The sequence below is a fragment of the Dipodomys merriami genome, unplaced genomic scaffold (assembly GCF_024711535.1).
Source record: "Dipodomys merriami isolate MVZ:Mamm:240054 unplaced genomic scaffold, mDipMer1.0.p SCAF_142, whole genome shotgun sequence".
Taxonomy (NCBI): domain Eukaryota; kingdom Metazoa; phylum Chordata; class Mammalia; order Rodentia; family Heteromyidae; genus Dipodomys; species Dipodomys merriami.
The window spans coordinates 614,128-686,216 of NW_027202738.1; positions in this window are offsets into that span (position 1 = coordinate 614,128).

Below are 72,089 nucleotides of genomic sequence, written 5' to 3' on the forward strand. Positions count from 1 at the left end.
CCCCGCCCTGGCCCTGGCGACATCTCCCTGTGGCTTCCGTCCACAGCCAGGTCCTCCGGTTGCCGTGGAAACGAGTGCCCTGGCCTGCCTCCTCGCTGGAGCATCCTGTGGCTGAACTGCAGGTGTGGAACCACAGCCCCGGGGGCAGGCGGATGCGGTCCTGCCCTGTGCGTCACGTGTCCCCACAGCCCCAAAGTGTCAGCGGGTCCTTACGACACGGGAGGGGAGGAATGGACGATGACGTTCATTCACAAAGAAGTCACAGATGCTCCAGAGAATCTAGCAGGGGTGGCGTGTGGCGATGCAGACTGTGGGTGTGGTGTGTGTGCTGGGTGTACACGTGTGTACGCACGCACATGTCCACACACAAGATGCATGTACACGTTGGTTTCTCTCTGGGAGCAATGAAGAACAAATTGGGGGTGACATTACAATGTCCAGCTTGCGGGCGGGGGGCAGCAGATACTTAGGTGTTGATGTCCGTGGACCCCAGAGCCCAGAGCAAGTTGGAGGGGACAGAGGACCCTCAGAATCCTGCGGCAAGCACTTCAATGGTGACCCCCGCCCCCCGAGGTAAAATGGGCTGAAAAGCATTTGATTTGTACAGTAGCTCCTACTCCCCCTTTTCCTCCCTCCCTCCCTTCCTCCTTCCCTCCCTCCCTTCCTCCTTTCCTCCCTCCTTCCCCCTCTCACCCTTCTTTCCTGCCTCTCTCCTGATGACAAATCGGCTCGAGTTTAATAGAATTACTCCCCGGCCATCAATGCAAACACTGTTCCAGGGCAATCTCATTCAGACAAAATGTATTTTGATTTGAACCGTGTTACTTGAAAAATTAAATCGTGGTGTCTGATGGCCGCTTCCCTCCCTCACCCTTCCCCCTCCCGGCCATCTATCCAGCCCGCGAGGAGCAGCGAGGATCACGGAGGAGCAGACAAGAGCAGAAGGAAGCATGGTGGGGAATGGGGGGAGAGGAACATCTCTTCAGCGAGTGGTCTGATTTAATGATTCCTCTCTGCATTCATTAACAGCGAGCCCAGCCGAGGCCTTGCGTCAATCACAGCCGTATCCGCCGGCATCTGCTTTATTCTGGGAGCCAACGGAGGAGATGGCTCTTGAGCCTTCTTGCCTCTGGAAAGTTCCAAGTGGGAGCTGGGGAGGGACTGGTGTGGGCACGGGGTGTGTGCCCGTGTGCTCGGGACTTCCACAGGTGTGCAAGCAAGAGTGCCCCGAGGAGCTGCCCAGAGGTTGATACCAAAAGGATCTGGGTTCAAATCCTGACAGAAATGCCCGATGACTGCTTGACTTCAGACACAGGCCCTCCCCTCCTTCTGCTTCCTTGCTAATTGCAGATGCTAATTGTACCAGGTCCCAGGAGCCTTGCACAACTGTGAGCAGGCACTCACAGGACACTGGGGACCAACGATCTCTTTTTCCCTGCAGCTCAGAATCCAGAGGACAATTTCTAAGTTGGTGAGAAGAACTAGGGAGCTGGAAGGGATGGGGGCTGCGGTCCGTCTGCAGGTCAGGAGACTCTGCTCACAGTGCTCCAGCTGCAGAGTCTGCGCCCACAGCGGCCCCCACCTCCACACCAGGCTCTGCCCTAAATGTTTCAGTTATTCCTATCTGGGTAATTTGCCATGGAGCAGCGATGTGTGTGTGTGTGGAGTCCGCCATGGTGTTTGGGCTTTGTTTTTGAAGAGCGAAAGGCTCCCGCGTTTTCCTCCGGCTCTGGGCCTTGCACATGACAGAGCTGGTCCTGCGTGGGGAAGTCCTGGGTGGCCATGGACTCAATGGAAGGATGCAAATGTCAGAGTTAGACAAACAAAGGTGGGCGTGTCCCCAGCACCTACCAAGTGCTGTGGGCCACACGTAGCCCCCGTGGAGCTCATACGCCGTTTCTGCTTAGCAGCTTTCTAACGTGGGTATCTTATTCTCATTTGATACAGAAGGGGACTGAGGTTACACCAATAAGTGATGTGCTTAGAAGTCAGCCACAGACTGGGGCTGGGGTGGGGGGGGAAGAGAGGGGGAGCCTTGTCTATCCATAAAACAAGTCCTTACCTCTACCAGCCCTTCCTTTTTCCCTCCCTCCCTTCCTCCTTTCTTCTTTCTTTTTTCTTTCTTCTTTCTTTCTTTTCTTTCTTTCTTTCTTTCTTTCTTTCTTTCTTTCTTTCTTTCTTTCTTTCTTTCTTTCTTCCTTCTTTCTTCCTTTCTTCCTTCCTTCCTCCTTTCTTCCTTCCTTTTCTTTTTTTCTTTCTTCTTCCCTTCCTTCCCTCCTTTTCTTCATCCCTTCCTCCCTCTTTCCTTCCTCCCTCTCTTCACCTTCCTTCCCTCTTACTTCCTCCTCCCTTCCTTCTTTCCCTCCCTCCCTTCCTCTTTCCCCTTTTCTTCCTTCCTCTTCCTTCTTTCTTCCCTCCCTCCCTCCTTCCCTCTCTTTTCCTCTCCCTCCTTCCCCCCCACCCCCAGTCCTGGGTGGGTGCAGCTCCAGCTATGGGAAGTAAAATGAGGTTGGCTACGTCCACATGCAGAGTGCCCAGCCCGGCAGGTGTGTGCACTTCCTGGGGTCGGGGTCTAACCTTCGTGTCAGTGACCATATGCCAATCAAGAGTTGTGTGCTCCCCCATCCCAGGAGCTGGGAACGGATGGATTTAAGACCAGAAGAGTCCCTCGCCACTCAGGTCCTAAGAGGAAGCAGATGGCGGTGCTGAGTGAGAGAGCTCCCTTCCCGATTTCAAAGGGGCCTGGCTTTCCCTTTTGTACGTACATTGAAGCAATTTTCTTTAAAATGCCCGTGGAATAGTAATGAGCTGGCGGATTGATCTTTTTTTTTTTTGATCAGAAGAACACTACCTCTCTTTATGAATATCATGACATCCGGTAAATTCCTTAGAGTAATAACGGCTCTGTTTTCTCGGAGAAAGATCCAGGGCAATCTTCAAAAGTGACTGTACTCAGAGAAGACAAAGGAAGGGTCAGCCAGGATCCGGCTTGGAACCCACGGGCGCTCGTTACGAGCGGGTCCCCCAATAATCATCGATGGGTGCCACCAACACCTGTGTTTAACTGATAAAGCGATGCGAGGTCAAAAATGGCAGAGGATCTGAGAGGAGAGCCAAAGCGCCACAGCTCCCAGAACCGCCATGTGCAAGCATGAATCACTGTGCGTTCGTTGTTCACAGGGAGGGAGAGGCGGATGTGCTAGAAGAACAACAACGCAGCCCGTGGAGCCCATCGATGGGGACGGGGAGGGGGAGAGGGTTAGGTTAGGGTGCATTTATCTGTAGCACTTCTCCATGACCTCTGGGACCCTCCCAGCTGCCCCAGGGCCCCAAACCATGGGGAGAGAGAGTAGGAATGTATCTATCTTTAAGTGTCTATTCTGGAAAGTTCTGAGTGTCACAAGAACAAAGTTGATCTGGCAATCGAGAGAACTGGAGAGAGAGAGAGAGAGAGAGAGAGAGAGAGAGTGTGTGTGTGTGTGTGTGTGTGTGTGTGTGTGTGTGTGTGTGAGTTCTCTGCCTGCCGTGGGGGCCGACACCGGCTGTCACAGGATGAACAGGGAACGGCCTGGGCTGAGATGACGGTCTCTGAGCCCCAGGGCTGCTCCGCTTGGGCAGCCAGGGCTCTCACCCCATGGCAGGCCCCGAGGCATCCCTGCTGCAGGGTTGATGGAGGCCTGGGTTCTAGCCAGGTCAGGCCCCACTTCTCCTCCGGCCCGTGCCTGTCCCTCTTCCTCTCCCTTCCCCAATGGATTCCAGAAGTCTCCCTGGAGCCTTCCAGACTCTTCATCTCAGAGATTGCTTCCAGAGTCCAGCTTTTGGTAGAAGCCTTGTGAATAAATCCTAATTCATCATTAGCATTTTATTATTATTATTATTATTATTATTATTATTATTATTATTATTATTATTGTTATGACTACTATTATTCATGCTGGGGAAAATGCACCTGCTAACCTTCAGTATACCAGCTACAGTACTAGACACAAAGGGTCAGAGATACTTTTTTTGTTTTTGTTTTTAACGTGGCCGTCCATTTCCTAGGGACGTGGAGAGGCGAATCTGGGGTCATGGAGCCTTGGCGATACCCGTGCTCACAGACTGTACATGCAGGGTTTGGTGAGCTGGTTTTCCCTCCAGCAAGGAAGAAGGAGAGGAGATGTTGGACTCTGCCCAGAAACACATGGAACAGGCCAGGCGCCCCACTTCCAGGCCCACTCTCCCTGGGCCAAGGCCCGGTGAAGGTCAGCCCCTGTCTCCATGGGAATGGCTAAAACATGGTGTAGGCTCTGTCATCTGAGCAGCCAGTGTCAGGCAACTACAGGTCGAGAGCAAGAGCAAGGTTTCATCTTTCTTCATCATCATCATCATCATCATCATCATCATCGTTATTGTCCACCATAATCATAATTATCACCACCATCATCACCATCACCATCACCACCACCACCATCACTATCTGTCGGGAGAAGGGAATCTTCCCACATTCCTCAACTTCGTCCTGAGCGCCATCATGGCCAACCAGGTGCAGTGCTTGGCAGTCAGCTGCCTGCTCCTTGCTCTGTTCACCCAGTTCTCCCACACCACAAAGACCGACATTTTATACATCTTTGCGATAACGAGAGTGAGCACTCACACGGGGCTTAGTATTTCCCAGGTACCATTGCAAGTGCTCGGCCTACCGAAGCCCGGCTCATCCCCTTTGACGGCTGTCTTTGCATGAAGATCTCATCGCTGGAGTGGGAGCTGGAATTTAACCCAGGAACCCTGTACTTCGAAAACCATGGACTCGGCCTCTGGAAATGAACTTTTCTGGGAACATCACCAAATGATGAATGAAGCCAGGTTGCCTTTGTGCTACAGAGATGGAGGTGGTATGCAACAGAGACCCCTTAGAACACAAAGCCCAGACCTTCACTAGCTGGCCAGTGCTTACCTGACCACCTGGGGACATCTTCCTCTCCAGTGTCTTGGAGGTAAAGTCCCGTGTCCAAGTTCAATGGTGTGACACAAAGCATACAGCCCACTGAGCCCCAAGTGCATGCTCACAAGCCCTGGGCATCGCCAGGGCTGCACAGACACGCCTGGACAGCGGAGCAGCACCTCCCTGGGGAGAGGAACCTATCAGTCTTCAAGGCCTGGAATTACTCAGCTGAAGAGGACTAAGCACCCGGGGCCCCTCCCTCCCCCACCAGGCCCAGTGGCTACTTCATAGGAGCTTGTGGGTCCCCTCCAGCTGTGGGTCCCCCATCCCACACAGGGAGAGCCTTCTCGGAGGAGGAGACAGCCATCCATCTTCCTGGGAAAGCAATGGCTCCCAGCAGGATCCACCTCCCCAGCTACAGAGCCAGCAGGACACTGACAGGCATGACGTATTCTCCACGGGTCCCCGTCACCATCCAGGCCTGGGCTCCTGTGTGCGAAGTTCTAGAATTCACGGGAGTGGGGGAAAGGAAGACACTGGCTGCCATTTATCACAGGTATAACAAGAGCCTGTCTTGAGCAAGGCAGCTGGCATCATCAACAACAACGCCACAACCCCTCCTGCCAACTGCACTCCAGTGCCAGTGTTGTGCAGATATGAACATCTCCAGCCCCTCATAGTGTTCTCCATTTTACAGAGGAGAAATGGAGTAAACAGCTTTGTCCAAGGGACTATAGCGAAATTGCAATGCAAGGCCACTTGGTGTGACTGTAATCCCAAACTACCACTCACTCACAAGATCACAATGCAAAGCCACTCAGCATGACACAATGACAAATCACAATAGTTAATATTAATAGCAATAACAAGAATTAGGAGGAGCCCAGTTACTACTGATTTATAAGCCATTCCACAGCACCGCAACATCAAGCAATCACTTTTTTCGTGCTAGTTCATTCTGTGGGCCAGCATTTTGGCAAACGAGCCTTGAGGACAGCTTGCCTCAGCCCCACGCTGTTGAGGGCCTCAGCTGGGAGAGGAGACAGCTAGGAGCTGATCCAATGGCTGGAGGTTGGAATCTTCTGGAAAAGTCTACAGGTAGGCAGCTGACGCTGAGGTTGGCTTTGCCCTCATCTGGGATGTGGGCTGGTGTGTCTACTTGAGGCTGAGGTATCTCCATGTGGTCTCTTTTGCGGGCAGGCTACTTTGAGCTTCCTTACAATATGGCCGCCAAGCTCCCAGAGACACAGTTGTAGAAAAGAAGGAGGAAGCATATGCCATTCTATAAATGGGTCTCGGCAGTCACGTGACACCCTTCCTTCTATGCTAATGGAAACAGCAGTCATAAAGGTTCGTGCAGGTTCAAGGACAAACCCAACGGAAGGAGTATCAAGATCACAGCCAGTAAATGGCAGCTATCCACAAAGCCTACATTGCGTTCTAGGAAAAAAAAAAAAAAAACAGTAAAATTTAGGAGGCCTAGGTAGAAGCCGAGCTCCCTGCCTGCCTGTAGGACTGGAACTAGTCCTACAATTCCTCCTCTCCCTGAAAAACTCACCTGCTGCACCATTGACACACAGAAGAAAGCAGGGAAGGGTCACTGGAAATAGAAAGGCATGATTCGCCCCGGCCCTTTTCCCCAGCCCTTTTTCTCACCTCGGCTTCTAAGGGGAAGAGCTGGAACACCTGGGAGAGGAGGACATGGCTCATACGCAGCCGGATTGAGACAAGAGCTACCCTTCCACGCACAGACCTGAGTGTGGAGAAAACCCCAGTGAACTTCATCAGTCAAAGCTGGATTGCTCTTCAGTCACCAAGCGCATTCACAGGTGAATGCTGGTGGGGAAGTAGTTAAAAACTTTTGTCTGGACACTGTTCCATACGTTGATCTCCCGTTCCCATCTATTATATTTTTGCATCCTCCCTGAACCCTTTTCCACACCCTTCGAAGTAACTTCTGTGATCGAACCCATTTCACAGGAGAGAAAACTGAAGTTCGGGGGACATAAGTCTTGCCACTAAGGTCTTGGGCTCCGGGAATGGTTCCTACTCCTGCTGAGGCTGACGGCCGCCGCTTCAGCGGAAGGAATCTTTGCTGCAGTGGTAGGACTCGCACCAGCCCTGACTCCACATGGGAGAAAAAGCTCTGTGGGTTTTCCTGAGCCCCAGCTGTCTGCCAGACATTTGGGAGGCCCTGGCAACACCGCCTGTGACACCTTATAATTCAAATTCTGCCAGCAGCTTAAAGTTCTGTAGAAAAGACACACAGGAAGATATGTGCTAACGCAGACCTCTGTTCTCTTTCACTGTTGATCAGCTTCTCTTGGCTTTCTGAACTCACAAAACCCCCGCTGGGAGGGACGGGGTGGGGGAGGGGAGGGGGAAAGAGTACAGGGTCTTCTCTACACCATAGGGTTCTGTTCTCTAGCACTGTTAACCTGATACATCTGGTCTACCTTTCAAGCCCAGGTGCTACCCATGTGATCCATACTGGCCAATCAGGAGAGCGGGCCATTCCTCAGGCTGCAGTCATTGGTCCTCAAGTGGACGTTTACTCTAAGGAGAACCAATTGGAGTTTGTTCTTTCAGATGCCTGCCAGGACACTGGGAGAGAGGAACTGATGCAGACAGAACAAGGCAACAGTCTGTAGACACCTTCCCTTCAACCTCAGCTACACCCAGGAAGCCCATTTTCCTGAGGAAATGGAGGCAGAAACACAAGAGCACGAGAAGAGATGTGGGTGGGAGGAAAGGAGAAGAGAGGCATCCAGCGCCGGAGGCCCCCGGGCAAGAGAGCCAGATGGAAGCCGAGCCTTTCCTACCCCACCCTCCTGTCATTCCCGCCATATTGGAAGTGAGTAGCAGAGACTGGTCCGCAGTCTTCCGCCATCTTCTAAGGCGACGGATGCCAAGGGATTTACAGACATGATCAGAAAGCCCCCGGATGCTGTCTGGGCCCTCCCTTGGCTAGGCCTGTGTTCTTATATTCTTTCTGAGACTCTGGACCTTGAGAAGCAGCCGGTACCACCGTGTCTAGGGAAACTCTGCACGTCATCTTTCATTTTAGCACTGTGCGCACAAAGACTCCCTGATTCCGACCATGAGTGATGGGGAGCAGAAACAGAAGACCAGCTCCCTGCCACCCTCTGGATCTTTCCAAGAGAGGGAAGGAAAAGAAGGTAACAGCCAGCCACACATTCCAGACGCCTTTTATAACTCCTGTCACCTAGACCCACAGGACAGGACCGTGATTGCCCTCTTGCCACAGAGGGGGTACTGAGGCCACCAGAGAGAAACAGATGCTTGTGAGGGAGTGAGCTGAACAGGGTGTGGGTCCCACGTCTCAGTTCCTTGGCATCTGGGGTGGGGGGGGGACCTAGCCTCTCATTTCAAACCTCATCCTCACCCGACCCACGAACTGTGCCTGTCTCTCAGATCCTAGGGGAGAAGCTGGTCGCTAGTGAGGTTTACACCCATCTTTAACTGCTCCATAAAACCTCACGAGACTTCCTCACATCCAGAGAAGTTAAGTCCTGACACTTTAACAGCTCGTTCACGATACACAAACCAGATGGAGCCCAGCCTCGAATCCATTCCTCACCAGGAGGCACCGATCCCATTACAGCCCGGCGAGCTCTGGCTGGGCACAGGGTCCTGCTCTTTGTTCTGCCCACAGACACCCTGGAGCGGTGGAGGGCACCGCGTTCCCGTCTTGTGTCAGCTTATAAATGTGGCATTGAAGAAGAGGGGTGGACCTCCATCCCAGATTTAAAATGCATTTCCAGCCCTTCCTGAGTTGGGCCAGGTAGGATTTGAGGAGACAGCCCCCCTCTCCCCTTCAGAGGAACTGAGCTGAGAGAGGTCTCGGTACCGAACGCTTCCACACTATAGAAGATACAAAGCAGAGCCGGTGGCTCTTCTGCCTCTAGGCTGGGTCCATCACAGCCACTGGGTTCACAGAGCGCTGAGGCCAAAAATCCCCCACTGGCTGCCGATCTGAAGTAAAGGACTGGAGCTCCCAGCTTCCCCTTTTGTACCCGCCGGCCGTGAACGGGAGCGCGCTCCTCAGGCTGGTGCTGAGCAGAGGAGAGCTGGATGCTCAGCTTGCGACAGACGTCAGTGCTCCACCAGCTCAGGACATCAACGTAGACAGCAAGGTCATCGCGTGCTGGCCACGGGTACGCAGACTTCTCCAGGGAGTCCCTGGGTTTCCAGGCACGCTCACCGATGCCCATACCTGGAGCCGCCATGCTCAAGAGGCTAAGACAGGAGGGGCGCTTTGGTTACCATGCAGATCTACACAAGGCCAGGAGACCCCAGGGTCCTCCAGTTGGCCAAGGTGAGGGATATAAAAGGAGTGTCGGGGGGGACAAGGTGGACAAACAAATAGATGGTTGATGGATAGATTGTGGGATGGACAGATGAATGGATAGGATAGATAGATAGGTAGATAGGAATAATAGATGATGGATAGACTAGATAGATAGATAGATAGATAGATAGATAGATAGATAGATAGATAGATAGATAGATAGATAGATAGATAGATAGATACACAGATAGACAGACAGACATAGAGATAGATACATACATAGCGATAGATATATAGAGATAGATACAAACATAAATACATAATATATAGATACATAGAGGATAGATGATGAATAGACAGGATAAATAGAAGATAGATAGGATAAAAAGATGATGGATAAAAAGGATAGCTAGCTAGCTAGCTAGATAGATAGATAGATAGACAGACAGATAGATAGATAGACAGACAGATAGATAATAGAATAGTATTTTGCCAATGGTTCACACTTATAACCTAGCTACTCAGGAAGCTGAGGTCTGAGGGTTGCAATTCAAAGCCAGACAGGAAAGTACATGACACCCTTAGTTCCAGTTAACTAGCAAAAAACAAAAGCCAGAAGTAGAGCTGTGGTTCAAGAGATGAAAACAAACATCAACCTTGAGGGGAAAAGCTACAGGAGAAGGCTCAGGTCCCGAGTTCAAGCCCTGAGTTCAAAACTCACCTGTGCTCATGTATACATTCATGCGCAAGCGCGCGCACACACACACACACACACAGGAATAGCATTCTCCCTTTGGAAAGGAGGAAGCGTTCGAACTCCAGTGTGGACGTGCTGGGACTAGGAAAGGAAGCAGATGAGCTGAGAAGTCATGGCCTGAGTGTCCCCCTGAGCAGGACAGAGGAGACACCACGGCACAAGGAACGCGAAATCCTTTCACAGAAAGAATAATGCAAGAACCGAACAAAGCCCACGGCCTTCTGGGAGAGGAAGGTTTTGGGGCGTCCCCCCCATCACTGACACCTGTGGATGCCCCCAGAGGCAGAAGCAGCTGTCTGGTTTCCCCCTAGAAAAGGTCGCAGATTTAAGACAACCCGAGCCGAACTCCTGCAGACCAGGGACGATCCATCTTGGTTTCCACATCAGGAACTTCCTTCCACCGGCTCTCTCAATAACTCATCTTGGGGCTTAATCACCTTTCCTTGCAGGAAGTCCTTCCTCTCATCCTTGCTAAGTCCTTCCTGCTGTCCTGTCACTTAGAATGGATGGCTCCCCTTCTTTTCCCCAACTCTTTAGAACCAAGGGCCAAGAGTGAGGAGCAGGGCACGGCTGGAGGAGGTGGAGGGAAGGGGGGTCACGTGGATCATCTGCAGTTTGTCTCTTCTTCTCCCTCCAGTGGTGACACCCCTGGGAGCGTGGCCCGGAAGTGACCGTGACCATCCATCACAGCTGAGAATGGCCAGCGCTTCCCCCTGCAGCCAAGCCGTAGCCCACGGGGGACCCCAGGGACCCGCCCCCCCCAACCCGGCCATCCCCTCCGCGGGATGCTGTGCTCTGCGTAAACTCTGCCTCCCCACCCCCCCTTCCTGTCATATTTTATGCATCCTGATGATCACTCCCACCAAGATTTACGGAATTCATATCCTTTCGAGCCGGAGGAAAATGGAGAGGCTGAGATTTACCTTCCCCCGGGGAGAAGCTAGATAAAGGTGGGCCTGGGAGCTGGGGGGGGGGGGGGCAGGGCTCAGTCAGGGAGACAGGCGAGCATTTATCGAGTCATGGCCTCGGTGAAGTGGGGGTCTGGGGCTCCTGCGCCCACCCCCACCCCCCAAATGTTAGGCACGTTCCTTCCAGAGTCTTGTCTCCTCTCCAAGCCTTCACCAGAAAGTAGAGTGCAGTGGCAGAAGCCCCAATAAGAAGAGGTTCCCACTCTCCCTACACGTGAGATGATTAGACAGGGACATCAGTGGATTCCAGCCCAAAGCGAAGCTGTCCAGACTCTGTCCGGACGCGATGCACAGCTGCACCCCGCATCTCACCCAGGTGGACCACAGCGTAGCCTGCAAGTGTGGTGACTGGCAAGCACCTCAGTTTATGGCTCACCGCAAGCCCAAGTTTCCGGCGCGTCACTGGGGCCTTCTGTAATCTCAGCCACTTCGCCTGTGTGTCCACCTGGGTGAAGAGCAGCGCATGGTGTGTAGGAGCAGAGGGAGGGCGTGTTTAACCTAATCAAGAATCGTGGGAAGGATTCCGGCCCAGATCCCCACCCCTCACCTCCAGGCCTGAGACACAGCATTGTGACTGGGTCCTCAGGTGCATGACTTTGCTTCTCTGTGCCTGCAAAGTTGGCAGGGGGGGGGGGGGGGAGTTCAGGAAGAGGAGCTGCTCAGGGAGCCCAGAAGGACCAGCAGGGGAGAGACGTCCGGAGCAGCATTGGGAAGATACTGTTGTCACTTTGAGCTTACAATTAGCGCTCAGTACAATGCCCGTGTGTGGGAGCCGCCTCTGGACATGCTGGGTGGGCATCCAACAGATATTCTGGACCAGAAGGAACTCTGGGTACTGGATGAGCACCGGAGGGTGGGCTGGCTGGGAGAACGGCTCAGGTGTCTCCCACGGTGGTGCAGATGTGTGCAAACGGCATCCTAATTCTTCAAGTGCAGATGCTGCACCACGACCCCCTCAGACCTCCGTAAAAACCACCACCAAGTATCTGTTCAACTAAACGGAAGTGGAGCTTCTCCACGTGGAGAACGCAAGCATTTGAAGGGGTCTCTGGCTGGTAACTCGGGCCTCCCACTCCAAGACTGCCCCAGCCCAGGCCTCACCGAAGCACAGCCACCGCAGAGAACATGCAATAGCGTGATGTCCGTGTGCCTGGCACCGCCGGGCTCCATACGTGTTCGTCCAATGAATGCGTATTCCTAGCTTCCATCTCATCGGTACTTTCATTATCCTTTTTTTTTAATCTGCCGTATGACCTTAAGTGCCACACATTACCTGCCCACCGGTAGCTTTCTGTCTCCATCCTCGTTTTACAGAGAAGGAAACCGAGGCTCAGAGAAGGGCTGTCACGTGGCCATGGTCACACAGGTAGACAGCAGCAGACATGGCCTCCAACCTGTGCCCTGTCTCCCTGCCTCCCCAAGAACCCCAAGACCCCACGCTCAGCCCAGGGGCCTCGAACCCAGCCAGCCACTCAGAGGACTGGCGCCCGCGGCCGAGTGGATGACCCGCACAGACGTCTGATGTCATCCATGGAAGTCTCCCCATGTTTTCCTGCTTTCCTTGCCAGCTTTGGGTTGGGGGTGGGGCACCCTGAGAAGAAGGCTGAGAAGAAACCTGAGAAGAAAAAGCCTCCCACAAAACCGCTGATGATCCATGGGAGTGACAAGGCACCCCTGTCTCCTCTCCCATGCTCAGCCCTGGGGACCAGCCTGGCCTTGGAGTGATCCCAACAAGAGGTGTTCCTGGTGACCATTCTTCATGCTTGGGAAGGAACACAGAGCCACCTGCCACATCTCCTTCCTGAGGTCAAGTGAGGCCCAGACAGGAAGAAGCTGAGGGGCGGGGAAGATGGCTTAGTAGTAGAGTGCTTCCTAACATGTATGAGGTCCTGGGTTCGATTCCTCAGTACCACATACACAGAAAATAAATGAAGAAATAACTACTGACATTATTTTAAAAGAAAGAGGAACAGAGTATGGGGTGGGGGGATGGGCAGCCTGCAGCTCTGTCCCTTGCCTACCTCTGGTTGCTCAGGGGAGTCTTCTGGCCTCTGTTTCTGCCTCCTCCTATTTCCACTCCTCCCCATCGCTAGGATGACACATCAGCCGCCAGTCTTGGAAGCTTTCTGCCTCGGCTGGTCCTGAACCACAGTGCTCCCAATTCCAGCCTCCTGCATCACCAGGATTACAGATTTCAGCCTCCACAGCCTGGCATTTTCTTTCCCTCCCTCTCTCCCTCCCTCCCTCCCTCCCCCCTTCCTTCCCTCAGGATCTCTATGGAGCCCAGGCTGACCCCTAACGTGCAGTCTTCCTGCCTAGCCTCCTATGCGCTGGCATTCCAGGCCTGTCCCACCACGAGTGGCCGAAAGACATGGCCGACTGTGTCCCTGAGGGATTTCTCTGACTGGCCGCCAGCACATGGTGCCTATGTTGGTCCTCAGTGCAAGCGATGGCGTGGAGTGGGCCTGGAACTTGCCCTATCTGATGCTGACATCTGAGCTCTAGGGGGAGGCGCAGGGCATCACAGGAGCCACTCTTCCCCTTCCCAGAGAAAGAGGTTTCCACGAAGCCGAGCCCCTGCACGAGCCTGGAGCAGGGCTGGTGGCCATCCTGCTCCTCGATCACGCTGGACTCTCATCAAGGATCCCCAGACGTGGGTGGGGGCCGGCCGGCCTTCAGCTGCTCCGTCAGCCACAGGCTGCTGAGAAAGGCCTCTCCAGACGGTCAGGGCCCCTGCTCTCTGATTTGGGCACACCAGGTCCATCTGACTGGGTGCTTTCCCGGTGGGCAGTCCCCCGGGAGGAGCTCCCAAAGAGAGATTCGCCTCCCAGCATCCACCTTCCAAGGCCTGGCTGTGTTTACCCTGCTCACAAAGTAGCTTCCTGTTTCCAAGAGGAATGAGGTTTTTTTTTTAAGGGTTATAAATGTGATTCAAAAGGCTTTTTGGACATCAAATGGCTCGTAAAAAAGGGAACGTTTCGGCAATTTCAGCATAAATGAATAAAAAACATACAGTGTGTGCCTCCTGCTTGTCTCTGGCACCAACATGCTGGGGGAGGGCAGGGAGGGGAGGGGGGAGAGGAGGTAGGAAAAGGGAGGGAGAAGAGAGGAGAGAGTGCAAATGATCTGGGCTTCACTGCATCTGAGGCTTGGCTTTTTAAAGTCTAGAAATGTAGCTTTTATTACAGGTCAAAGCATGGTTGAATAGAGAGATGGTTTTGTACCAAACTGACTCTAAAAGAAGAAAAAGTAGTTGACCGATATTGCTGAAGTGTTATCTGTCTTACAAACTGAACTCTATCAGGGTGTAGGCTTCTAGGTAAGGCTGTCATCAGCCTGTTACTATTTGGACTGTGTGTGACCAGGGCCAGTGACTCACACCTGTAATCCCAGCTACTCAGGAGGCTGAGATCTGAGGATGTTGCAGTTCGAAGCCAACTGCAAGAAAAGTCCCTGTGCGACTCTTATCTCCAATAAACCACCAGAAAACCAGAAGTGGAGCTGTGGCTCACGTGGTAGAGCACTAGCCTTGAGCACAAAAGCTCAGGGACAGCACCCAGGCCCGGAGTTCAAGCCCCAGGACTGGCATACCAAAAAGAAAAAAGGAAAAGAAAACAATGTTTCCCATTTGCACTAGCCACATTACAAGTACTCAACAATCAACAGATGGCCAGTGCCCGCCATGTTGGATCGCCATCTTGGATCCATGGTTGCAGAACTATCTACCGTGATGTCAACCGAGTAGATGACAGTGCCCAGAAATGCTAGGCTTCCACATATTCTGATGCTAAGATGACAGTCTTCTTGTTACCTTCCCATCCCAAGTCTTGATAAACAAATGGGTGTGCTGAAAAATGTCAGTTTAATGAACTGAGTCCAACCATCATGATGTTGGATGGGCATGGTGTGAGTACTCCTAGCCCCGAGTTGATTTATCTTGATGCTTGGTTGAATTCCTCGCATTTTGGGTCTCTTTGGTAACCTCTATGCCCCGCTCTTTTTTTTTTTTTAAGGTGGCTGGCTAGCTGTTATAATTCATCATGAACGCATCTCACTCCAGCACTGGCTCCCCTGACAGAAGGAACAGCCAGTCTCTGAGAGGTCAGAGGCATTTTTCTCCCTTTGTCTTTCTCAGTTTCCAGCATAGATTTGTCACTCTAAGAAAGCATGAACTCTGGATTTGATGTACTTTAATTGATTTCACCCTCGACAAGTCAAACTGCCCGTCAACTCCTTCCCTGGACTTCCCTGAACTCTCCTTAAGGCTAAAGTTTTCATCTGTCCCTGAAACCAAGCTGTCACTGAGAAATTTATTCCCTTCACCCGGCTCTCACGACTCACCTTATTTTCAACCCCACAGTCCTCCCAAGGGAAGAGGAGGGGATATGTGAAAGAACAGAAGAAAAGACAGGAGGTGGAAGGGGAGAGAAATTAAGACCAAACACAGAAAGGAGAGCAGATCGGAAATCCTTATCCTGATCCTCTTTTGGAGAATTTTTCTGATTTCTCTGTCTAGATTGGTAACAGGGTAAAAACCAGAGAAGAAGGAAGGATGCGTGGACAGGAGGGGAGATGCTCACAGGAACGTGTGAGTAAAAAAAAAAAGAATTCTAGGCTTAGTCATTAATAATTTGATTTATTAAGAGAGCTTTCTAAAAAATTAGGAATTATCTTGCCTATGCTGAAAACTGTGATCGATGCTAGAAGGATGAAATACATGTCATCCTTCCTTGTCATTAGCGCTCATGAGAAGGAGGAGGAGGAGGACATAGTGCCAAGAACTATCAGCATCATTTACATTTTAACATTGCAACAATACAGAGAATAAGTTCCAGAGGAATCCAGAAAACAATTTAAGCGAACCCATTAATGGATTCTCAAACTATTCTCTACGACTAGGAAATCCAAGTTGCCCATTTCCAGCTGACTCAGTTCAGATTGTGAGCCAACGGTGTATGAATGGCCCTGTGTCCCTCCTGCCTCCTCCTCACCCTGGTGAAGACCTCACGTCTCCTCGTGCAATTTGGTCTTCGATTTGATTCCTGGGGAAATGGAAGAGATACACTTGCCTAGAACACAGACGATAGATTTTTTTGTTTTTTCTAGATGGCATCTGATGGGATACAAGTCGCTGGCCAGGACAAAAGTAGAGTGGATATTGGAGCATGAATCTCCAGGTGGGCCAGCTTGTTTTCTTGCCAGCAAGCCCTGAGATTTCATTATTGCTTTGCCTCGGGGTGGCAAAGGTGTGGACCACCTTATTGCTGGAGCAAGAAGACATCTGGGACCTGGGTGCTGTCCATGGTTCTAGATGAGGGTGCGTTTCATGGTGCATTTAGCCTTCGACAGAATTCCAAGGCACCCAGGGAATCTGCGATCTCTTGGACCAAGTCCTAAAGGAATAATTCAGATCAGTTACTGAATCTCCCATAAAGCTAAGGGTAGGAAGATAAACCTATGGAGACGTGATTTCGCCTCACGTGCATTGCTTTCCTGAGCTTTTACTCTTCTCTCCCATCAAATTCTACTTTATGTGTTTGTGGTAAGAATGATCTGGAATAACACTAGAAAGTACGGATAGCTGCGTGTGTGAGAGCAATCTCTGTGGTCGTTGAATTCTGTCACGGCTGAATTGGTGACGCTGGGAAATGGACTTGACCCTCCTGGCTGTCGCATGCTTCAACAATAAATGCAGCTGTGATGTTGTGAGTGCACCCGAAAAATCCTTAGCTGAGCTGGCAGTGGCTCACGCTTGAAATCCCAGCTACTCATGAGGCTGGGATCCAGAAGTCGGTCCACCACCAAGACTCCCACCCCATCATGACCAACAGAAACCATGGCTAAAGGCTGGGAAGGTGGCTCAGTGGTAGAGTGCTTGCCTCACATGTATGAGGCCCTGGGTTCCATTCCTCATCACCACGTAAGCAGAAAAAGCCAGCAGTGGCGCTATGGCTCAAGTGGTAGAGTGCTCGCCTTTAACTGAAGAGCTGAGGGACAGCACCCAGGACCAGAGTTCAGGCCCTACAACCAACAAAAAAGAAAGAAGAAAGAAAGAAAGGAAGAAAGGAAGGAAGAAAGAGAGAGAGAGAGAGAGAGAGAGAGAGAGAGAGAGAGAGAGAGAGAGAGAGAGAAAGAAAGAAAGAAAGAAAGAAAGAAAGAAAGAAAGAAAGAAAGAAAGAAAAAGAAAGAAAGGAAGGAAGGAAGAAAGAAAGAAAGGAAGGAAGAAAGGAAGGAAGGAAGGAAGGAAGGAAGAAAGGGAGGAAGGAAGGAAGGAAGGAAGAAAGGAAGGAAGGAAGAAAGAAAGAAAGAGAAAATCATTGATGAACCAGGCACTGGTGGCTCACATCTGTCATCCTAGCTACTTGGGGGAGAGGGGGCTGAGATCTGAGAACCTCTATTTGAAGCCAGCTTGGGCAGGAAAGTCTGTGAGACTCTTATCTCCAATGAACCACCAGAAAACCAGAAGTAGAGCTATGGCTCAAGACTCTGAGTTCAAACCCCAGTATTTTACACACACACACACACACACACACACACACACACACACACACACACACACACACAGAGAGAGAGAGAGAGAGAGAGAGAGAGAGAGAGAGAGAGAGAGAGAGAACATTTTTAGGTGCAAATAGACAAACTGATTTAAGTTCAGCAATTTAGATCAATGCTTAGAACATGGTTAGAACTCATTAGTGTTTACTATTGTTTGATCTCATTACAGTGTGCCTCTGGCATTACTAGCTATTAAGTCGAAGCATACTTTGTGAAGGAAATCTGGGTGTCTCAACAGATACTTCCATCCGTTTCTCCAGCCATTCACTCCATTCACAAGAGACGTACCTGAAGGTCTCACTGGCCCCCATCTGTATTTGCCCCTTGGCAAATACCAGACTAAAAAGATTGACTGTCAGAGCTTAAGGTGATTCAAAGTTATTCTGGGCCTCTTCCAACCAATCAACGGAATCGAATGTGCTAAGGCACGGACACAGGTTGAAGTTCATCTGCTATTTCCAGTCTGTTGTGTCTATTGTTGAATTATTCTTGGGGGAGGGGGAGGTCCTGGTTTTAAGGAGACCTTCAGAATTTTTAAAGCTGAATAGCACATTCATCATAGTTTTGAGTTTCTTCTATCTTGGTCAGAAACACAGTCAATCTGTAAGCATCTACATTTGGTGATGGCCTGAACATTACTTTTAAAATACGTTGTGGTGTTTAGAGTTCTGTTCAGATGTTATTAATTTTCTGATCTTACAAGCAAGAAATAAATGATGGAGAACAACCCGACAAAATCCAAGTTGGCATTTTTTTAAGTATGTAGAGAGGGCTGGCACTGAATGATGGGGTACTCCAGATCCCTCCTTCCCTGAATCCTTTCTCTCTGGGCCTCCGATTCATGGATTAACCCATCCGATTTATTTGCTTTGGTCTTCAAAAGCAATTCCTCTCTCCAGAGGGACAAAGGCTTAAGATCTCTAGAATGAATGGTTCTGACTAATTTCTGTGTCCCCAACTCTGTTTGTCCATCAGCTACTCCTTCTGCCTTCCTTTGCTGGAAAAGAGGTCTCCCCTGACTCAGTCCTTTGTATGGTTTTGTTTTCATGCAAGGACTCAAAGATGGGGCCAGGAGGTGGGGGGAAGGATCTGGGGTCTCTCTTGTTCCCAGAAGTCACCCCCCCACTCGGACACAAGTATGCTCTGTAAATCAGCCGCGTTGAATTTATCCTCAGGAGCAGAACGAGGTCCTGCTGGTGGCGATTTTTTTTTAATGTGTCTTAATGCGGCGCCTCAGTCCGTACTTGTGTAAGCAGGTTTATGCTACATTTAAAAAAAAATCCATTATGCTACATTATGGGCCCCATTGTCAATCCAAATAATATTGATCATTTCCAGACTTCCAAAATCTGCATTTATGATTGTGCCAGGCAATCAAAATTATTTATGTGTGTACTATATACCCAGACGTTGCAAATTGGAATTATCCGAATGCGTTACACGGGTTGTTTGGTGTTGCTTTTTGGTGTTTTTTTTGTTTTCTTCTTTATTTGGAATGCCCACCTCCCACTGCCAGGATTTTTTCCCACCCCTCTTTCCATTCCAGGAGTCTGTACTGGCAGTTCTACTTTCCTCGATGGAAATCACCACTCAGACAACCCCAGCCAAATTAGTGCGTATGCCATAGACTTTGAAATGCACATCTGTGAGCCACACCCATACATGGGAGCTCTTGTTCATTCTGAAAACTTTGGCATTAAAAAGACTAAAGAAGACACAAATTAAAACCAAGCGTAACTGCAACTTTGGGGGAGTCAGTGTTGTTGTTTTTGTGTATTTTATTCTCCTCTGTCTCTATTTTATTTCTCTCTCTCTTTCTTTCTCTCTCTCCTCTCGCTCTCATACACACACACACACACACACACACACACACACACACACACATTCACCAATGAAAATCATATTACCTTGGCTACTTTTTATCCTGCATTTTTCTTACTCCACATTATATCCCATCTATTTTTTTTTTGCCAATAAGTATTTTTCCAAAGCATAATAACCACCCCCCCATCCTGTCAGGAATAAGCACAGTTATTCCTATTGGTTGGGTTTTTTCCAACAGCTGTGGGAACAGCTGTGATTGACATCCGTATGACTCTGGATCCCTTCTCTGATTGCTTCCTTAAATGTAAGTCCTAAAAAAAAAAAAAGCAATTTAAAACCTCTTTATATACATTTGGCCAATTCCCGCCCCACCGTTATAATTATAATTGTGTGTGTGTATATTTCCAGTCCTCTGCAACTGACTGAATCATTGTCCTCAATTCTAAACATTTGCATGATCTGTGCCCCTTACCATCTAACTTGCCCCCAGTCTGTGGCTCCATCGGCAAGCCCAGTGAAATTCAGCAGTGCCTATAGACATGAGTACAACAAATGTTTGTTGTCAAATGACACTGAGAGGCCATGTTTGTTATGCAGCAATAGCTAACTGTTACATCCTTAGTAATCCAATGAGGAAATTCAGTCCTTTACTTACTAAAATGTAAGGGGTTGTGGTAACTAAAGAAGCCTCTGTTGTATCCTCTGGTAAATAGAAAGATTGTTAGTACTTATCTTATAGAATTGCTTCTATAAGCGTAAGCTACTTGTTATCAGTAAAGCAAGGTTTTGGTACAATACTCATGTCCCAAATTACTGTCAACACATCATTTAAGATTTTTTTAATTACCTTTAAATAGTTGTACAAAGGGGTTTTGATTCAAAATGTCCATTTATGAGTACAATGCGTCTTGAGCCATGTAACCTGTTACATTGGTTTCAAATGATTTTCCACTAAAAAATGTAAATATTTTGACACGAAGCTCCTAATTTAATCACTTACAGAGTCTTGATCTAAAAATAGTACCTGACACACAATAGGTGTTCAACTAAGATTGTTATTCATTGTAACAATCTCACTACTTGGAAATTAGGAAACAAGAGGAATAACATCTCATTATTCGATAGATCCAGGGCCTCTGGCTCACTCCATTCGATTCATATGCAAAAAGAGTCTAACACTCTGTGACAATGTGGGCATAAGTAACTATGGTCTGTGTGCATGAGTGTGTGTGTGTGTGTGTGTGTGTGTGTGTGTGTGTGTGTGTGCTGCACGCTGGGAAAATCAGCCAGCCATACTCAATGATGGCCTGGTCCGCCATCTTGATTTACTCTTGGCATCCATGTCCACGTACACTCCTCCACCACCTGTCAAACAAGAAGCACAGTGGGCCTGGTCTTTGTCCCTTCTGCAGACACATCTGACCTATGGGTACTTCAGCCCCGGCATTCATTCATTCTATCAAGCCCCCTGTGTGAGACAAGGATCAGGCTAAGATGCAGATCTGCAGGCAAAAACTAGGTTCATTGGATCCCTGCCTGGCAACCAGGCCAACCTGCAGACCTCAGAGTGATTGGATGAGCAGGGACAGGGTATGGCCGGTGGTCATGCTGAGCCTGCTGGAGTGGGCCAACCAACTTTTTTCATCTAACTGCAGACATTGAGCTCATTTTCTTTGTCATCCATGCAAGAGAATGCCCTTGATTTTTTCGGCAGCCCTTCTACATGCAGACTGATCCTCGGATCTGTGTTCTCTAAAGCTGTTTTAAAATACGACGCTGGATGGATAATCCAAAAGCTGGAGAAAGAGTTCTGATGGCAGGTGTAAGCGTGTTTTCTCAAAAGGAGGGTATGAGAGGGAGTGGGGGTGGGAGGGTGGGGAAGAAGGGGGACTGGGGGGGGGGCGCGGTTGCTTCCAAAACCAGCACCTGGGAATAGCCAATCAAATGTCTCAATGAATACTGCCCAAACAAATGGGCTGCTGGATACCTCTGCTTTTATTCTTGCTGAACTCTGATTGGCCCCAGGCTGAATGATTTTGTCTCGTTGACCAAATGGTACCCATCACGCCCTGATGAAGACTTGCACCTGCCCTTCAGGCACCCAAAGCTGCCACCCTCCCTCGCCCCTTTGAACGTTCCTGGAGGAGCTTTAATTCTTAAAGCCCCAGCCTTTGTCAGCTTAGATTTGCACCCCCCACACCCCCCTCCACCACCACCATTTGGTAGCCCAAGGGGTGTGTGCCCCGAACAGCCCCCATCACAGCTGCAACCTCACAGACACGGCGGAAATGCAAGGAATTTTACAAAAAAGGGTCACCCTAACCTCACACTGTCTGTGAACTCTGTTCCCTTCTGCTCCCTCCTGCTTTTTCACAGGAGATCCGATTTCCCTCTAACTCAAACTTTGTCAGGGCACAAGGACAACTGGCTGATGTCTTAGACTCCCAGATGTATAGAGTGGGTGGTGAGTGTCAGGGCAGGGGGGGATGGGGGAAGAAGAAAGGAAAAAAGAAAGGTTAAAAAAAAATTCTGTGCGCGTGACAGACATCACTAATCGATCACAGAACTCTCATACCCTACCTGTATCTAGCCTCCAAGTTGATGTGTGATCAGGTCATCCATTGCAAATCAGTCTATTTGCCATTCTGATCCAGCAGAGACTCTACATAAAAAAGATAAAAAGCCAGTGAAGAGAGATGATCTGCCCATCTTCCAACTAATATTTGATTTCATGTGTTTCTTTAGTCCCAGTCTTGGATTCCTCCATAGCAGAAGTTTATTGGGTCCTTTGAAGTCTCTAGAGACCGATGCCACCTCTTCGGATTAAACAGGCCTGAAGAAATGACTTGTGAAATGTCGCAGGAGTCAACATCCGTCTCCCACTGGTGTTGCACTTTGTCATCGACTAGCCACTGGTGCCCTGGCAATGCTGTATAGCAGATCATTCTGCAAGTCAGAGATGAACACCAAAGAGCTTTTAGTCCCACATCTGCGGGTCTGCTATCAACAGGGTTCAGCTGACACAGGAGTGGTTTGGTGGCCTGACTCTCTCTAGGCTGCCTCTGTGTTTAGTTTGGAGTCTTGCATTAAGGGGGGAAGCAATTTTGTCAGCCCTACTCTTTTCTCATGGGAGATGATGACAGCTCAAAAGCAAGCACGCATAAGAACACATGCTGAGAACGGAGTCTGGGTGAGGGGCTCATGCCTATGATCCTGGGGACTCCGGAGGCTGAGATCTAAGAATCAAGGTTCAAAACCAATGAGAGTCATCTCCAATTAACCACTTAAAAAAAAAAGCTGAAAGTGAAGCTGTGGCTCAAGTGGTAGAGCTCTAGCTTTGAACCGAAAAGCTCAGAGACAGCACCCAGGCCCTGAGTTCAAGCCCCCAGAACTGGCACGAGCGCGTGCGCGCATGCACACACACACACACACACACACAGAAGCGTGCTGCTTAGATCACTTTCCCTGGGTAATTGTGAACCAACACAGGTACACAGCCAAGGCCACATTCCCTGGCACATTCATTTCACAGAAAATGGGGGAAGTGACTGTTGACTGGACAATAAGGAAAACTATTAACAAGAACCTGTAAAAACCATCCATAAGCTTTTCCGTCTGTAGTAGCAGAAGCAGAAGCCCTTCTGGACAGTCGTCCCGCGCCAGGCTCTTGCTACAGATTGCTCATCAGTTTCTGAGCGCTTTGCCTCGGTCCCTGAGAAAGCTTAAGTGATGCACTGTGCCAATATTGGCAACCTGGTTTTATTGCTGAGTCCCTGGCTTTAAGGAAAGCCTGACATGGAAATTCTCGTCCACTCAAAGGCAGACCATGAATATTTTAAAGGCCAGACAGTGGACTTCTGGACAGGTATATCTTTTTGCCTTTTGTCATACTACTTTATTTCTCCTGCCGCTCTGAAAATATATGGTGCATTAGGAAGGAAGCGTTGGAGAAAGTACAGAAGCTGGACGGTGCACACCTGTCATCTGGGGCAGAAGGAGGAGTTGGAGCTTGGGGCTACATAGGGAGCTCTGGGCTCCATAAGGAGATCCTGTCTTACAACCTGTAAAAACAGCAACAAACAAGGACAACAAAAACCAAACAAGAGACAGACAGAAATACAGCGAGACACAAAGAGAGGGTGTGCAGAAGGAGCAGGGAGAGCGAGCCAGAGAGAATGAGTCGGGAGGGAGACAGACATTAGGGAGTCCTAGTCCAGCATGGCCGGCGTCCGCATCCAAAGGGGGAATGTGAAGACGAGACACTCAGGCGACATGATCCTCACGGGGAAATGAAGGCAGTGATCAGAAGGATGCTTCTAGAAACCAAGGATGTCAAAGATTTCCCACAAACCATCACCAACTTGGGTTGGTTTGTAGCCTTCCTGGAAGGATCCAAACCAGCCGACACTTTGACCTCCAATGTCTAGACTGTCGGGCTGAGACCTGCGTTGGAACCATTCATCCAACCAACCATCTCTTGATGTGGCAGCCTAGCAAAAAGTTAAAAGTAAAAATGACATCCATTCATATATAATACAGAATAATCATATACTCCGTGTTATATAGTATATACTATATAAAAACATAATGTGTTATATATTATATATAATAGTACATATATAATATTACATATTATATCATATGATACATATTATATATAATATCTACTATTATAAGATTTTTTTTTGGTCAGTCGTGGGGCCTGAACTCTGGGTCTGGGCGCTGTCCCTCAGCTCTTCAGCTCTACCACTTGAGCCACAGCGCCACTTCCTGCTATTTCTGTTTATGTGGTACTGAGGAATCAAACCCAGGGCTTCATGCATGCAAAGCAAGCAGTCTACCACTGAGCCACCTTCCCAGCCCTGTATAAGATGTATTATATATTATTATAATGTATTATATGTATCATACAATACATATTATATATTTTATAATACATATCAGACATATCATACATATTATATATTATATAATACACGATACACTATATAATATATGATAAATTATATATACTTATATAGTATATATATTAGATATCATATTTAATATAATATCTAATAGATGACATAATTATATATGTCAAAGTATTATACACATCATGTATATTAGTATAGATAACATGTTTTGTAATATATTCTATATTGTTACATATATTACACACACACACACACACACACACACACACACACACACATTGAAAGGCTGTCCAGCTCCCAGAATTGGATCTTCCTTTTCTCACCCTCTCACAGAGCTATAGGTCACTGCCAGCCACAGAGGAGCTGCAGGAGGAGATACTGAGGCTTGCAGGAGCGGCTTGGTTTTCTGGAAATACCGGGCATTGTGTCCTTGAACATGGCGGCATCTCGAGAGCTTCCGTGCGGTGTGTGGAGCGCGGGCTGTGTTCTCCCTGTAGACCCCGGATCGGGTCAGGGCCGGACTCCCAGAGCCCGATGGTGTTTCCCCTGGGTGCCTGCCGATGTCTCCCATCGCGTCCCCCTCTGAATTTCAGCCCGTGGGTTTGGTGGCTCCAGTCCCGTGAGGCCCACAGGTAGCACCCACACGATTACAGGGCGCTTCGTCCTCGAACTCATGTCCTTGTGTCTGTCCTGGACGCCAGGCTCTCCTTCCGAGTCCCTCCAGGACTCTAACTACACAGCACCAAGCTCTACTCCACAGAGTGCCCTGCTCCCACGAGTTCCCTCCAGCCAGACCTCCCCCCTTCCCTCCCCACTCCCCCAGTCACTTTTTCAAAAAACAGAGAGAGGTGGGGAGGGAATCATAGCTCAGCCCAGACCCATGGTGCGGGGAGGGGAGGGCTACTGACCCTCCTGTGTAGGTAACAAATTGGATGCTGTGTCTGGGCCAGGCCCGGAGGGAGGGAAGGGGGGGAGGCGGGGGCAGGGGGGATGTAGCGGGGTGACAGGGGTCAGCGGCCTGTGCTCCAGGCATCCACACAGCGCTGCCCAGGAAATGACCACCGCTGCGGGGCAGGCACAGGCCGGCAGCTGGAGGTCAGGGGAGGCCAGGCCGCGTGCTCACACAAGTGTGCGTTTGTGTGCTCCAGTACACGCCGCCGTTCCCAGCCCCGGCCAGAGAGACTCGCTGAATAGAATTCTTTGACGAGATCTCAGAAGACTCCTGACCCGGGGCACACAAGGTACAGCTCTTTTATTTATTTATTCGTGATTGTCTGCTTTCCCCGCAGTGCCAGGCTGCCACGGAGTGGGACTTCTTGGTGTCGATTGTTTTGTTTTTGTTTTTGTTTTGAGTGAAATTCCTCAAGTTCGTTCCACTTGTGCCACATCCAAAGGCAGCTCAGGGGATTCGGGAGACGGTTATAGAAACTTCTACTGTGAGAATCTGAGCATTTTTGCCTAAAATGTTGGGGTAAGTGAGGGCGGATGACGATGGTTTATTCTACATGGGAAGGAGAAAAGCAGACAAATAGAAACGGAAAAGGAGGACAGACAGACAGAAACCGACAGTAAGAGACAGGCATAGAGAGTCAGGGAGAGACAGATGCAAAGAGAAAAAGACAGAGATATTTAGACAGAGAGAGAGAGACACAGACAGAAGGAGAGCCAGAGACAGAGAACTAGAGCGATGCACAGAGGAAATACAGCCAGAAAAAAAGAGACAGGCAGACACAGACAGAGAGACAGACAGAGGGAGGAGCAAGAGAGACAGAAAGAGAGAAAGAAATACATACAGAGAGGGAGAGCGAGAGAGAAGCAGAGATGGAGAGCGGGAAAGAGACGGCCAGAAGGAGACAGGGAGAGAAACAGCGAGACTGTGTGGCACATCCATGGTCATGAATACCTAAGTGCAGGACAACGCCCATTTGATATCCATGACATCACATGTGGATGGACAGGTCCAGGTACTGAGGTTCCAGAAACTCAGTACTGCCAGGATTTCCCCCATGTGAAGAATACTGACACTCACAGGGGCCGCCTTGTTCTAGAGTTCTGATGGTGGGCGTGCCGGGCGGGTTTCGAACACGCTGCTGTAGTACAAACCCCCTTGGGTTGTGTCTGCTCTGGAGACGGACGGGCAAAGGCATGTGTCTGGCATCCGCCCTTCCCTGCCCCTCCATTTTAACTTGAGACCGCAGCCAAACCTCACCTCTAGATCCCTTCTTCTTCCTGCCCACCCCTACCCCCACCCCGGGCTGTGCTGGTATAAATTCTCAACTGTCCTGCACCTCCCTGCCTACCAGCCCCCCAAAAAAGGAGACCCTCAACTATCACACCAGCTCTGAGGAAGCCCACTCTTTCTGGTTTAATTCACCCTGTCTGGCCTTAATTGCTTTGCCCTGGTGTGTGTGTGTGTGTGTGTGTGTGTGTGTGTGTGTGTGTGTTTTCTTTCTTTCTTTCTTTTCAGAGACCTCCCATCACGTGGAGCCTGAAGATGGGCTGGGGTGGGAAGGTGGAGGAGCAAGGCCACGGGCCCAGGCCCAGCGTCCAATGAGCCAATGAGGCTGTGGGAAGGCTGCGGGGCCGGGAGGGGGGGGTCGGTGGCAGTCGGTGATGTTTACGACTGAACTTGGGGAGAAGCATGCGTCTGGGGGGCTGCTGGGGGCCGGCTTCCCTGTCCCTTTACCTTGAGTGTTAGGTCCTGCAAGCCATTAAACGGTGACACTTAACACATCATCAAAGTGCTTTACGGCCCAGCTCCCGGCCTGGGCCCGCCTGGGCGGCCGGTGGGCACCCTGACCTCCCATAACGGAGGCTGGAACCTCGGGACACACAAGAGGATCAAACGCCACCCCCACCCCCTCACCCACGCTGCAGGAAGACCAGACCCAGCGCTGAATTAGCACCCCAGGACTCCTGACCTTTCACCCCTAGCCATGATGGAGGGTCTTAGAGCCCAGGGACGGAGGGTGGTGACATAGAAAAAGCATGGCACTTGAGGGCGTGGAAGCCACACTCGCTCTGCTCGAAGCCTGGATCTGAAGTCTTCCGGGCTACCGGGGAGCCCAGGGGAGGTTTTTGGTTTGAAGGTGCTTTTTTATTTTACGTTAACATCTCTGACCTTGGTCTTCCTCTCTGAGGCCAGTTCACTGCGGAGCGCCAGACCTAGCAGGCAAAGACGGAGTGGTGTGGCGCAGGCCCCGCAGTAAACAGCCATGATGTGGAAGCGCCATTCCTGGGCTCATCTCCATCGGAGCCAGCTGACAGCCCTTCCACCCTTCCCCCTTCCCATCCGCCCACCACGCGCCTTTGGGTGGCACCAAGGAAGAAAGGGCTTCCAGAGGAAGAAAAGCAACGGCAGCACGAATCGAAGAGAAAGTCGCTTTGGATGCGCGAGCAAGCATCCGCCAAAAGGTAAAGGCACTTCTGTAGATAGTTCTAGGTAGACGGAGGGAGAGAGAGGTGATCTTGGGTTTCCTAACACTGAAGCCTTTATAGCAGTTCATCCCATTTCACAGACGGTAAAGCTGAGGCCTGGAAGGGAATAATTCGTTTCTCTCTTCTCCGTGGGGCTCCCGTGGGGGCAGGAGTTCCGATCTGTCAGCCCCAAGGCCGTCTTCTGTCCAGCAGTGGCTGCCAGGCCCGAGGTCCGGTGTGTGTGGGGGGGTTCTTCAGTGGTGGGGGACCCCCGGCTGCGTCTCCCATGGTGGGCCCGTGGTGCCATTCTGCTCTGGGTCCTCAGACACGTACCCCGTTTCCCTGGAACGGTGGCGGCCAGGCTAGAGGCCGCGTTCACGGTTGGTGCACAGTAACGAGGCAGGGTTAATACCTCATTAGGTCACGCTGCCATTTTGCATTTTACGGCTATTCAATAACACAAGCAACCAAACACATGGCTCTCTGGGACCTTGCTTTCTGTGTGTGTGTGGGGGGGGGGAGAGGAACCTGGGACCCAAGCAAAGGGGACCCCTGCATGATGACCGGGGATAAAAAGCCCACTGTCTGGTTCTCAAGGCGTGGGGACAGAGGTCCACACCACGCCCTCCCTCCCCGGATTCACATGTGTGTGTGGGGGGGGGGGGGGGGCTTCCATTCTGGAAGTGAAGGGCAGAAAAGATGAGAGATGTCTTACAGTCTAGTCATCTGAGGCCAACGTGTCAGCTGACGTGGGAGGCTGGGGGGAGGGGGGAGTCGGTGATGTTTGGTGGGACATCTCTGACACCCATGGGAGGATCCTGTGGCCCCCGTGTCTTCAAGCTTCTCCGAGGAGCGAAGGCGCCTGTCACCCCGCACTAGGCCGAGGTCATGCTGCAGGGTTGCAGACAGGATTTACCTGAGATTCTGCACAGGGTCGTGAGGGAGAGAGGACGCACCCCGGACTCTGCATCGGAGATGGCGGCCGATCGTTCCTGCCACCTGCCGTGGGGCCCCTCGCCCGCCTTGCAATGCAAACGGAATCGCGGTGTTGTTCGGCGATCGGTTTGGGGGTTCTTGTTTTGTTTTTCACTCAGTACCTGTGTCCTAGCACCAAGTCCCGCACCCAAAGGGAAGAGGAAGCCTCTCTTCTTGTGCTCGCCGGGATGGGGCAGGAGAGCAAGGTGTTAGAAGCAGAGGCAAAGGAGGTAAAGCTGTGTCCTCCAACTTTGGCGGTACCCTGCAAAACGGGTGCCTGTCCTCTGGAAACAATCTCAGGGTTTCTCACTTGGGAATAGCGTTGGTAGAGCAGGGTGGCTCTCTTTTCTGATCAAAAGGAAGGGCATGATTGCAAAGCCTTTCTTCAGACCCATTTAAGCACACGTCTGGTGTGTCTGCATCTCTGCTGAAGAATGAGGCAACGAGCACTGGGATTTTTTTTTTTTAATCAACCCATAAAGAAAGATGAACACGCCAGACACTGGTGGCTCACGCCTGTCATCCCAGCTACTCAGGAGGCTGAGATCTGAGGATCAGGGTTCAAAGCCAGCCCAGGCAGGAAAGTCCCTGAGATTCTTATCTCCAATGAACCCCAGAAAACCAGAAGTGGCACTGTGGCTCAAAATGGTCAAGCACTAGCCTTGAGTGGAAGAGCTCAGGGACAGAAACAGTACTCAGGCTGAGCCAGCCTGTTGCCAAACTCTTCCTACCTCTGCCTCCCGAGTAGCTGGTGGTGGCGGGCATGCGCTACCCTACCTGGCCGCGCTGTCTTCTGATTCTCCGGGGGACCATCCAGATAAAGCCTCTGTGCTTGCTTGCTCCCGTTCTCATCTCAGACCTCACCCTCTTCCGGAAGGAGCACAAAAGTCAACACGCAAAGAGCATGCCCAGAGCACCCCCCACCCAGAAGTCCGGACACCCTGATTCCCAGACTCTCAGAGACACCTCGGCCGCACCCTAGGGAGAAAGCGCTTTTAATTCATTCACAAGACTGACTGGGAGGCTCGGCTGCTCCCCGAACTGTGGGTTGGGGCTCAGCAGAGACCAAGGTTGATGGGGGGGCAAGGAGGGGGGGCTGAAGCTCCCCAGCCAACAGCTCTTCTACCCTTCACCCCACCGGTGGCGATCAGAAACCTTGTAGCTTGCAAAAGGTCCCATTTGCTTTGCTTTCGCTCATAAATGTTGCAGGTCCCTGCTCCATACCAGCCTGTTAATAAATTATACCCCACCCTCTTTTAAGGCCCTATTGTTAGAACGCAGCCTCCCAGCTCCATTAACTCTCCATTACTCCCGGCACTTCATTAGGAACTCAGCTTTCCAAGATGAGAGTCGGGCTGGACACCCTCAGCCAGCCCGGAGCAAAGATCAAAATGGCCCATTACCTGCCTGTGGCCAAGGCATCATATTTTTTCCCCCTCCCGGAGTCTATTTTCTGCTGCTTTTAAAATAATGGACTCAAAATGTTTCTCCCTTCTCCAACAAACTCTCCAGAAGAAAAAAAAAAAGTGCCAAGGACAGAGACTTAGACGGACAGGTTGGAATGACCTGAAATCTAACCATATCTTCAATTTCGTTTCCTTCCAGCCTGTGTGTGGGGGAAGGGGGGAGGTAATTGTGCTAGAGCAAGACCACCCATGGGGTCATTGGAAGAAATGTGTGCTGTCTTTGTGTCTTAAAGACTTTAAATACCCAGCTGTTCATTGCAGGTATGTGAGTACAAGATGCTGAAGACAAAGGACATGGATCCCTTACCTGGGAGGAGGTCAGTGATACATTCCAATGTATCACCTTCTGTTTCTTACTACCAGTCAGAACTCACTCAGGGAACCAAGGCAATTTGAATATATATATATATACATTTTTATATATATTATATACATGTATGTATGTGTATATATGTGTGTGTGTGTGTGTGTGTGTGTGTGTGTGTGTGTGTGTGTGTGTGTGTGTGTGAGGAAAGTCACCCCAGCCACAGGACATTTGCACCTGCTTCATATGGAAAAATGCACATCCAGTGTACCAGGCAGGTGTCCAGCTGGTGGATGTAGCTCTGAATTCATCGTTAATCTTTCTGCCAACCCTACAAGGTGAGAACTAACCGCCTACAGAGGTTCATTGCGTACGCAAGTCGCATGTCCACGCATTTCACCGCACATAAAGCACAAATCTTCAACACTACTGGCATGGAGGTGCACATCTATAATCTCTGCCCTTGGAAGGCAGAGAGAGGAGAATTGTAAGTTGGAGGTCAGCCTGGGCCCCATCACCAAGAGACTTACGTGTCTATCCCGCGGCCATGTATCTGTGGTCCAGGCGTTGGCCTGGTCCTACCTAAAGGTCATCAAGAATAAGAGCAGGCTGTCTTCAAAGCACTTTCCCCTGCATTAACTCGTCAGCGCTGAATCTGCTGACAGGGCTGGGATGAGAAATGGACAGAGGAAGAATCATTCATCACCGGCCCAAACGAGCCTCCGGCCCATTCGAATCGCTTGCTGTCCAAGGATAGAGTCCACCCTTTCTGTCTCACGGCGCACACGATCGATCGCCCCTCTGCTGCGCCTGCAGTCCGCAGACTGGCCTGGTGTGATCTCAGCTTCCTTCCTGCGGGCCAGCACCCAGTGCCACCAGCGAGGTGGCCGGCAGACGAACATCTCATGGTTCTGCAGTCCGGGCAGTGGAGGCCAGGGCAGCCGGATTCTGGAAGGACTTCCTCCCGACTCTGAATGGCTGTCGGCCTGACGTCTGAGTCTACTCCCATGTGGCACAGAGAGAGGGAGTTCTGGTGTCATATCTGTGATACTGAGGCTCGAACCCAGGGCCTTGTCGTTGCAAGACAGGCACTCTACCCCTTAGGCCATGCCCAAAACTTTAAAAAAAATAATTATTCATTTATTTCTGGTCTTGGAGCTTGAACTCAGGGCCTGGACACTGCCCCGAGCCCCTTTGTGCCCTCTGCCACTTGAGCCACAGCACTGCTTCTGGCTTTTTTTCTGAATATCAATTGGAGATAAGGGTCTCACGGAATTTTCTGCCCCGGCTGGCTTCGAACCCTGATCCTCAGATCTCAGCCTCCCAAGTAGCTAAGAGGACAGGCGTGAGCCACTGGCGCCCAGCTGCCTTTTAATTTTTAATCTGGCTTCATGTAAGGCAGGCTAGCCTTACACGTTCATTCAGTCCTCCTTCATTTGCCTTCAAAGTAGCTGGGCTTATAAGGACCCACCACCCTGCCCGCTTTCTTCCTCTTCTGAGGAGGTCACGAATGGCACATGGAATCTTTCAGATCTACCTCGTACGGGGATGACAGGCATGCTCCACCATGCCTGGACTTCTCTCCAGCTCTTGAAAATGGAATCATGCAAGTTAAGGTGGCAGTTGGACTGCAGAGAAAGCTTCCATGGCCAGAAGTCTCAACCAGGCAGGGTTCCCCGGGTTCTGTTACCAGACTTCTCCAAGGCAGGCCACAGTGATACCCAGCCTGAAGTGGTCAAATTGGTGGTTGCTTTTTAGTGGCTTTGATCATCTAGCTTTGGATCTCAGTATCACCCAGGCAGCTGACCATCCGGCTACACACACACACACACACACACACACACACACACACACACACACACACACACACACACACACACACACACCAGTTAAAAATAAGTCAGCCACCTCATTCCAGGGGGCACTGTGCAGACAAAAGAAATGGTCAAAATCTACATCTTACATGTGGCTTCTTCTCTGCCCCTTTCCACCCCCTCCTCCCTTTTCTCTTTTTTCCAGACACAACCACAGAAGAATTGCCTTCCTGGGAACCCATGGGACAAAAAAATAACATAAAATAAGCATGGTTTCAAGTGGGACCCGAGTAGGATCTTGAGCCCACCCCCTACCCCCACCACCCGTAGAAAGGCCCAGCACCTCCCCAGTTCATTGTAATTCATTCAAGAGAGAACCCAGCCTGGGCAGAGAGGAGGGGCCCTGGGGTGGTGTTAGGAGGAGGGGAGGGCGACTCAGGCAGGATAAAACCAGTCTTCCTTCTTGGACAGGGCCCAGCCTCTAAATTCTGGGCTCCCACAGACCTCAAAAATGGGATCACAGTTCTCAAAAGCCTTGGGGTTGCTGGGTTCCAAGAGGCTCGCTCGCTCGCAAACCAAACCCACAAATGTGGCTTTCCTTTGGAGAAGTCTGATGGTGGCTTCACTTTCAAGAATCTGAGCCCTGGCATGGGGAGGGGGGGAGGGAAGAGGAGGGAGGGGAGCTGGTGGATCTGTTGGAAAATTTTTAAAGTGGATAATTTGGAGTGGGGTTCACATCTCACCCAGGCCCCCCGCTGGGTGAAGTGACCTTGGGAGGGGTGGGAGAATGGGGCTGGAACTCTGAATGCTCCTCTTAGGGAGAATAGCTTTGCTGGGGTTTTGGAAGGCTTGGGGGGGGAGGGGCAGACATTGCTTTCCTCTTCTTTTTCTTCTTCCAGGTTGCAACCTCAAGATTCTTAGGACTACGCCATGGTTGTTTCTGGACTTAAGAGTTTGTGTTGATTTTTTTTTAAATCTAAGTAACTGGGGATCCCGTCTACCACCCCCACCCCACCCCCCACCCAGGCCTCGTGTCTTGCTTTGAGGAACGCGGTGTGCAAATGTCTCCCGACTTACCCAATCGCTCTCCAGACACGTGCCCAGAAACCACACGAGAAGCAGCCAGAGCACCAAGGAAATGGTAAAAGGGCGCCGAAAACAAAGGGCAGGAGGTTTTCTTGAAAAAAAAAAAAAAGTTAAATAAAAAAATTCCAACAAAGACTTTGAAAAACAGCTGCAAGTTTCCTGATCAAAACATGGCCTTCCCGGGGTTATTTCTAGGCCAGGCTGCCTGCCAACGGCTGTGGTAACTTCCAGACTCCATATGGAGAACCCCTCAGACCTGGTACCCATGGATCCCACCCTGAAATGACCTGTGTTGCTTCTTCTTCTTTTTTAAATTTCTTCATTTATTTCTGTAGGTATCAGTCCTAGAGTTTGAACTCAGGGCCTGGGCACTGTCCTTAAGCTTTTTTGCTCATGCCGAGCACCCTACCATTTGAGCCACAGCAGCTCCTCTTCTGGCTTTTCTGGTGGTTCACTGGAGATAAAAGTCCCACAGACCTTCCTGCCCGGGCTGGCTTTGAACCGTGATCCTCAGATCTCAGCCTCCTGAGCTGCTGGGATGATAGGCGTGAGCTCTTGGCGCCTGGCCCAAGCTGCATCTCTAAGGCCTATCCTTGCAGGGAGGAAATTTGGCAAGAGCTGAGCTCCGAGACCACCTGGGACCAATGAGCCTTCCTTCATGCTGATAGAAACTTCCGGACCCTTCCGGTGTGCCCTGGACTCTGGGGCTCTGGATGCATTAATTGAAATCCCCAACTTTCTACTCATGGGCAAAGTTCTGTCTGAGAGACAGTTGTCTCTACCTGAAATGACAGGAGTATGTCCCAGTTGTAGATGTTCTGTTGGACGTGCCCAGCCCGGTACCAGACGCAAACATCAGGAGTTCAAATCCAGTGCCCATCCCCACTGCAACCTTTCCTCCATCTTCCCCTCTATGAGACACGGAGCCAACTCGCAGGCCCACCGCACTCCAAGCTGGGCACCAAGCTCTCTGAAGGTCAAGGCCAGCATCTGGAACCAGAAGGAGCCGGGTACAGAAGCGGGACTGAGGAATTTGGTTGAGTCACCATGGCGACCACCCAGAACAAACCCATCAAGAGAACGAGGGCATGGGAAGATAATCCACCCTGTGGACTCTTCCTAGGTAGGGAGAGGACAGCACACCGGGCTGGGGTTCGGGAAAGGCAAAGCCCAGAGTAATCCCTGGCAACACTCTGCTCCCTGTAACCGGAATTGGGAGGGGTGGGAACTCCTGGGGGGGAGGGGTTGGAGAATCTAATCCTGCCTGCCTAGTGCCCTCGCCTCTCCACCTCTCCCCACTGATCTGGGATGAAGACAGGAGAAGGACTTCCTGTTACCATGGTTACCGGGATGTGTGGTACCCTCTAAGGGATGGGAACATTACCTCCCATCCCAGTGGGAAGTGCAAAGAATCAACACACACACACACACACACACACACACACACAAGACAAGTACTGGAGATCTTCCCACCACCGTGGATAACAAGCGACAAGGAACTATGTGATAACCTGGCTCCCCAGGGACACTGCCCCATGGCAGGGCCCCAGGAAGAAGCCACAGAAGTTCATCACCCTCAGATGCAGAGCTCAGCCATCTCCCCAGCCCCAGAAGCCACCCTGGAGGGAGAGCACAGGAAGCAATGTCTGAGGAAAGGAGACACACACACAGGTTTTACTTACCAGGTGTTTGCATTCTGAATTGGCTTGATAGTCACCAAAGAGATCGTTGCTGCCTGTAATGGACAAATTCCATTTTTTCATGCCATTCATGGAAATAGGCACTCAAGGAGGAATGATAGTGGAATGAAATTACTTACAGGACATGAAGAAAGCTTCCATTTTGAGGACAGGGGTCAGGATACCTCTCATGGTATGCCCTTGAACTCCATCCTACACTTGATCTCATCATCTCCCACTGGCCCACAGCTGACCAGAGGTCAGCAGGGTGGGGCCTCTGAGCAGACTCCTGGATCGGGTTAGGGGGTGCTTCATGACACAATGGGAAACCAAGCCACAAAGCCTGGGGATGAGGAAGGATCAGGGCGGTTGGAGAGTGAGGAGGGAATTAGAGGCAGGAAGGAATGACAGTGTGGGTTGCGATGGTCTGAGTGTCCCTCTGAAACTCGTGTGGAAATTTAATTGTCATCACGGTGGCCTTAAGAGGCAGCAACCTCAAGAGGTCAAGATGGCCCTGCTCTCCGGGATGGATTAAGTCCGTTATGAGTTTGGCTGTCTTCCTTTCTCCCCTTTCTCCGCTCTCTTCCCTTCCCTCCCCTCCCCTTCCATTTTATGATGCCTCTGATTCACAGAGTCCAGAAGCATCATAAAATGATTGTTGTTTTAGGGCAACAGACTTCAGGGTGTCTGAGTTGACATGTACAGATAAGAGGGGTCCCAGTCTTCATGATTATCGTCTAGATTTCTGTTCAAGGCATCATCTGATGGAAACTTCCATTGAATGTTCTCTCAGATACCTAGCGAGTGCAGAGAAATACAGAATTGACAAACGCGTCTTCCTTCTCCGGCAAGTATGGGGTTCCTTTACCAATCCACAGGGCCACGGAGCGCTGCAGCTGACTGAAAAGCTGGCAAACACTGGCTTTTCCCATTGCCAACGGGGTTCTTGCAGGAATTTTTACAATCTATTAATGTAAGAATGGGCTTTACAGGTAGCTGTGATATGTAATTATGATCTATATTATGTTTCCTAGTTATAGCATGAACTTATTTTTCTATTAACCAAAAAAAAAAAAAACCCACAAAACCCCGCTGGGAATTTTACACTTGTAATGGGAATTAATAGATTCTTCAAGGCTATTTTTGTCTGCAAAAGAAGATTTTACAGGTTGACTGGGCTTTGATTGGGTACAATGGAAGAAGAATATGGAGACTGGTGGATGGCAGTGTTTGTCGCCATAGTACTCACACTCCCTTAGAGAGGAAACTGGGCGTTACCTTCCCTTCTGTCTCTGCTGTGTTCTATTGGCATGTCTTGTATACAGTAGGTGCCAGGAGTGTCCTGGCCATAAAGATGTGACACTCAGCTCTCTCTCTTCAAAAGTCAACTCCCCATTCAGCTGTAAGAAGTGAAGTTTTCAGACAATCCCTAGCTGCCACACCCTTTTACATATGTACCCTTCGGCTTGCAAACCAGGCCAGCATTCTCCTTGGATGTGCCCAGCCAAACACTGAGCAGGACAGAGTTCCAGAGCCTGGCCACCTTCTAGGGCAGGATCCTCTCATGGACGATAGTGGTACTAGAAGAGCTCCCTTGTTGAGCGGATGGAGATTTGGTCAACCCTTTGGCTCTTCTTACCTGATCCTACCTTCCCTTCCTCTCTTCCTATGTCATGAGGGTGGAGACCTCCCCAGTGGGATTACTGCCCTTACAACAGAGGCACCAGAGTGCCCCTCGAGAGCTCCCCGGGCCACTCCTCCCGCCCTTTCTTCCAAACTCACAGGTACATTTCTCATCAAGGGTTTACAAGGACTCTCATCTCTTGGAATTGGGAGTTTTCTCCAGATGCTAGTGGGCATGACAATTCCCACCCCATCCTCTGCTGTCAGTGAGGCCCTAAAGATCTGAAGACCCACAGACCCAGGCTCAAGCCCTACTCCCCTATTTACCTCGTGGCTGACACAGCACATGTGGTTCTCAGTGCTCTACCACCCATCTGGAGAGAGGTGACACCAAGAACCACACAGATCTGTGGCAAGGGCAGAATCAGGACAGCGATTATGTGAAGAGAAGAAGGACAGGAGAATGCAGCCAGATATTCAGCAAACATCCTACAAAATTAAGGGAAGGGGTGGAGGGGAAGGTTGGGTGAGAATATTGAAAGAAGTGACATGGATCAAGATGCATTGTATTCATACATGGCTTTGTTGAATGGTAACTCCTTTGTACAACTACCTACAGATCTCACACACACACACACACACACACACACACACACACATATTTGGAATTGATTATAGAGAGTTAGTGCAAGCATTGGAGGCTGGTATATTTTCAGTTGCAGATTATCAAAATGAAGAAGGGGCAGTCAGATGGAAGAGGAAGAGAAGTATAGCTGGTGTGGTTTTGATCCAAGCAATAAATTCAAAATTCAACCCGGAGAGCTGGAGTTGATTGCCCCAGACCCCTTGTCCCTGCAGACTGGTATTTATTGACTAGTGCTTCCAGAATCCGGTCCTCCCTGGGTGAGGTCAAGTTGACCTCTCTATTGAGTCTCCTTCCATTCCTCAAGGGCTAGGAGGGTGCGTTGTACCCTCTGCAGGAAGCATGGAGAAGATTTTCAGAAATCCTTTAAAAGAGAATGATTTGAATGAATTCATTTGAATGAATGAATGGATGGATGAGCATGTAAGGCTTTCACCCATGAAACAACTTACAGGGTATTTTTTTTAACAAAAATTTTTATTTTATGAACAACAGCATAGCAATTACGGATTTTGGAGAACCCTGCTTCGTGCAAAATCCACCACCAAGAAGGAGGCCTGGGAGTTATTAGACAGACCCTTGTTTGTTTGCTTTGCAAATGAAAGTCAGGGAGGAGGAAGCCTGCTGCAGCCAGCTGCCAGGCCCACAGTTAACCCCTTCCGGCATCCAGGAAGCCCAACTTCCTCTCCAGCAGGAGAGCACTTAGGTGGAGTTCTCCAACTAAAGGTTCTGAATATCAGATTATCCCTCTGAGGTGACTCTAAATCCTGGGGCCAGGGAGGGAGAAGATAAAAGAAAACAAGACTTGCTTTCTCTACATGTTCATGCCTCAGCCTGATAATCACAGGATAAAGATGCTTGGGCTCCAAGCTCCTCTCATTTTCATTACCCCCCCACCCCCAAATCTATCCAAGCTGGAGGAGAACATTCACTGGGCTAGCCTGGGGGCAGGGTTAGAGCAGCAAATACAGTACTGCTACAGAGTCTGTATCATACCCAAAAAGAAAGGTGTTTGCCCTCGATCCCTAATAATCTTAAACACTACCTCATAACTATCTGTTGAACGTGCATTCTACCCCTGGGCACTATGCCCACACACTACATAGAATATATATTAACCTAATTTTAATCCCACATGGAAGGTGCTGATTGAAGTTCCCATGCTACTGATAGGTAAACTGAGGTACTCAGTGATTTTTTTTTAAGTCACCACCCCAAGGCTTTACAATCTATGAGGGATGGCACTGGAATTCAAAGTAGGAGTGGGAGTTTGATGTAGACCACTTTCCCCTCTGTCTTTTGAGTGGTCACACAGGATACAGGATGGCCAATGTCTACCCCAGAAGGGACTGGATCTCTCAGAGAGAAGGGAGAGGCCTCAAAAAGTGGTCCAGAGCTGAGATGGCATACCATCCCAATCATGGCTCAGCTCCTAACTATTCCTTAGACTTGGAGGAGTCCGTCCCTCCTCACGCCTCCGCTGCTCCCCATATGCCCACTGAGGGGAGTCACCGGGGACAATATCATGATGCTCCCATTCTGAGTAGCAATGGTAGAGATCTCATATCAGAGCTCAGAGAAGAGTCCCTGAGAGTAAAAACTATAAGGAAAGAGCTTAAAGCTCAAGCGAGCCATAAAGAGTCCCAGACAGGAGCCATAGGCAGGTATTATTAGAGAAAGCTTGAGAAGTATCTCTATATCCCGGCTATAGTACAGAGAGAGAGAGAGAGAGAGAGAGAGAGAGAGAGAGAGAGAGAGAATCTCCCACAGACCATTGGAGGGGGAAGAGAGCATTTCCCACTGACCACGGGAGTTTTAAGGGAATGAACAGAGGATACGGATGAGGCTGTTGCTGATTGGCAGCTCTGGGTGTCCTAAGTTACAGGAGACTGAAACCTCAGTCAGGCTGTGATACCAAAAGCACCCAACGGGCCTGGGGCTGTGAGGCCTGAGGGCAAAGGCTATTTCCTTGTTTCCATCACCACCTACATCCCTATAGATACCAACTAGCCTACCGTGGGGTTCTGAGCCAGAGAAAGGCTCACTCTCCTCTCCGATTTACACACTCACAGGGAGGAAAGATGGTAACAACACCCAGCGCCCGACTACAAACTCCCCTTCAAAAGGTCAGAGGAAAGAAAGAACACAGCACCCGATTTTTCCAACTGCGTCCACCCAAGATGTTCACTGTTGACTTCCTAAGTGTGAATGAACCTTCCTGAACCTGTGACAGATGCCTCAGAAACCAGGTATGATCATCCGGATCCATTGCTTATGCCTGGGGAGAGGTAGAGCGTGGTGCCTTTCCATGATCATCTGGATCGATTGCTTGGGCCTGGGGAGAGGTAGAGCATCCCAGGAGCACAGTGGTAGGGCAGAGCAGCTCCACTCATGGTAGACAGGAAACAGAGAGTGATAGACAGCAAGGGACCAAGGAAGACCCGCCCCTACTTCCTCCAGACAAGCCCTACCCTAACTGTGACATGGTGACATTTTGGGGAAAACGTTGCCTTTGCAGCTGTAAGAACCTCAGAATGAGGACAGTCCTGTCTCGGCGGAGCCCTGAATGCAAGGACCCATGTCCTGATACGAGAAAGGAGAGGGAGTCTGGCTGTCCACAGGAGAAAGCCATGAAAAGACTGGAAGTGGAGACCTGAGTGGCACTGCCACCATTCCAGGATCTGGAAGATGCAGGAAGGTTCTTCTGCCCCCATTTCCACCCCGTCAGGCCTTCCGACTCCTGCCGCTGCCCCACAATGCTGAGATCTGTGTTCTGTCTGCAGCCACCCAGCTCCTGGGTGTTTGGTGTGGAAGGCCCGGGGCCCTGGTGCAATCACTAGGTCTGCTCTCCATGCGGCCGTTGCCTGACCCGTTCAACCTTCTTCCTTCCTCCTCTTTGCCCAGGGGCCTGCCAGGGGCTGCTGCTTCCTGATACCACCTCTGTTTCCTAGTGAGCAAAGGCTCTCTTTTTTACCTAAGACCCAAAGAAGGACCCAGGACCTGAAGTGGGCCTAGCCAGAAGCGAATTCTGCCCTCTCAAAACTGTCTCCTTGGGGATCTATCACCCCCTCATTCTCGGCTCTGGTTCCACCCCCCCCATCCCCCCCACCCCCCCACCGCCTGAAAGATGCCAAAGACAGAGAAGGATAAATCTCCCTTCTGTAATTTTTCATTGCCATTAACAAAGAAGAAGAAAGAGGAGGGAAGGGAGCCATAGAAGAAGAAGAAAACTCATGAATAAACCACGTTTTATAACTTTTTTTTTTTGGAACTGCGTAATTCCACTTCAAATCAATGGTTGGAACTTTCCAGCTTAATGTGAGCCAGACTTCTGCCTCCTTCCTTGTTCCTCTCTCTCTCTCTCTCTCTCTCTCTCTCTCTCTCTCTCTCTCTCTCTCTCTCTCTTCCCCCCTCTCCCTCTCCCCCTGTCTCTCTCTCCCTCCCTCCCTCTCCCTCTCTCTCCCGCTCTCCCTCTCTCTCTTTTCCTTGTACCAAATGCTGTCTGCTAAACTTCTAAAACACCCTTTGCCTTTTTGACCCTTCAACTTGTCTTGAACTTCAGAAAAAATTGGGGAAATGGCACTGAGTGAACTATATATAAGTCCTGGGCGTGTGGGAGAGGGGAGGGCTATACGGGGGAGAAGGTTCACCATGAACTTGGGGCCTCAGATATTGGCTTGAAGAAAGAGAAAAGACTGGGGGTGGGGGGAGCCTCTTCTGTTAATGGAATTAGTAAATATTTGTTGCTGTGTTCTAGGCAGGAGCCTCAGGGGAAATCTGGAGGAAGGGGTGGGGGGAGGAGGGAAGAGAGCAAATAAAACTAAAAGACAAGCTACTTTTCTGCTCCTTTTCCCTTTTCCAAAGACACTAAACAGACAAGCCAGAGGATTAGAATGAGGCCTTGTGTGGTTGTTAGGAGCAGGAAGTTGCAAGGGGGCTCTGCGGCCGGGAGGGGCCTGTGGAGGGGAAGCGACAGGCCACGTATCTGGTAATGGGAGCACCATTCCCACTTAATGAAATGATTGCTGGCCCAGTTCCTGAGATGTGGAGCAAGCTGCACAGGCCCTGGCTGGCTTCCTGGAGCCCAGGGACCCCCAGCCTGGGGATGGACATGATGTGCAAAGAGACAGAAGGAGAAGAAACAAGCCCAGAGACAGAGAGAGAGAGAGAGAGAGAGAGAGAGAGAGAGAGAGAGAGAGAGAGAGAGAGAGAGAGAGAGAGAGAGAGAGAGAGAGAGAGAGAGAGGTGGGGTGAGCAGGGGAGTCACAGCAGAGACACAATGATCTGCAGTAGTGGCTGAGGAGACAGAGACCAGGAGGAAAAGTGGATGGGAGAAGAGGTGAGACCATCAGACCCACTGTCAGCTTCAAAACGATAGATGGACAGAAGCCAGTGTGAGGAGAGATTGCCTGGAGCTGGGGCCGAGCGGGGCTCAGCGGGGCTGGGGCTGAGATGGATGGACTGGAGGAAACATGGACACGTAGACAGAGAGATGCAGTAAAACCAGGGAGCGACCGAGAGAGACAGGAAGAGCGAGCCTGGCAGTCCTGATGGTCCGAGGGAGGTAGAGCCAGGTGGTGGATGGATAGATGGATGGACAGGCAGACAGACGTGGAGACAGGGTCAGAGACAGAAACAGAAGGTGACCAAGAGACAGAGCAAAGAGAAAGAGGGCCTTCACCAGAGAGCTCACCCAGACCCAGAGTGGGACCTGAGCAGTGATGGTAAGAAGCGCAGCCACATCCTCCATCCATAGAGACATAATTTACCATTGAAGGGCGGGGAGCAGACGCATGCGGCGTCCTTCCAGGCTCTTGGGACGATCCTCCAAGTCCCCCGTGTCTAGGTGACCCCAGGGCCAGTGCCTGGGTGACCTGAACACTCACACCCCACGTGGATCATTTCTGGTCACAAGGCAAGCCCATTAGACACTGTTTATAGAAGGAGGAGGAAGGGAAGGAGGAAGAGGAGGAGGAAGAGGAGGGACAAGAGCAAGTAATAGAGGGGGTGAATTTGACCAAAGTTCATCGATCGTCTGTATGGAAATACCACAATGAAAGCCCTCTGCATAATTAATCTATGCTAATAAAAATATACTTACAGGAGGAAAAGAGAAAACCTGACAGACTAACAGCCCCCCAAGGGAGGTACAAGGGCCCTGTGGTTTTCACATGAAGAGCGTGAGGATCAGGAAGGCGATGTGTAGACAGCACAGAGAACAGGAGGGGGGAGGGGAGGGGGGAGGGGAGGGGGAGGGGGGAAGAAAGGGAGGAGGAAGAGGGGAGGAAGGAGGAAGAGGGGAAAGGAGGGGGGAGAAGGGAGGAAAGGGAGGAGGAGGAGGGGGACAAAGGGGAAAGGAGGGGATGAAGGGGAGGAGGAGGGGAGGAAGGGGAGGAGGGGGAGGAGAGGCAACAAAGATTCATGCAGACTTGTGATGCTGGTGTGTGGCTAAAATTGTTCCACTCTGGCTGGGTGTGGAAAGCAGGGGAGGTGGAGCTGGTGTAGGATAAAGATGGAAAACTCTCTGTACCTCCTTTCAGTTCTACAGGGGGAAGCGGGAGGCGGTCTACCAGTAAAAAGTAAAGGAGTAAAATAAATAATAAGTATAGAAATAAACAGTCTTCAGAAGTTCCATCAATAGAAACCTCAGAATCAGAAGATGCGCACAAACTCAAAACTGATCCATCATCACAATAGTAAAGGGATTAAACACTCTTCCGTTAAAAGACAGAGACTTTGGGGACCAAATTGCTTTTGTGTAAAAAAAAAAATCTGCCTTTCTTTCTGTGGTGAATCTAAATTATCAGCAAAGTTAAAAATGACCGATGAGAAAGTCATCCTAAACTAACAGTAACCAAGGGAAGAGGGCTTTAGGCTACAGCTCACAGGCCATAGTGGCAATCTGGATCCTTCCCACATCCACGGTGGGGTCTAGCCTCTGTACACACGTGTCCCAGCCCACGCAGACCCTCGGGGACGTCACAGACAGGGTTAAAGATGCAGAACTCATAGTGAGGGTTTCCTCAGCCCCGACTTTTCCCCCACTGCTACGGTTTGCACCTGGAGTGGCCCTCCACACTCAAGCCCCTGTAGTGGTCCTTGAAAGGTGGTCGTTGGGAGACTGAGCTGGGTGAGGAGCCTTTGATGGTGGGAGGGAAATAGTGAGAGCCCTCTTCCCATCTGTCATAAATGGAATGGTTTTGTTCTTCCGTGAGGGCTTGACACGATGCATTGCCACAGGCCTAATGCCCGCCGTGCCAGTCGGTCATGGAACCTATGAAATGGTGAGCCAAAAGAACCCTTATTTCCTTCTGAACTGTTCCACTGGGGTTCTTTGTTATAGTCATGGCAGCTGCCTGACCTATCCACCGCCCTGGGCTATTTTGGAGGTAACGTGGTGAACGCTGTGTTCTGGTATCCAGATCTCACTACAGAGGCCCTGTGGAGCCTCCAGAGATCTGTCCATGAGGAACGGACGCAATGAGTTCTGTGCCTTAGACTGGGACAGAGGAGGGCAAAGATAAGGAGTGGAGAGACTGTGAGCATTGGGCCCGAGCCCAGAGACTGCTCAAGTCATCTCAGACTTGGGTAAAGGGCTGCTGGTCCCTCACCACCCCCCTCCCACGTCTGGTACCTCTGATATTTGGTTTCATCCCAGTGTGTTAGAGAAGGTCAGTGACCTGCCTCTGGGTTGCAGAGAATGAAGGCTGAGCGCAATGATCACAGGGTAAACTCCTAGCGTGCCTGGATTCGACACCAACCTATTTCAAAGGCCTCCGAGCCCTGCCACACCTCCTAGCTTCAACATTCCCAGGCTGATGACTTCCATGCTGGCCAGGCCTTCTGTGAGCTTGCATAGGCTGGGATGGAAAGAGAGAGAGAGAGAGAGAGAGAGAGAGAGAGAGAGAGAGAGAGATCTCCTCACCCTACCACACAGCCCCGGTGCTGCTCCACAGAGACAAAGACCAAAGGGGCCTGGCCACCGTTCCTCTCTCCCAGCTCGCAATCCAGCAAGACAATTTGGCTTGGCGTATTCAGCTCTCGATTTCCCCAGCCACCCTCTTGGGCGAAGCTCCAGTCTCCCATTAATAGTATTACGGAGGGATGACATTTCCTCTAACGGTCGTTGTCTCTTTTTTTTCCTCCTCCTTAATTCCCTAATTTGTCCTAATATCCCCATTGCCTGCGCATCAAGCCATCCGTGAAGCGGTCCCATTCCCAGGTTCTTCCTCCTCCTCCGAGTCTCCGTCTCCCACAGAAATTAGAGAGAGGCGGCTGTGGACCCTCGGGGGCAGGAAATAGAATTAGGGGACGTATTAATTGGGACATCAAGTCAGATTTCGTTGCAGGCACTTCCTTCCGTAACCACTTTGAAGCTTCCCCTCCGTAGCTCTGTTTCTCATTAGATGAAGCTCTTAATGGTGGCTGGTGTTTATGCATGGGGCAAATATGTCATGCCCCAGCCAGTTCGACTGGCAGGCCCAGCTGGTGGGTGAGGCCTAGGAGAAAGGGAAAAGCCAGCCAGGAGAAGGTCAGGGTGGCAGTGGGTGGCACTGAACAGGGAGACTTGGGAAGAAAGAAGCCGAAGAGATGGAGTCGTGGGCTGCAGGGAAGTTCCCTCCAAGTGCCTTGCTGTAAACTGCATTCATCTGCGGTTTCCAGGAACTGGAAGTCCCTTCTCCGATCACATCCTTTCTTGCCCTCCTTCTTGTTCAAGTTGTGCTGTGTCCAGCCAGCCAGCCAGCCAGAGGTCGGCCCGGCGGCTACGTTTCCCCGGCAGGTCTTGCCCACCACTTTGCAAAATAAACTGGAAAGGAAAACGTCTCTCTGGCACCAAGGAAAAGAGCCAAGACGCCACGCTCTCCGTGTCCTCGTGGCTGTTTGACCCTCCTCCTCCTCCTCCTCCACCCCCGCCCAAATGCTCCTTTGGCCTCACCCCCCATGTTCAGGGGTCTCCCCTCATTCCAACACAAGTCAAAGGTGGGAGAACACAGTCATGGAAGGTCATCTGTGTCTCCACCAAAACCAACGAGAAGAGTCCGGGGCTTTCCAGGTTCCGAGGGTTGGCCTCACACGGGGGACCCTCCTGGGAGACTCAAATCAGGGGCTAAGGTCACTCCACCAGTGTCCTGTTCTCCCCTAACCCCCAGGCCGAGGAACCCCAGAAAGGAATCGCGGGTTGCATGGAAGACAGAGGTCAGCTACTCAGTAGCTCTCTTAGCCAACACAAATACCACGGCTGGCCGGCCCCCAGCCCCCGCTCCAGCCAGGACTGCAGGAAAAGTAACTGGAGCCAAGCAAAGTACCGAAAACCCAACCTCAGTCCTGAACAGCCACCATGTTAAATAGCCCCCTCCCCCCCCCCGTCCCTCCCCTCCGCTCTGAACTCCTCCCTCCCCTCCAGCTGGCAAGGGGGGCTGAAGGGGCCTTTTCTTCCGGCTTCTTCCTCCTCTCCTTTGGATCCTTCTAGTCTTATTTTCCTGGGTCTGCTGCAGCTAGGCAGTGCACATGAGCGGCAGCGTGGGTGGGGATGGGCTGGGAAAGTGACTCCATGGTAGAGTGCTTGCTTAGCAAACCTGAAGCCCTGAGTTCGATTCCTCAGGACCCCATAAACAGAAAAGGCCAGAAATGGCACAGTGGCTCAAGAGGTAGAGTGCTAGCCTTGAACCAAAGAAGCTCAGGGACAGCGCCCAGGCTCTGAGTTCAAGCCCCAAGACTGGCACACACAAAAGAAAGATAGGTATGTAGGGGATGGTAATGACAGGAGCGATGCTGCAGAGTTGGAAAGACGTAACCACAGTAGCCCGGGTATTTCTCTCCTCCTCCTGCTCCTCCTCCTCCTCTTCCTCCTCCTCCTCCTGCTCCTCCTCCTGCTCCTCCTCCTCCTCCTGCTCCTCCTGCTCCTGCTCCTCCTCCTCCTCCTCCACCTCCTCCTCTTCTCCCTCCTCCTCCTCCTCTTCTTCCTTTTCTTCTTCCTCTTCTCTCTCTGTCTCTCTGTCTGTCTCTCTGTCTGTCTCTGTCTCTGTCTCTGTCTGTCTGTCTGTCTCTGTCTCTCTATCTCTTTCTCTCTCTCTGTCTCCCTCTCTCACCTGCTTCTCCTAGAATGAGAAACCCAAGACACTGAAGAGGAGAAGGAAGCCCAGGCCGGGCTCTCAGGACTCGCTTGAAGCCACACGCTCCCCCCGCCCCCCCCCCACACACACCTCCATGCTATCCCCTGGTCACACAGGATGTTCCGCCTCCATGCTAGAGGGGCTCCCCGTGAGCGTAGGTGGAAATCGGGGGGCGCTGGGTGCCCCGAGAGTGTGGCTGTCACATCCCAACGTTACTCCAAAGACTCGCCTCCTCCCTGACGTGGCCAGGTAGTTCCAAGGCTCCACTTTCCGCTCATGAGTCAGGAGACACAGCCGGGAAATAGCCATGAGGACGCCATCTCCACTCCTGGATGCCGGCTCCCCACATTCTCCATCGTTACTGGATTGGTGAATGTGCAGGAAGAAGGCCACGGCGGGATGTAGCGCCGCACGCCTGTAATCCCGGCCCGGGGAGCAGGACGAGTTCCTGAAGCGTGGGCTACACCGTGAGACTCTGTCAGAAAGAGACAGAGAGAGACAAGAGACAGCCAACCCCGAGCCGCTCCCGCTCCCCCCCCCTCCCCCTGCCCCTCCAGTAACTTCCACGACTCATTTCCACGTTCTCAAACCGAGTTTGCAAAACCTCCTGCCAATTCTGGGATCTCCGGGCTATGCTTCGAATAAATTAAATTTCGCTTAAGCCGGTCGGTTGGCTTGTATTTCCCAACACGGCCGTTCCCTGACGGAGACAGGATTTCCTCCATGTTTTCGGCCCAGGATCTGAGTTTCTTTTATTCTTGGGTGAGGAAAACAGATCCTTAAAAAAAAAAAAAAATACCACAGCACTCAGACCTCACGACAGCGCTGCTGAGCACGGCTTTCTCTTTGTGCAAAGAGCATAGTGCTCACCTCATTCTGATGCAGACAGACACAAACCCACCCGGCGATCACAAGGTGTGGGGACCTGTGGGGTGTAGGCCGAGGATCCAATCACCATCCAGCCAGTCGGTCCGCACCGTGAGACTGGGCTCTGCTGAGCTCTGGCGAACCACGTGGCTTGCGTTGATGGCTGGAGGTAGAGGGTAGGAAGACCAACACACGCGTTAATTACCTGCCCCGTAGAGTCTGAGATGCTCACAAATCCCAGGGCAGAAGACCCAATCGTGGGAGCTGGAGAGCCTGCTGCTTACGGGGCCGTGAGCACACTGGGAAACAAAATACGGTGGTCCTCCTCCACGACAGCTAGAAGAAAATACCATTCTATTCCTGGGGTGGGGATGGCAAAGACGGAGAAGGGAGGGAGAAAAGACCGGAGAGAATAAAGAGTCACCTTTCGTACAGCCAGAATAAAGAAATGGGAGGCGAGATGCCAAGTTGGCCTTGGACTCCACGGGCTGGGCGTTGAGTTCCTCAGACGGCGTCCACAAGCCAGGCGAGGTTCTGGGTGGGTCTCCTCCATCTGCCCTGCGTGCGGTGCGCGGGGTGCTCATTCCACACAGCCACGCTGGTCCTTTGGGTGCTCCGGAATAAAGGACAGCTGTGATGGGAGAAACAGATGTCTCAGGAAAGCTCACAGACAGGGGACACAGACATCTCTAGGAACTCGACATCCTCAGGGAGACTGGTGCTGGGAGGAGGGGAGGGGATTTGGGGTTGCTGGCTCTATGTGCACATAGACAGTGTGGGGGTCAGGAAGTCCTGTGCAAGAGGTGATCTCTCCGGTGGTGTGTGTGTGTGTGTGTGTGTGTCCTGATCATGCTTACAACATGATTTTGATCTGCTTCATCAGAGAACACAGAGACAGACACACCAGAGACACAGACACACTGGAGACACAGGCCACAATGAAGCCTGGGGGGGCGGGGAACTGGGGTCTTTTTCTTTCTACACTGATTATTCATTCCAAAAGTCTTTTCTCATTTTCTTTACTACGCTGAGGACACAGGTGATTTCTGAACTTCACCAAGAGAGACATTCCCATCCACTGGGGTGAAAGGCGAAAGCAAAAAGAGGCAGAGAGAACGCGAGACAGAGAGAGACAGGGAGATAGCGTCAGAGTCACCAACAGAATTTAAAAATATCCCAAGGCCACTGAAAACCATTATCTAAACATATGAGAATGTTCCAGATCGCTTACTGATAAGCAGGAAATTGTTAGAGAAAGGAAAAAAAATACAACCCTTTCCCCCCAAAAAAAAATTGTACTTGGAAGAGAAGATTGGATTGAGCTATGTGTCTGTGTCAGAAAGTTTATTATTTTATTAGTTTTAATAGTTAGCTAGATAAGCTAATAGCAATCGGATTTACTTTACAGATCAACACCATAGACTCTGCTGTTTATTATTGGATAGTAATGCATCTCCCTCCAAAGCGGTATTAACTCTCATAAAAGGGCTCTCTTGCCATCAGCCCGTGGGTCCTCGCACACTCTGAGGACACACACACACACACACACACACACACACACACACACACACACACACACACACACACACACACACACACACACACACTCAAGAGCTCACATCTCTGTGGAAGGAGTTTTGTTTGGACCTCACTCCCAGGGACATGAATTCTGGGCCTGAGCGCTGTCTCTGAGCTGGCCCTCTACCATTCTCTACCCACAACACCACTTCTGGCCTTTTCTGAATAGTTTATTGGAGATAAGAGTTTCATGGACTTTCCTGCCCAGGCTGGCTTTGAACTGCGATCCTCACATCTCAGCCTCCTGAGTAGCTAGGATGACAGACATGAGCCACCAGTGTGCCAGGCAGTCAACTTCTATTCCACTTCACGGCCATATCCTTTGGTCCTGCCTGCTGCTCCATGTGAAAGCCCTTTTCTAGAAAGTTCAGTTTGCTCCAACACTGAGATTCCAGCCAAAGTGCCAGCCCAGTGGTTCCCCCACCAGCCAGCTGACACCAGACCCACAGCCCACAGCAATTTTCCGCCACCCGCACACCTGGTTGAAGGTTCATGGTGAACCGAGAGCAAGCCCGTGAGGCTGGGGAAGGGTAATTTGGTATGAAATTAACAAGGTCATGATGCGGCTCTTCTGAACCAGAGCTCTACAATTTTCTGCCTTTTATGAGAATTCGCTGTAGATTCCGTTCCTGCCCTCTTCTTCCCTGGCCCTCCACCCCCACGGCAGCCGACACGCAAACCCGGCCTGGGTTCTCGGACACACCCACTTGCTCAAGCAATCCAAACTCTTCATTTCTTAAGTCTTTGTGTTGTCAAAGAAGAAGAAAAAAAAGATCCCTCTAAGTAGAGTCCCTCCTACCAATCCCCAGGTGCCAGTCACTTCTAGACCACCCAGAGAGAGACATTCCAAGGTCTTAAGGAATTGGTCTTGCGCCATTAGACATTAACATCCGAGGGTCAAGGCAGAGGCTGGGCTGCCTCCTGAGAGCCAGGACCCAGCGTGGCTCAGAAGGGCTCCACAGAGAATGCATGAGCACACGAAGTTTACAGAACGCTAGCCCGAGCTGCACGCGCTGACACGCTCACAATTCCCCCGGTCCGGTGCAGGACACGGACGCCATCTTTACTCACTGAAACATCCCTCCCGTCCCAGGCTCTGATTCAAGGAGATCTTCCCAGAAGGCCCCACGTGGGATCCCCTCCCACCCGGAGGCCTCCAAAACTTGACCGCACAGATTCCCTTTCCCCCCAACCAATGGTACATCTCGGTCAATGTGATCTATCAGCCACGCCTGCAAAAGCCATCATCAACACAGACAAGATGTGTCCTGTGCATCACATTGGAGATCACTGTGTACCCTAACTCTTCGGGGCTCTCCAGGACCCACCTGAACTCAGGGCTCCGGTGATGAACTCCTTTATAAAGATATGTCCAAGGTCATGCGTCCATACAGACTGACCCCGGACCCCTCGCAGGCTGCCCCTCCCATGTTTGATTATGTGTTTTAATATAATTGTATTGGTCTGATTTAGGTGCTGTACAGATGTGTTGGCAGTTCGCAATTCAAGCCATGCCTGTATCTCTCTTTCGGACAACATCACCCCTTCCTTTCTATTGCAGTTTTTCCCACAGACATCTGTCGGTGCTCTCTATGTTAGTATGTCACGGAGAAGGAGGAACCTGGAAAACAATAATGATGAAAACTCCAAAGGGGTGGGATGGAGTCCAAGGGGAAAGAGCTGGGGAAATGCAGGGGAGAAGAGGGAGATAATGCAGCCAAGAATCCAACATAAGGCTGGGTGCCGGTGGCTCACGCCTGTCATCCTAGCTGCTCAGGAGGCTGAGATCTGAGGATCGCGGTTCAAAGCCAGCCCAGGCAGGAAAGTCCGTGAGACTCTTATCTCCAATAAATCACCAGAAAACTGGAAGTGGCTTGAGCTGAAGAGCTGAGGGATGGCGCCCAGGCCCAGAGTTCAAGCCCCATGACTGACAAAAAAAAAGGAATCCAACATACATCCTACAATAATTAAAAGAGGGAGGGAAGGGATGTGGAGGGAAGGATGGATGAGAACATTGAAAGGTGACATCGATCAAGACATATGTGTTACATATGTATGAAATAATGAGAAAAGAAGCAGTCCCATGGGTGGATGTGATGGAGAGCTATGCCCCTCACCTAGTACCTCCTACTTCCTGGGCCCTTGTGATTGGACAGAATCATGTGACTGGTCCTGGCCAATGGGTTGTGAGCCAGAGTCCGAGCATCACGTGCGAGTTAGAATACAGATAGCAGGTTCCTGCGAAATCGTTCAGAATCTTCTTGTCCTCTGCCAAGAAAAACTGTCAGCTTCAGAGACCGACGGGGCCCTTCATCATCCTGGGTCCCCACGGGAGTCCAGGAGGTAGGAACTCCCAGAGTTCCCTGTGGGCCCGGTGTGGTGTCAATGTGAAATAAAACTGTTGTTTTAGGCCATAGAGATTGTTTTCAGGTCGGCGTTAATCCAGCGTATATCCTGCCTGGTCCACAACGAAAGCTCAACAAAGTATAATTAAATGATAGCTGGGTGCTTTTAATTATATTAAAGTTAATATAATTATCCTGATATTTCTTTCAAGCTGCTGAGCCCCGGGACTACTCTGTCTCTCTCTTTGTCAAAAGTGATCTAGGAATTTATACAGAGGGGTTAAGCGCGCGCACCGAAATCCCCTCGTGTTCCTGGAATGACTTAATGAGAGATTATGCCTCACTTGTGGTTCAACTTTATTTGATATAAGTACAATTGAATCACGGTGATGATTAACCTGGATTGTCAGTTGGATTAGATGGAGAAGAGTTTAGGAGATTGGAAAAGCACGCTTTGGGGTGTGTCCGTGAAGGCGCTCGCAGGAGGGCTACAGTGGGAAGACACATCCTGACTGTGAGTGGCCCCGTGGCAATCTGCGCTCTCTCCTCTCTCTTTAGTCTCCTCTCTCTTTGTCTCTCTCTTCCTCTCATTTCTGTCTCTCTTGTTCTCTCCGCTTCTCTACTTCCTCTCTCTTGTTTCTTCTCTCTTTCTCTTGCAGGCTCTTGTTCTCGCTTTGGTTTTTCTTCTCTCCTCTCTCCCCGCCCGCCTTCCCGGCTGCCTCGATATGAGCTGCTCATCTCTACCACACCCTCCCTGACCATGATGGACTGAAAATACATCCTTCCTCCATACTGGTTTCTGTCGGGTGTAGTGGGGAGGAGGAGGAGAAGGAGGAGGAGGAGAGGAGGAGGAGGAGGGAGGAAAGAATAAAAAAGTAAGGAAACAAAAGGAAGGAAGGAAGGAAGGAAGGAAGGAAGGAAGGAAGGAAGGAAGGAAGGAAGGAAGGAAGGAAGGAAGGAAGGGAAGGAAGGAAGGAAGGAAGGAAGGAAGGAAGGAAGGAAAGAAGGAAGGAAGGAAGGAAAGAAGGAAAGAAGGACAAAAAGGGAAGAAATGAAAGAGCAGAACGGAGGGAGGAAACAAACTTCAGCTTGTTTGAATCAGGTTTTCTGCTCCTTGCTACCCAACGCCTCCTGCCTGCCACCAGTCTCCACGGCCACAGCATCCTCCCCGAGGGCAGAGCTGAGCCACCCCCTCCCTGGAGAGCAGGGGCCGCAGTCTGTCCTTACTCAGCCCACACTTCCTCTGCGCCAACCACACTGTTCTAGAATCTGTACTGCAAAAGGAAAGAAAGGCAGAAGTCAGAACTGGCTCTAGTCCTGGCTCTGCTCCCCATCTGCCACGTGACCTGAAGCGAATCCTGAGATCCCATCACCCTGGGGGAGGAGTAGAATTAGCTGTCACCTCTCTACTCCAAGGGTTCTAAGAGGGAGAGCACGTGGGGTCATCCGTGGGCACTTGGAGTGGCCAGAGAGCGGAGAGAGAAAGCAAACAATCCCAGGCTGTTTTAAAAGAAGGAGAAAGAAAAAGAGTGAGGAAGGAAGGGAGGGAGGAAGGGAAGAAAAAGGAAAGAAAGAAAGAAAGGAAGGAAGGAAGGAAGGAAGGAAGGAAGGAAGGAAGGAAGGAAGGGAAAGAAAGAAAGAAAGAGAGAAAGAAAGAAAGAAAGAAAGAAAGAAAGAAAGAAAGAAAGAAAGAAAGAAAGAAAGAAAGAAAGAAGGAGGGAGGGAGGGAGGGAAGGAGAGAGGGAGAGAGGGAGAGAGGGAGGAAGAAAGGGATGGGGGAGGGAAGAAGGAGGGAAGGAAGGAGGGAAGGAAGGAAGGAAGGAAGGAAGGAAGGAAGGAAGGAAAGAAGGAAAGAAGGAAAGAAGGAAGGAAGGGAAAGAAAATCTCAGCTTTAGGTGGTAATCTTTCACAAGCAAATTGCTCGTGAAATCCAAGGCCTGGGTTTTCTTCTGACAAATCAGGAGGTCTGTCAACACCTGGCCCACTTCTGCACGTGGTGACAGTTCCAAGGGGTCAGCTGGGACTCTCTTTAATTGAGGCATATTTTCTCCACCCTCCCCACCTACTCCTTACAACTCCCCAAGCACCCTCCCAACACACACACACACACACACACACACACACACACACACACACACACACACACGCCAAGATGGCAGGGCAGGTGCCTTTAATCATCTTCACCCAAGCGCTGACTGCTAACACTTCCTGCCTGGTCTGAGGAAGACCTGCACTCAGCAGCTCCACATCAAAGGCAGCCGTAGAAGACTTCTGGAATTCTCATCCCCTGGGGTCTAGTAAACCAGGTTCTTATCTTCACAGCCCATCCTCATGGGGAACCCTGACATCCAAGTCCTTCAAGCAGCCCACTCCAGCCACTGACCTGCGCTCTGTTCATACCCGGGCCTTCCCACGGGGCCACCAACGTCCCGTGTGATTCCTGCGTCCTTCCTGCTTTGAGATCTGTGCTTCCCACTCTCGGGGGGGGGGGGGGATGAGGGGAGGGGGGCCTCTCCCTGGGGCCTTCTGATGCAGAATTTGCCAGAATTGCAAACTCTCTCCAGTCTGTTCAGAGTTTGGGGTTCACATTTGAGTCCTGAAGTTATTCCCTGCAAATTCTCAGAATAAACAAACCGCCAGTCCACCTCCTCTCAAGGGTAGATTACAACTAGCCAAAGAGATTTTGCCTAGGCACCCTGTCAGTAATCAACATGAGCTCTCTTTGGTTATCTGAAGTTGGGGTTCACTGTTCACTGAGCTGTTAAGCCCTTGCCCTTGGGTTTGAGTAGCTTTTAGTTGAAAGTATCTGCTGGTCTTCTTCAGAATGTTTTTTAAGCAGTGTAGCTATGTTGCTGGACACTGGGCCTCTTTCTCCATGCCTCATCTAACTGAGGACAGCGCATCTCTTCCTGTGCAGCCCTCCTTCCTGTTTTCTCTGCTGCAAGGAAGTGAATTCACCAAAACGCTGGACATGCTGTGTGTCATGAATCTTGGGCCTGCAGGAGGGACCTTTGTGGAGAGGGTAGGAAACATGGGAAGGGAAGACAGATGAGAGGCTGTCCTTCCCAGACACTGGGCGGTAGCTACCTTCTGCATTATACATTCCAGTCGTTAACTGGAAAGACAAAACACTAGGTCCTATCTGAAAAACAAGCTAAAAAGCAAAAGTTAGAGTGTGGTTCAAGCGACAGAGCAGTTCTATAGCAAGCATGGAGTTCTTAGTTCAAATCTCTAGTATTTCTAAGAAGAAGAAAAGAATAAGGAGGAGAAAGAGAAGGAGGAGAAAGAGGAAGAAGAGAAGAAGGAAAAGGAAGAGGAGGAAGAAGAGGAGAGGAGGAGGAGGAGGAAAAGGATTCAAGTTTAGTATTTCCTGGAAGTGGAGGTATGAATCCAGTGGTAGAGCATCAGCCTTGAGCAAAAGAGCCAAAAAAAAAAAAAAAAGTACAAGGTCCTGAGTTCAAGACCCAGTACTGGGGAAAGAAAGAAAGAAAAGAAAATAAAGAGAAAGAAGGAAGCAACAATGTGTGATAAGAAATGTGCTCATTACTTTGCTCATGTAATGTAACCCCTCTATACAGTATTTTGACAATAAAAATTTATTTTAAAAAAAGAGAAAGAAAGAAAGAGAGAGAAAGAAAGAAAGGAAGAAAAGAAAGAGAAAGGAAGGAAGGAAGGAAGGAAGGAAGGAAGGAAGGAAGGAAGGAAGGAAGGAAGGGAGAAAATCAATACTATTAAATAATTACAACAATTTTTTGTTTTTATCTAGTACTTCCTGAGTCCTGAGCCAAAACTGCTTACCCTTATCAAGAAAGCAAAGGTGGCTGGTTGCCTTCCATCAAGGTTGTCCGTTGCTTATAGGAACCCCTGATGCTGATCAAGTCACATGGACACTAGGAAGCAAGACTACATTGCCCAGACTCCTTTGCAGCTAGATTGTCTTTCCGCTGTCTGAAATATAGAGGGGGCAGGTGTCAACGTAGATTCTTCTGGCAGGACAAGCTATATGGAGCCTGTGTCTCTGCATGAGGAATGAATGACCCTGTGAGGTCCTGCCCCCAGGTCAGCTGCCCCCACACCTTCCCCGCCAGTGCGTCTCATTAACAAGAAGATACGGTTTGATAAGACGAGCTATTTCTTAGCAAGCACAAAATGTGCGTATTCCTTGACATGTTGTGCCTTCTGCAGAAGCTGTTTTAGTCCCTATTTATTAACTGGTACAATAAATAAGTAAATACATAAATAAATAAATAAAATAAGGCTCCAAGAGATGAGCTAACATTCTTGTAGGTCACAGACTTAGGAGCCAAGCTAAACATTTTGATTTTTTTTTTCCTCTGATGATGTGGACATCTCACCTCGAGTCTATAGAACATACCAGAGAAGGAGCTGGTAAAACCAATGGTGTTACCCCAAACCCACAATCTCCTAAAAACATCTCTCTACCTCAACCTTCCCGACTTCTCTGTGTCTGTGAGTGAGTGAGAGAGAGAGAGAGAGACAGACAGAGAGAGAGAGAGAGAGATTGATTCCTGGGTGTGTTCAAGATGGCCCAGAGTCTCTCTTGTATCATAAAACCACGCAAGTTGAATCCAACATTCTTTTATCTTCCTGGTCTCCAGACATTCGTGGACCAAACTCCGCTTTCTGGGCTTCGTCTCAAGTTCTGTGCGTTTAATTCTCAAACCTGGCCCTCTCTCATGACGTCCAAATGTGAGGCAGGCGCCTTGGAGACTCCTCGAAGAGCCTAACTCCACGTTCTCCTCCCCAGCCCTCCGTCCCGGGCTGGACCCCACTTTGGCTTCCGCCGGGAAGCCTCAGCTCCCCAGATGACTCCACAGCCCTTCCTTCCCCCTGTCCCCGCCCCAACCCACCCGCCCCAGCTGCTCATCTTGCTTCTTGGCCAGCTCACAGCCTATAATTCTTTCCAAACTCGCCTGTATAAAATAATCATGTACATGAAGTAAAACAGGAGTCTCATATACACACTTAATAACTCTTGCGTACTATACAAGAGGGAATTCCACTTTATAACCCCCAGAGCTTTTGAATGGTTCTCATTTAGCTCTGCATTCCTACCACAAGATGCAAAACACACACACACACACACACACACACACACACACACACACACACACACACACAAAACTCCTCTCTGCTCCAGTGCTTCCTTTCAAAATTGTCCCCACCCCCCAACTCCCAGGGGACCACTGCATGGCTCCCCACCCCCACCCCATCTCCACCTCTTATTGGGAGATTGGAGCAGGAGATGCACACCTGAAAACCTCACAGTGAGTATGTTGAAGTCAATGGCGTTCAGTGGATTGGGAAACCCAGCCAACCACCAGTTCCGTGGCAGGGAGAGGAGGTGGGTGCCAGCCTGGCATTTGTCGAACCCTACTACCTGCCACAGGAGCCAAGCCTCCGCCCTTCCTCAACCCCCTCCTACATGCGTGGGCTTCACCCTGCACCACGTGACTCTTACCTTGGAAGGGGAGGGGAGCCAATGCCAAGTCATCTCCAACCTCTGTGCACATGGCCACGTTTACCAAAGTAACAAGATGGGTGCTAAGGCTTGAGGGTCTTTTGGGTATCATTGGCGTGGGGACGCTAAGAGGCAGCCGGACCTTAATGTCATCAGGCTTAGAAGAAGGTGGCTAGATGCCTGGGATCCACACTTGCAAGGGATTCGTGGGACCCTTTCCCCCACCTGGCTCTGGCTCCAGGTCTCCCATATGTCCCTGTTACACACACACACACACACACACACACACACACACACACACACACACACACACACACACACACAGAACCCTCACCAGCACGGGTTATCAGGCTGCCTCCGAAACTGGGAGCTAAATATGTCTCTTTGGGGAAAAAAATCATAATAATGATGCATGTCCAGACTCCAGGAGTGTGTTACAGTAGCAGAAAAATACAAACAATATACAGAGTGTGTTTTTTTAATAACCTTCAAAAGGAGGCAGCAAAGCTATTGTGTCCATTTGCACCCGCAGCAGAGACCGAGGAGATGTATCTGCACCAGAACGCGGATCAGCCGGAGGTAGCCAGAGGCTCCCATCTTCGGTTTTCTTTTCTACCCTTTCCTGTGTCATGGTGCACGCCAGCCATAGAGGTGTGGTATATGTTCTTCTAGCGCCTGAGTCAAGTGTGTGATGTCTTCTTCCGGGTTATGAGTTCAAGTCCTGCCTGGAGGTGAAGTCACATCCGCTGGCCCTGTCACCCAGAAGCCTCCACCAGCTCTCATCTTGATGTGTCTGTAGAAGCTCCGCTCCTTCCCCAGCTGCTCCCTTCCCCACCTCCATTTTTCCCTCTTGGGTATAGTGGTGGCTTTGTTTACTAGGGTGTGGACTAATTTACTGATTCACTGTTGTTTAGTGGTGTGTGGACATTGTTTATCAGCCTGCACGCCCCTCCAAGTCAGGGACCTTCGTGCATGATACTAAAAAGTAAAATACAATGTGGAGAAAGCTGGGCACGGGTGGCTCACGCCTGTCATCCTAGCGGCTCAGGAGGCTGAGATCTGAGCATCGTGGTTCAAAGCCAGCCGGGGCAGGAAAGTCTGTGAGACTTTTATCTGCAACTAACCACCAGAAACAGGAAGCGGTGCTGTGGCCCAAGTGGTAGACTGATAGCCTTGAGCACCAAAGCTCAGGGACAGTGCCCACACCCTGAGTTCAAACCTCAGGACTGACAAAAAACAAAAAAGGGGAAGGGGAAAAAAAAACACCCACTTCCTTGCAGAGGAAAATGGATTTACCAGAGAAGCCCTGCCCTGTCCCACCACACCCCAGAATAAGGAAGGAAAGACGGCATCCAGCCACGGGGCAGATGGAAGTCGGGCTTAGGAGGCATCCGGGACCCCTCACTACCCCGTCCCATGTGTGGACTTCACTCGCCAGCACCTACTTCTCTCACCAGCTTGCTGAACATACAAAGTAGAAGACTCCAATTCTAAGTTTCCAGCCTTGTTCCCCATCCCCCTCTGTGCCAATCAGAAGGTGAAGAGATTCAGAAAGCCAAGAGATACTGTATATTCCTCTGCTCTACATTAATTAATTAATTAATTAATAATTAATTTAAAAAACCAGCTGTTCAGCTATCCATCCATCCATCCATCCATCCATCCACACAACAGATCCATCCATCTATGCACCAGATTCATTCTTCTAAATATATTCATCCACTTGTCCATCCACCCATCCATCCATCCAATGGATCCATCCAACCATTCATCCATCCCTCCCTCCATCCACATACCAGATTCATCCATCCAATTCTACACATCCACCCACTCATCCATCTATCCAATCTTTTGTCTGTCCACCCACCCATCCATCCACCCAAGATGTAATACTTTCAGCAAGAAAAAGACATGTTTTCCTGGCCTGCTACCCCTCTAGCAAGTTGGAGTTTGGAGAGTTGACTGGGTGCCTAGCATCTATGAACCCTTGCCAAGTTCAAGTTCATCAACTCCAAACTTCTTGGCTGTTAACATTTGTAAATGGCTGCTGGAAAATGTGTTGGGAAAAAAAATCTGTGCTGCTTCTCTGCCCCTCCTAATCATCCTACTTGGGTTAGCCCTTTGGAACTACAAGCAGGATTTTGTCAGAATGACCGGATATTCTCCACCAGAGAGTCCCCATGTTCGTCTCCCCCCCATGCCCCTCTCTCTCTCTCTCTCTCTCTCTCTCTCTCTCTCTCTCTCTCTCTCTCTCTCTCTCTCTCTCTCTCCCTCTCTCTCTCTCTCTCTCTCTCACTCTCTCTCTCCTCTCTCTCTCACCAGACTCCACAGAATCCACCTGAAAACCTGTTGATTATTTACATTCTAGCAAAATCGAGTCAAGCCACCCAGAGCTTTCTCTCTGCAGGAAAACTGACAGATCTAATCAAGTCTCTAGACACAGCTCTGTAAAGTCTTATTCGTTTGGATGCCATCGGCTCCGAATTTTTGGATAATTCAGACAGTCTGGATGGACGTTTCCTCCCGCACAGCTCCAAGAAGGAGAGTTTTGGAACAACTTGGTAATGCAAAGCAGACTGTTGGGCCGAGGATGGATTGTCTTCAAGTGCCTCAGCATAGAGTTGACTGATAGGCAAGCAAGAGTTAATTGCAAATTAATTTTATCGAGTAATTAAAATGAATCCCAGGCAATTCATCCAACCTTGGGAATCTTAGGGTGGCAATACACACATGCGTATACATATATACATACACACACACACACACACACACACACACACACACACACACACACACACTCCATCCAGGCAGGGGCTCAAATTCCAGCTATGCAAGACATGGGCTTAGGTTACTGTGCATAAGCTACTTTACATCTCTGAGCTTTCATTCTGACATATGGAAATGCTTGCAGGGTGAACGTAACAATTGGAACGCACATAGGTAAAAGACATCGTTTCCAAAACTACGTTCAGAAGTATTTTCAGTCTACAAGATGTTAACGCTTATTGTAAGGAAAGGGGATTCGTGGTTGAATAAATCTGGGATAAACCAAGCTAAACAAAACTCAATCTGCTTGCATGCTCGCTTGCTCTCTCTCTCTCTCTCTCTCTCTCTCTCTCTCTCTCTCTCTCTCTCTCTCTCTCTCTCTCTCTCTCTCTCTCTCTCTCTCTCTCTCTTTCATGAGATGTTGACGGAATCCATAAAGGTTCTCTCTCCATACTGGAGACACAGCCCAAGTTCAAGCTTTAGAATCATCACGGAAGCGTCCATATTACATCCTGAACTCCTGTTGCAACCAAGGCCAACTCTAAGAGTAGAGTCCATGACCAAGAAACCATAGTCTTTATTTGCAGCCAACGAAGACGTATTCTTAATGACTTCCAACAAACCACCCCAGAGAAAGGACTTCTGGAAATTTCTCAAGAGCTCCCAGGAACCAGCTTACCTAGAGCTGGGGGATAAGAGAGTAACTGAGTCCAACCCTGCATAATTCTGAAGATTCGAGAAGCGGGTTGGGAGGAGAAATATGGCAGGCGGTCTGCCCTGTGGGAACGTGACCCGGATGAGAACATAATGAGTCTAGCAGATGGGGAGAGAGAGCAGCGACAGACAGGGACGCTGGGATCTGAGCAGAGATTCGCTGGGTACGCTCACATCAGAACAGGCAAGGAGGTTGAGTGTGAGTGGACTCAGGAGGGGACAGCAAAACCTGAACAACAGGAGACAGGGCAGCGCAGGACCTTGGGAATAAGAAAGTACTAGAACGAAGAAATCCTTCTGGCATGGAATGTAACAAAGGCTTCCCCTTTATATCCCTGGAGAGGGACATGCAAACTATTCACCCAAATAGCTGCGCCATCCCCGGCTTCAGGCAGAAGAACTGACATCAGTGATGACCCACAGGTAGAGCACCACCACCTCCCAGCCAGGACAGCGGGAAGATGGCCCGCAGACCCGCCGTGGCCTGGGAAAGGATCCCATTCCTTCTGCAGAACCTCCCCCCTCCTCCTGTCCTCCTTCCCTCCCTCCCTTTCTTCCTCTTCCCTGTTTTCCCTCCTCCCTTCCTTTCTCCTTCCTTCCCTCCTCCCTTCTTCCCGTCTTTCCTCCTTTTCTTTTCTTCCTCTTCTTCTCGATTCCTTCCCCATTTTCATTGAGAAGCCATCTGCCATCCTAGTCACCAGTCGAAACGCTTCACCCACTAGATGATTCCTTCAACTGTCCACCCATCACCGCCATCTATTTCTAGAGCTTTCCCATCGCACCCCCCAAAGAGCCCCTCCCCCATCTGTAGCCACCACCCCAGAAGCAGCCATTCATCTCTCTTTCTATAAAGTTGGGCTTTTCCAGACATATGTAGAGGTGGAATCCTTTATACCTGGTGTCCCTTCTTGGCAGACAGCTTTCGAGGTTCATCCACAGTGCCCTGTTCATTACCACATAGCTTTCCATCCAGTGGACCAACTACATTTTGTTTTCCTCCCCACCAGGTGATGGACAGCTGGGTTGTGTTCTGTTGGCTCCTGCAAACATGCATTTACAAGTTCTCTGTGGATGTACACTTTCATTTTTCTTAGCTACATTCTCAGCAGTGGACTTTCAGTCCCTATTGTAAGTCTATTTCTAACATTTTAAATTATATTTTATTAAAAATAATTGTTATTATTTCATCATTGTTTTATTATCTTAGTATTAATTACTAATTATTATTGTACAAAGGGGTTACCATTCAACAACCCAGTTTATATGTGCAGCACATGCTGATCACTACTCGCCCCTTCCATCATTCTCCCCTGCCCTCCCAACCCAGCCCTTCCCTTCAATTTGCCTGTTTCACAGGATATGTACCAAATATTATGTTTAACATTTAAACGGTTGTTTTTCCAAAGCAGCTGTACCATCAACCCATTTTCTTGAAACTAGTTGAAGGAAAAAGGAGCACGTGACCCATACAGAGCCAATCAGATTTCTCTTAGCTGATTGGACCAAGTAGGAACACCTGACCCAAACTGAACCAATCACTGGGTCATTAGCTTCCACCTTCCTGGTCCCAAGCCTTTGGGAGACACAGCACATGCCCTTGTGTGGACCAGCCCCTGAACTTGCTTCAGCTAACCCCAGTGTCCTCCTCTTCCATCTCTTTGTGCGGCTTATGGTAGATTTTTCTTCTAATAACTAAAAATTCTTCCCCTATACGTTTTGACTGGAATTATATATGTGCAGAAGAATGTATGAGCCTTATCTCTTAAACACAAACAACTCAAGCATTTATACAGCTCCTTCTTGCGGGCCTGCCAACAGAGGAATATCACCTTTAAATAGCATCTAGTACGGCTAGGACATTTGACCAAATAGGAAGCTCTAGAGAAGAATATTAAATAGGCTGGCTACAATATTTTTTAAATAAAATCACTTTTGTGAAATGCTCCAAGGAGGTCATTTTACAATTTAATTGAAAAAAGAAAACACTGTATGGGGAAAACTGCCAAGCTGTTGGAATTAGGGCTCATTCTATGCTGAAAGAACTCGAAATAAAGGACGCCCCTTTGGTGCTAAACAATATAATTAGAAGCTCTTCAAAGAACTGCAGTCAGCCTCCTTGGTGACTCATCCTGATTGTCAGGAACTTGGAGCAGGCATTGCATGGCTGTTGAGCTGGATTGGCTTAATTCTGGGGTCTGCCTTGGGACCCTCGGACCTAGGTCTCCTCTGAGCTTATCTGTGACTGCAAATTTCGTCTCTGGTTTCCTCCAGCATAAACTTTGTGTTGAATGCAAGGGAGAAAAATCAAAGCAAAATCCATAGCATCCGGGAAGGTTGCTTCTCTTACTTCAAGGTCTAGAAGGCAGGCCTTCTATTACTATTGGTTTCCTAGGGGAAGGGAGCATATTAGAGTTTCAACTATTTCTTCCTTCCTGGCTGCTGGTCAACTTGAATCTTGCCTTGAATCTTTCTGGCAAGGGAAGAATTCCGGGTCATCAACTGTACAATCTCTGACAAAACACAACACATCCAGGAACATGTCTTATTTCCTAGATGGCATGGAAGACTTTGGAAATTATGGTGAATCCCAGAATGAGGAAAACTTTGTTCAGGTTGTGTAGATATATCTCCTCATCCATCGGATTGTGTTAAGTGAGGTGTGTGTGTGTGTGTGTGGTACCAGGCTTATAGTAAGACCAGTAAGCATTGAGTGACACCTCATCTGAATGCAGAGAGCAGAGACTTGAAAACTGTATTTTGGTTGGTTTTAATGACTTAGTACCTGCTAGCCAGTGCTGTCTAACAGAAATCTACAAGGCCAGCCACATTTGTCATTGTTAATTTTTCAAGGAATCACCCCTTTTTTTATGGTCATGGGGCCTGAACTCTGGGCCTGGGCGCTGTCCCTCAGCTCTTCAGCTCAAGGCTAGTGCTCTACCACTTGAACCACAGCACCACTTCTGGCTTTTTTCTGCTTATGTGGTGCCAAGGAATCAAACCCAGGGCCTCATGCATGCAAGGCAAGCGCTCTACCACTGAGCCACCTTCCCAACCCCAAGGAATCCCATTTCTTAAAAAGTTAACCATGGGACCAAGTTTATGTTCGCAATGTTTAAATGGCAGTGTCCTGTGTCTCCCTAGGTGGTTGGAAGATGGAAGTCTCATCTGCATTTCTCCTTCTTGCTCATTGCTGTTCAGTACACAGGATGTCCAAAGACTGCCTGAGCAGGAGGCTAGAAAATGTCTCCCTTGTTGAGGTACACAAGCTCTGTTTGGAGAAAGAGGTGCGGGGCTGTGAGTCTCTCGGCGGCTTTTACTACAGAACCGAACTGTCACATGTCATCTCTTGGAGAAGGAGGTGGCTAGTGGCTGAGATTAGCAAAGAATTTGTATCCCCCTGGGTGAAGTCCCTGACTCGGAGACACTGCAGGGACAGTGACATTCCAACAAGGCCAGCAGCCACCTTCCCTCCGGGCTAGGAGGGGCCCCTAGGCTGAAGGGGCTGAGCGGATCTGCGGCTATGTGGGCTGCTGGCAGCCACGGCTTCACCATGTGGTGCGGTTTTGCAGTTCTGCCATGCGTACAGCTGAACGTTTATTGTGGTTGTCCTGTAGACTGTCACACTGAAGAATGCAGCCGCGTCTCTCGCGTCTACCGTGGCCTCTCATAAACTGCTGTTTGTTGTGGCTAAAATCGCACAGTGATGGCATTTATTTTTTATCCATCCCTGTGTTTTTGGAGCAGCTGTTTGATGTTTCCTAAGCCATCATAGATGAGAGTCGAGCCATTAAGTTCCTCCTTGCTGTCTTCAGAGTAATTCAGATCCGGCTTCAGGCAATCAGGGTAAAATAGGTGTGCCAAAACATGGAACGTGAAGCCAATTCCATCAGAACTGTTCACAAGGAGAAAGGGAGCTGGGTTGTGGTAGCCATCATTAGAGAAAAAGTGCACACCATTCCAGCAACTCGTGTGAATTGTCACCGTGCTAGCCTAGCACAGAACTGAAGCCACTCTGTGTCACCCCGCGTATTTCTATATCCTGGGTCAGAAGCCATAAATTGGGTTCTTTGGGCCCAGGGGTGCAGCTCAGTGGTGGAGTAGTTTCCTTGCATGCACATGGCCCTGGGATCCAACCTCAGCACCAAGAAAGAGGCAGGAAGGCAGGGAGGAAGGAAGAAAGGAAGGCAGGGAGGGAGGGAGGGAGGGAAGGAGGGAGGGAGGGAGGGAGGGAGAAAGAGAGGGAGGGAGGGAGAAAGGAAGGAAGGGAGGGAGGGAGGGAGGGAGGAAGGGACACAGAAAGCGTGGGGCTGAAGGTTTAGCTACAAGCTGGTGTATCTCTACCTTGGATACTCCTCAAGGCCTAAGTTTGATATCAGGAAGGGAGGGAGGGAGGGAAAGAAGGAGGGAAGGAGGGAGGGAAGGAGGGAAGGAGGGAGGGAAGGAGGGAAGGAAGGGAAGAGAAGGGTAGGGAAATTCTGTTTTTCCCTTTCCCCTCATCTGAGCTCATTCCTTCCACGTATCTTTGGTTTGAATTCAAAAGGGAAAAGAATACTTTTTCAAGATGGAACCCAGCTCTGCTCAACTCAATCCTTTCCATACCACTTTAGTCCTCCCTAGTTGAGTCCTCCCTAACTGAGTCCTCCCTGGGGCTGGTGATCCCCAGTTGTTCACAATCCATGCAACATGTGAGAAAAATACCACTGCTAGCGTTGGTGAACTAAGATGCTCCCATCCCCCGGCTCCCCCTCCCTGCCCCATCCCCCCCCCTGCCCCGCCACACCTCCTCCCTCCCCCCCACATGTGTAGAGTCCAAAGGTCTCCAGTCACGCTGGAATTGTCACATGGCCATTCTGGTGGACCAGAATGCTGCCCTACTGGCCCATGCTGGTTCTTGGGGAAGCAGTTGCGGCTTTTCAAGTCTTGGGAAACATTAGGCAAGAATTGTTTATCTGCTTTGATTTTTGCACTGTTTCCAAACTGAAGACATCTGTGAAATGTTTTCTTGATGGCAATCGTGGACCCCGCTGGGCCCGCCTGGGTGTTGTTTTTGCTCTATCGAGAAGTAACACGACAGAGAATGAAGGTCACCTGGAGGGTGAAGAGCTCCTGACAGGAAATAAAAGGAGGAGAAACAGAAAGCAGAGGAGCGATGTTGTGTCTCTTGTGTTCTGCTCTGCATCTCACCACAGGCCACATGTCTGTCGTTGGGTGCTAGGAGTTCGTGTAATGTCACAGAAGGAATGCGGCCTAACATCAGAGAGCTGTGTCCCAGCGGTGTATCGCAGTGGGTTACTCAACCTTGCCATTCCCCATGGGTCTTTCATGCAAATGGAGAAGAGGAATGGCCAAGTATCTCAGGTCAGGACCACCCAGTGTTTGTCGCAAGCCTTTATTTGCATGGTTCTCAGGCCATGTCTTGGAGCTCGGGCGCATCATCACGTTCTATGGAAAAACCAGGACTCAAGAGATGGCATCTCTTACCCAAAGTCAGAGCAAAATGGCGGAGCCCTGAGAAGCTCTCCATGCTGTGTGACCTCTGAGCCACAGAGACAGCACATGGGTTAGGGCGAGGGCTCCGTGGTAAGATCTGAGTGTGTCCTTCTGACGAAAAGAATTGAGACGTGAGCTTCACTGCACGGAGAAGCTTCTGCCAGGCTGAAGAAGCCACCAGGGGGAAACAGGAGGAAGCATTTGCAAACCAGACATCTACGGAAGGGTCAATACTAAAGATATCTGAGGAAATCCAGCCGCCCAATAGCCAGACACTAAAGAGCACAACTAAAAAGTGAACAAAGCCTGGGTATGGGTTATACCTGGAACCCTAGCGCTCAGGAGGCTTTATTAAGAAGATTGCAAGTTCTAGGTCAGCCTGGGCTACACTGTGATACTCCCCCGTCTCAAAAGAAAGAAAGCAAGAAGAAAGAAAGAAAGAAAGAAAGAAAGAAAGAAAGAAAGAAAGAAAGAAAGAAACAAAGAAACAAAGAAACAAAGAAACAAAGAAACAAACAAAGAAAGGAAAGAAGGAAGGAAGAAAGAAAGAAAGAAAGAAAGAAAGAAAGAAAGAAAGAAAGAAAGAAAGAAAGAGAAAGAAAGAAAGAAAGAGAGAGAGAAGATGGGCAAGAACTTGAATAGATCTATACAGAAGCCACACAAATGGCCAGCAGGTATATGAAAAGTGTGCGTCACTAATCATCAGGGAAAGCAAATCAAAACCACCAGCAAATATCATCTCACAGCATTTGCAGGGCTATTATCAGAAAAACAACAGGTAGCAAGCACAGGCCAGGATACGGAAGAAAAAGAACCCTGCATACTGTAGCACCTGCAGAAGAAGGTAAATTGTTGCAGCCACCATAAAATACAAGGATAGGGGGGTTTCCAAAAAAAATTACAACTGCAACAATCCCACCACTGGGTCTGTATCCAAAGAAACTGAAATCAGGAGGCGCTCCTGTTATTCATAACAGCCAGAACATGGGAGTGACCTAAATGTCCACAGACAGACCCATTGGTGGTATAGATACACAGTGAAATACGATTCAGCCTCATCAAAGAAGGACATCCCGCCCCTTGGGACAAGGTGGATGGACCTGGAAAACGCTGTGTGAAGTGAAATAAGCCGGACACACAAGGGCAAATACTACCTGGATAAAGGAGAAATCTAAGATTTTCAAGCTCACACAAGCAGAGCCTGGAGTCATAACGGCTGGAGAGGAGGAGATAAGGAAATTCTCTGTCAAAGGGTACAAAATTTTAGCCACCCAACATAAACAAGTCCTAGAGTGATCCCTGTAGCTAATAATCCTGCCTGATATACATAAAATTTTGCTGAGAACACGTATTTTACCTTACGTGTTCTTTTCACTGGTGATGATGATGATGATATTAATAATAATAATAATGGTGAAACTTTTAGAGGCGAATCACGGGTGGTATTTTCAGGTAGGCTTTTCTTTCACGCATCAGGTTGCAAGGTAAATGTATACAGCTTTTTGTGTGTCACTCATAGCTCCACAGTGTGATTTCAAAACATGTCTACCTAGTTAAAATCCTTTTCAAAAAATGGAAAAGAAAGAGCCATTTAAAAAAAAAAAAAAAGCCCCTTCCTAAATTTGACACATGCTCAGTGAAAATAGATTGATGGACAGATAGAGAGAGAAAGGGAGGGAGAGAAAGAGAGAGACACTCCCTGTCTCTCACAGCTAAGTGGGAAAGAAGGAAGGTAAGTAGAGAGGAGAATTCTCAGAAACTTCAGATAACTCAGAACTACAATGGAACCTTTGACAGCCGACCCCAAAGGGTCCGTGGGGCAGAGAGATTTGATGGAAGGTGATAGATGTGAGAAAAGACGAATGAGCTTCCTTATTTTCCCATGACCCCAGTCACTGAAATATCAGCCCCCAGAGGACGGGCAAGTAGAGACTGTCAGAGATACCTGAGGGTCCAACCAGCAGACCAGTGGCCCAACCTTGCCTTGCAGAGTCTGACTCCCTGAGAGAGACACTGGGCGCTGACTTGTGCAGTTGGTTCTTGGGAATTTCCACAATCAGCCATGGCACTGTTATATCATCTCCTCCATCATTGCGGTGTCCGAGGTCCAAGTCAGTGTCATGGAAAAGAGGAACATGGCTGCCATCTGTATGCAATACAGATGAGAAGTAAGAGGCCGGGAGGGGGGGGGCTGGGGAGGGATCCATTTGGCAGAATTAAAAAACAAACAAAAACAGGTGGCTCACACCTGTAATCCTAGCCTCTCAGGAAGGCTGACATCTGAGGAGTGAGATTTGAAGCTGGCCTGGGTGGGCAAATCCAGAGACACTTCTTGCTAATTAACTAGCAAAAGGCAGGAAGTGGAATGGTGGCTCAAGTGGTAAAGAGCTAGCCTTGAGCAATAATAATAATAATAATGAGAGTGTGAGCCAAAAAATTCATTCATTCATTAAAAGCATCCAATGTTAGAATTGAAAATGAGTCTGGGAGGCTGGCGGTTCAACCAACTCTTTGTGCAGATGGACAGGTCGAGCTCTTGGCTTGCTAAAGAAACCTTTTGATCATTCCATCCAGGAGTGATCCAGTCCCACCGTTCCCAGTATACCCCAGTGCTCGACGCAGTGGGGAACTTTATTGCAAGGTGCTGGTGAAATCTGCCCGTTCTTGTTCTAGCAAAAATCACACATCTCTCTACCTGTCACTTTCCCATTCCACGCGATGGGGATTGGGGGGGGGGGGAATCCCATGGAAACAATCCACTTCTATATTTCCAAATTATATTCTGTTGTGAATGTCCCCGGTGCCCTTTAAGAAAGGGGACCGAGCAGCTGCCAGGTGGACGCTCAAGATGGCGGGCCGGCCGGCCACACAATGAGCCAGTCCCTGTTCTGTTTATTTGATTTGGACAGCACTTCTTAGGGAAAGGCAATTAAAGACTAGAGCCTGCACCCTCAACTCCTCTTTTATTATTATTATTATTTTCTGGACAAGGTAATGGTCATCTCTTTTTCCACCCAGGGTCGCTTCATAATGAATTGCATAAGCCTGCGGTCACATTACCTACGTGTACGAACTAAGAAACTCTGGAGACTCAGCAGAGTGTCTCTGTAACTCAGTCCCCCCAAGTGTAAAAGGAGAATGATAACGTCTTAGGTTATGTTTATCTGGTTTGGTTTCTTTTGGAGACAGACTCTCACTATACAGCCCAGGATGGCCTTCAACGTGACATGCTCCTACCTCAGCTCCTGAATGCTGGGATTACAGGTGCCCATCACCAGACTGGGTGAGATGGGGAAATGGACAGGGATAGTTCACCTAAAATGCCCAGCCCTGAGCAACTGGTCAACAACGTATGTTTACATGTGGCGTTAAATGCAAGTAACGGCCTGGAGTTGATGCCCCTCCTCTCCGTTTGATCTTCCTGGGGCCTTAGGCGTAGTCTGTGGATGGCTAACACCTGCGTGGCTGCGCTTGGGGAGTAGACTGGAGTTGTGTTTTGCTAAGGGCTTATAAACAGGAATGGGAAGCCGGGTCTCATCCTGCAACCAAGCACACCGGACTCCTGGCTTCCGTTCCCCTTCCAGGCTCTGGTCCTGTTTTCCCCTTCAAGCTGGAGGGATCTGGGAGGAGATCTTAGGGGTAAATAAAATGCAGAGGCCTACAAGGCACTGTGCCCCCTCTGACAAAGAACAGAAACCAAGGCCAAGCGATCTCAGGAAACGCTAAGCTGATGGAGTGGTGGGGCTCAGGGGCTGATGGGCTTTTCTTATTGTCAAGTCTGGATCTGCTTCGTAAAGCACCTGGGAAAAAATATGGGGGATGGAGTCACGGGATGGGGGTGGGGCCTGGGAGTCTGCATTATAACACCTTTGCCCAGGTGATTCTTAACCTTGGAGCTCTCCGGATGAGTTTTGAGTCAAGGATCCAGTTCATCAACAGGGAAACTGAGTCAAGGAACCACAGTAGCTTCAGCCAAGTCAGAGACCTAGATTAGACTCTTAACCCAGGTTGGCTTTGTCATGACTTGGTCCCTTATGCCACGAGTCCATGAAGAGTCCCAGACTCTCTTCTGCAGCTCGAAGTCACGGAGGAGCTGGTGGCATCCACAGGGGACTACACTGTTCAGCTCTTCCCTGCTTCTCCCAGGCGTGTCCACACCACGACGCTCACTGGGTTATGACACTCGATGTGCATATGTCGAAATGGATCTGGGAGAGCTGAGGGGACCGGCGGATGGGGTCCGGAGGGACGGGGGAGAACCGTAGAAGGGGTGATGGAGATGCATTGTGCTCACGGTGGTTGGAAGCTCCTTTTGTGCAGCTACTTAAAGGTAATAATAATTTCTTAAAGAGACCCTTGCTGGCCCAAGCAGAGCCCAGAAGAGAAATGAAACCGAGGAAGACGGCCTAGATGCCGCCGTTAAGATGATGAGCAGAGCCGAGCACTCCCCAGACGCGGGTGGGAATGCGCTTACAGTTTTTGGAGGACTGGAATGGTAAGCGTAGCTCTGATCGCAGCTGTGGATTTGCAACCACCCCTGGCCTTTGGCTCTGAAACCAACAGACCGACATTCAGCCCCTTGGCTGACGGGCTCCCGCTCGGCGCCATCGCTCGGCGCCATCCATTCAAGCGAGGGATTCCCCCTTGGGTGGGCTACAGGATGGGGCTCTCTCCTCCTCTTTGCTTGTGTTCACATCCGGGATGCAGGAGCAAACAGATCACCGTTTCCAGGCTTTTGGAGCTATCTGGATCGGTCTACCCGACAGTCAAGGTGCTGGGGCCTCAGTAGACCGTGAGTTTATGGGTCTATACTTTCATCGAGCCTTTTTAATGGAGGTTCCAATCACAGCACGAAGTAGGACTGGCCTACAGAATGCCCACTCCCTGTCCCCCTGAGGTGGCAGGGTATCTGATGGCCGCTGAAAGCGAGAGGAAGAGAGAGAGAGAGAGTTGATCTACCTGCAGACTGGCTGGCAGGACAGAAGAACTGAAACCCAGCCATACTGAGATCTCCCCCTGCCCATCTCTCTGTGGCCCTCACACCTTGGTAATGAAGCTACACTCCGCTGAAGTGGAGCCCAGCTTAACCCTCTCTGCTCAGTAGAAAACTTTCAAAGCCCAAGGCAAGAGGCAACGGAAAGAAAGGCCTGAGAAGAGAGGAGGGAGGAGGAGCCACAGGGTTGGGACACTGAATCCCAAATCTGTGTCTCCTCCTTCCTGACTCAGTATGCAATTTTTGGGGGGGGGAATAAAGTGAGGAGTGGTGTCAGGGGGTCACAAAAATAAAGCCATCCATCTCTCTTGCCCTGGTATGTATGCAAGCTTGGGGGGGGGGTTAGGGAGGGGGAGAAACAACCACCACTTATCTGCTTGGGCAGAGTTCAGAGCTCCCCCAAAGCAAGCTTCCCCAGACTGGGAGCGGGTGGGTTTTGTTTATACCCCTGGCACACAATGAAATGTCGGGAACACAGGCTGGAGAGTGAGGTGGGGCCTGACAGAGGTTAAAAATGGAACAGCGGCTTTGATCCTCAGCCAGCAGCAGTGACGCTCGGGGTTGGGGGCCCCGCGTGAGACTGTCAGGTTCCCTGGCTGTGTCTCCATGGAAGGTACGGATGGGCCTCCAGCCACCTCCCCCCCCGACTCCCCACACATACCCAGGGAGGCCCCCAGACGTGGAGCCAGAGCTAAGGGAGAAACAGACCTGCTAGGGATGGGACAGGGGACAGTCCCCAGGGAGATGGCGCTGCCAGGACAAACACTGGCAGGAGAAGGAATGGCGAGTCTCCTTCTGAATAGCCTGTGGCCGCCATCTTGTCATCCATCTGGAATCAGACTCCCGCTGGAGGGTTCAGAGGGTTTTTGTGTTGATGATGATCGCCCCGCTTTTGATTTAACTAACCAGCACAGATGCGTGTGGAGCAGAGTGTTGTTGGGACAGGTCCAACATTGGCCTGGGTGTGGGGGGAATGGATCAATGAGAAGCGTCTGCGCTCCACCGTTCTAGATCTTGAGACCTCCCGGAACTGCCAAGTCCTGGCAAAGGTCATCGCCGGCAGGGCAGGTGAAGGAATCTGGAAAGGACAATGGGACAGACTGCGTGGTTTGGTGGGGAAGGGGAAGGAAAGGTAGAGATAGTCAGATGTGGTGGCCCCTGCCTGTCCTTCTAGCAACTTGAGAAGCTGAGATCAAGAGGACTGTGTTTAAACTCAGCTCCAGCAAGATGTTCCCAAGACGCGCCCCTCCCTCCGCCCTCCAGCCCCATCTCAACCAACAAATAGCTGAGAGTCATAGCCCAGCCATGGTGGGAAGGCACTGGGTATCCGACGGCTCGTGGACCGCAGAAAGACATTTCTTACAGGCCCGGAGGCAGAGAGCATTAACTTACGTTCACGCGTCGACGTTCACCCAGTTGCCGTAGCTGGTGTTTCCTATCAAAGTCCATTTGGGAAAGTCTCCCTGGGCTAGGATTTAGGA